The 72089-nt window shown below is 40.6% G+C and overlaps 1 non-coding gene across 1 annotated transcript; it reads left to right on the forward strand.

Moving 5' to 3' along the window:
* The first annotated feature begins 22297 nt into the window (after window positions 1–22297).
* On the forward strand, window positions 22298–22371 carry TRNAT-AGU (transfer RNA threonine (anticodon AGU)). Its single transcript has one exon. It is a non-coding gene; the product is annotated as a tRNA-Thr (tRNA).
* The last annotated feature ends 49718 nt before the right edge of the window (window positions 22372–72089 follow it).

Here is a 72089-nt window from a genome sequence, read left to right on the forward strand (position 1 = left end):
ATTGAAATGCACCTCCTCAAGAGTAAACCCTCTCCTGTAATAAAACAGTTATTTGCAGTTATGGATAATCACTTTAATCTGGAAAAGATGATGAGCAAATGCACTATATGCAAAAAATTAAATTGGTATCATTCGACGACATGGATGCACCAGTAATGGGAAAGGTAAATGAGAGGAAAATATGGTAAACAGAGGAGAGGGGGAGAGCTAATGGAAAAGGAAAGCAATTGGCTTTCAGTAGGCATAAATGGACTCATAATCTGGCTTATGTGATCAAATATGTATGTCCTTCTAACAAGATTTGAGCTAAAACTTGAAACTGAGGAATGAGGATATTACTGCCCTTAAAAATAAGAGGGGACTAAGTGTTAAATTAATCTTATGTTGCCCTTAATCTTATTGAAGAGCATTTGTTGCCCTCTAGTGTTTCGCTATGCACGTCTGCTGCAACTTGAGCGCAGTAGGAGAGTGCCTAGTTGGAGACACGGGAAGGGACATGCCTGGCCACAGCTGTTGTTTTGGTGGGAACATTCAGTGGCATCAGGTGTACAAGGAACTGAGAAAATAACTTACGTGCATTAGTCGTCTTCATTGTGGATGCAGTTGTGTAAACAGAAAATGGGAATAAAGACATATAAATGGTGTGCCATGTTGGCTATAAGAAATTGCCCAAGCAGTGTAATTGACTTGTAAGTTTGTAGTCCATGCCTGCAGTTTAATACAGGTGAGTGAAAGCTCATTAGTATAATCCTTCTAACAGCAACCGCTGAGTGTGCTGCAATCCATAGCAAAGCTATGTGGGAAAGTTTTCTAAATATATGCCTGATTTAATTTGGCTTCTAACTAACATCAGAACAGTTGTTTTAATTTCAAATTTAACTGAAACTTTTACAGTGAAAGTGGAGGTGTCACCAATTCTGTCATTCTGCAGAACGGGTTCAGTTCAAAACAAGTAAACTAACATCTTTCAGTACGCTCTGCAGCAATTTCATCTGTGTTTTGCATCTTTCATGTTTTGCATTCAAGGGGAGGACATAGTATGAAAACTTACGTGTAAACATTCTTGTATAGTAAAAATACTGACATGTAATCTTTGAAGTGTTTCCTACACGCAGAAGTCGGAGAGAATCTGAGGAAGTCTTTGGTGGAAGAGCAGTCTGGGCCCTAGTCATAGCTAAGAATTGAGAATCCTTGCTTTTTTTTTTTTTTTTTTTTTTTTTTCCTGGGGGGGTATTAGTAGGAATCCTAACATAGTGTGTATCATGTATATTTTTCACTTTCGTAATCAAGAATTCCACACTAGTCTGTGTTTATAATAGATGTTTCTGTTTTGTGAACTGCCACTTAAGATGCTCTATTGTACTCACTAAGTGTCTCATTCGGGCAAAAAGGTTCTGCCCATTTCTCCTGCACCCAATTTATGCAATAGTAGCCAGGATGATGACAAGGGTACCCATGTTGTGTATCAGTCACCAAGCTGTATCTATTTGCTGATAACCTATTTCAATTCTAAACATTTGGTTACCTGAATGCAAATCAAATTGTGTATGTTATTTAATCAGAAGAATATATATTTTTTTGACTTGTAATTGAGGGCAGTTGTCAGGGAACATTAAGATATGTCCAGAGTAACAGCTTAATATAAACTGGAGCTTTAGAAGCTGGCAAGTGCATCAAATTCAGATACTGGGCTCTACTGATTAAAATTCACCTAGAAAATAAAAACCAAAATTAGTCACTTCCATGTCACTACTTTCACCTGCTTTTAAATTATTATATATATTGCCATACTGAAAATATTTCTATCAAAGATTTGGGGTGATAAGGGGGAAGTGATTCTGTATTAAATTGCAGTGCTGATCCCTATCTGTACGCATAGTGTTCAAGACGAGTCTTTTGATTTCTCTAAGTGAATATCAAACTTGTTCTGAAGACTTTAAGATGACAAAGATTCTTGTGCCTTAGAGAAAATATGCTGTCAAAGTGATGTGATGGGAGTCTGTGACAGTCAGTCTAGACAGTCTCTGAGCTGTTGCTTTTTCAATGACTGCTGATGAGGAAGCAGCAGTGCTCTTAACAGTAGTATTGTATTAATGACCTTGAGTACATTTAGCAGTAGATCCTGGGGGTTGGGGTTAGGTCTCAGCATAGTAGATTCTTTCCTAATATGCAGTGCCTTTTTGAAATAGTGGAGAGAATGGTAAGCATGAGGATGGGCTGACTTTTCTGACCTTTAAGGTTAGTTTATGTCTGAGACTGTTCAGTGGAGCTCCACCTGTGCTGCCATACTTTAAGTTTTGTTTTGTTTTGTTTTGTTTTGTTTGTTTGTTTTTTTTTCAACCTATAACAGATCCAAAATGGTCATGCAGGGGTCTTATTTGATATCAAGTCTAGAGTTCAGGGTGCAAGATCAGTTTATAGTTCTGGGGCCACATGTGCATAACCCTCTTGGTGGATGGGAAGCTAGAGGGGATATACTCACAAATCCCAATGTAAACAGAGCTTCAAAGTCAGAAGCTTGAACTGGCTTTTTATCAACAGTAATGCCCGTTCTCTTCTGAATACTGCAAGCTGTGTTGGAAGATCTTTAATTTTTTGCTCTTTGAATAATTCATATTCATGAATCAGATGAGTAATTGAACCTGGAGTGAGCCTAAAGATCTGTACTGGCTAGAACCACCAGATCAATTTGCTTCTGTTGGGATATTGAGCTGCTAATTTAGAAAGGTTTGGATAGAAGCTGGGGAAGATATTAGTGGCAGAAACATGGAATTATGCTTTAATTAGGGTGTATTTTTGTGAGAAAACCACTAAAAGAGGTGAATTTGTATCCTAGAGGCACTCTTGAAAGATGTGTAGACACTCCATCCTTAATTGTAACAGTAAAACATTCCTGAGTTACTGCAGTTATTCACTGACTACAGGATATTGGAGTTCAAAGTAAGCACAAAATACTCATCTTATATAAATGTGAAGAACTAAATCCTCTAATTCTGATGATTTAGGTTTTTTGTTGTTCGTTGTTTGTTTTAAATGAGTACAAGGAGACTAATACTGTACTTGTAGATCAAGGGAAAACTGTCTTACATGTCTGTGTGTAATTTCAATTTAAGGCCCTGGAGAACGAACCCCAGAACTGAGGTCCATAAAGAACTGGGAGATACCTACTTTCACCGCAGAATATACTGTATAGCTGCTGCCATAGCGGAGTCTATCGGAATGCCGATACAAATCATTATGGTTTAGTTGGTGTTACTTGCTTATGAGCAATTGTACCTATGAGAAGAAGACTACAAAGTGTTTGGTTTCATGAAGGACTTTTAAAAGATACTGGATTTTATTTCCTCTATGTTAATGCATTTGTACTACTTTAATGCTTGAGAGCCTATGGGATTTTTTTCTAAGACGAGCAGAGCTTGACAGGAATGAACGCTGGCTTTTGTAGCTTGCTAATACAGGCAGCAATGGCACTAACACTAACTTTGTTACAGGAAACGGAAGCTTGAGGGTGCAGATGGGTTCCTAACTTCGTGCTGTATGACTGTGGCAATTATTCGACTATACTGACTAAAACCTGAATACCTGTTATGATCATATATTGGTTTCATGTTAGAGAAAAAACCTTGGCGCCATTTGTCAATGTGAGGGCTTGTCTCTGGCATGACAGCCTGATATAGTATCTCAAACTATCCTGTGATTTTTCTAGCGTTAACAAGGAACTTGTACATCTTGTACGCTCCAGTAAGTGATCATAGGAAGCACTTAGTTGAAAAATGAGGCCTACAGCAATAACATGAATTATCTGCACAGTTAGTTATAGCTGTAGCTATAAAGTTTTCTAAGTTTCAAAAAACCGTTTTCTTATGACTACTTCATTATTCACGTGAAGTAGTGCTGTAAATCTCATCGAACAAAATTTTGTTTCAAAGCTGTCTTTTTTAGCTTAGTTGCATAAAAGGTGAAGGAAACTATTTTTCTGCTTCACGGTAAGGTTTACAATGTTCACAGTGCTTATATGTCATTTTATAGTAATTTATGAACTTGATTCACCAAGTTACTGACTTTAACAGAATCATGAGTAAACTATTTGCTTTCTTTGGTACCTGAATGTGTCTTATGACTCAAAGCATAGAAATAACAGAAAAAACAGAGGCTGTCATGGATTTGTTGTCTCTTGGGATGGCAAAACCGAATGATCCTCCTCCCTTAAGGGAAGACTCAGAGTTAGAGCAACCAGATATCCCACAGAGTAGTGGATGGGGAGCAATAATGTTTGCTCTTTCCATCGTAATGTTTAGGGAAATTCAGTAAAGAGTTCTGGTGCTGTTGACTTAAAAGTTCACAAGAGTAGTCAAATCAAACTTCTAATGGAAATAACTTTGATAGCAGTTTGATTTGAAAACTACATTTTTAGTATCTGGCAGGAATATGCCTTTACTTTGACCAAGCACCTACGTAGTATTTTGGTGCAAATAATTCAGAGGCAAAAAGGAAACTCAAAGAGTAGAAGTAAAAGAATTAAAATGGCAAAGGAGTATTTACACATTGCAGCATTGCCAAAATACTCATTTCAGATGATAACTGCTATAGCTGTCTGCCTATCTGGTCACCGGTAAAACTCACAACCAGTCCTTACGATAATGAAAGAGACAGGATATGCATATAATAAACAAGTAGGGAATGGAGGCAACAGTGGATGATGCCTTCACTTGTTCCTTCACTGCCAGTAGTGGTGAAAAATATCTCTAAATGTTAGATTCATAATCTTAAAATCATTTGCTGTTATAGCTAGGACTTTAAGTTGAGCCTGCAGGCTTCTGGTTTCCAGTCACTACTGCCATAATGGACTTCATACTAGTGGAACAAGCTGGAAAAAGTTGGCAACAGTCCTTTGCTTGGGCTACTTTTGTGAGATCATGTATTACAAACCCATACAATAAAATGGCAGATTTATTCCCTCAGCAGAGTAAATCACCAGCCATTTTGTTTCTTGTTATCTTTGCTAAGAGTCGAACTTAGGCTAAGTAGACGTTCCTGTAGCTTTGAAAGACTACTCCACCTTCAGCTGCATGTATTAAAGAGGGAAAGTGATATGTCATAACTGAACTGTAAAGATGATGGCTAGTGGCTTGTCCCTTTCAAAATGTCATCATATCCTAGTGTGGTTACAGGCCTGAAGAATGTAACTGTGCATGATCTTTACCCTCACAAAATATATATTTTGCAGATGAATCTATAAGAAGAGAATATCTTCAATCTGGGAGATTCTGTCACATTGATCTTAATGGTCTTTTTAACTGCAAGTTATTCTTAAGGCTTTTGTGCTGAGAATTTAGCTCATCTTAGAAAATCTGGCAGTTCTGGGGTCGTAGGTTTTTTTTTTTTTTTTTTTTTGCCACTGATGTTTGCTTGTTCTGCATAAACAATGGATAAATGCTTTCGTACATGATTCCTTAGATATCTGTTCGTGCCTAATTCTGTATTGTTACAGCCGTCATGCAGTTAAGTTACATGAACGGTTAGATGCAACTTGCAGCTCAAGTTTCAAGGCAGACCACCTTTTCTCTGTCTTAATATGATAGTATTTTTTGACAGATGTTTTATGTGTTATCCTGAGACAGATTAGGACATCATCTAATACACTAAAAGAAAAAAAATAAAAGGTATAAATTGAACTTAGACCTTTCAGGGACTGAATTTTGATCTAAGTGAAGAAACACTGGAAGTAAAAGCCAATCCAGGCTTTTTCCGAGACCTGAACTTCTTGAGCTTTTGGTCTTGCCCTGCTGCCGGTAGATCTGATGAGTCAACCAGCATCAGGACTGTTTCAAATGCAACAAAAAACTGACCAAGAAAATCTAAGCAGATTCTTGATTAACACATAGCAATACTGAATAAAATAGCTGTTTATACACTATATAAACTTGCGCTAACTAGTTCACTATAGTTCAGAAGGACAGCTTTCATTGATAAGGATTATTCATGAGCAAGCATTAAAAGACTATTTAAGTTTTAGCCTGTCTGAGTAAATGTAAAGTTCAGTTCTAAACTCAATGTTTCTGCTTAAAGACAGGCAAGGATACCAAAATTACTTTGACTTAGTGTCAAGGTAAAAGGTAGCTCTTCTATTGCAAGAGCAAGCAATGTAAACTTTACATGTATGGACACAGGCATATGGAAGGCATGTTAATGAAAAATATCTGACATTCAGCTGTTAGAACAAGATGTATTTTGGGGGGAGGAAGAGGTATTTTCAAAACTGTCAATCTTTGCAGGAGGAACATTATGAGACAAGGGATTGTTAACTGCATGCCACCATTCCTATTTTAGGTGACATTGAATTCTTGGCTAGAAACATTAACTCAGCAAAATGTTGTATAGAGGGGAAATAGGTGCTTTTTTTGTAAGCACTGTCATTCTCCCTTGCATCCTGGGGTGTGGTTTTGGCAGTGTTGAGGTTTGTATAGCTATGGCATCTTGTGTGGACTATATTTGAATTATTTTTCCACACGTCTGTAAAGTTATTTTAGATTTTTACAACCAGCCTGGCTTTTTGCCAGTTTGTTGAGGAGCTATAGCTGTCCATACAATCAGTTTATTTTCCATAAGTTTGTACAGAAAAAGCTTTGCTTGGCTGAGAAGATAATGTTTATAAACAGTAACAGTTTATATTCAGGCATTCATATGTTAAAATCCAAGAGTTACTTTCAGACTATTTTAATAGACCAAGAGTGTCTATATAAAAAGTATAAAAGCTAAGATTTTTATTATATTGGCAATTTACTGTTGGAGTTTTGGGTTTTGTTTTTTTTTTGTTTTTGTTTTTTTTTCCCAGAAATGGTTTGTCTTGCAGGGTCCTGGGAGAACAATGTGAGTAGCTATGTAGAATTTTAAAAAGTAAGTCATAGTTGATGCCAAATAAATACAACTGAAGTAAATCATTTATTCTGATCTCATGGTTTCAGTTTTTGCTTTGAAATACAGGGGAGGAAAAAATGCACTTCAGTAGGTTAGTGCAGTACTGTTGAACGATCACAAGTGTTAGCAATGTTTATAGAAATGTGTGTGTTTTCTCAATAAACTGCGCAAATAGCTATGTGAAAGTACTTGAGAGGGAGTGGGAACAAAAGACAGGACAGGAGTCCTAGGTAAGAGATAAATATAGTATTTGTATGCAAGTGGGGCAGAATGCCTGGCTCTTGTCAAGATTTTTCTTGCGATTCACACAAATAAGAGCTGTCACAAAGCAGATAAACTAAAATGTCCTATTTCTTTTCCAGTCTTTTCACAATAGCTTGAGGCATGGTTGCAATGGAGTAATTTTACAGTTTCTCTGGAACACATTATAGTCTGGATATAAATTCAGTGCTGCTTGAGCACATTCCCTTATAGGGAAAATGCTGTGTAGTAGGACAGGTCTTGAACTGGTGAATGGCGTCACTCTGAGCAACTAGCCTAGCTACACAACTGTAGTGAGGTCAGGCAGCTGACTGCTTCTAAGTTTACGGTCATGCTAGTAAAGATAATATAATAACAATAGAAACCAGAGGAGGTCGCTACAACTTTGTCAGATAAAATTATGAGAAAAGACATTAATACATAGGTGTTTATTATAGGATTAACATCTTGTACTTTCTAAGAAACATAGCATGTGTTTCCCTCCCTTCTATCTGATGTCTCTGGTGAGATGTTAAGTAGCTAAAGTGACTTGTGGCTATTTTGATAGTAAGAATTATGAACATATGCCCTATCTGATCTTCTTAAAAGAACTGAAGTACGTAAGGTCTAGTTCCTGGGAAATGACTGAGTAGCTGACACAGGACAAGTAGTATAATGAAAGGGTTATCTGCAGTGTTCATTATATTGCCTGATTTAAGAGATTGGGCATCTAATGCTAGGGAGAATGAGAGAAAAAGGCTGGACTGTTTCGCAGCCAGAGTAGTTGTTGAACTGAGGCAGAAGTGGCATGAATGAGACCCACATGGGCTATGGTTTGGGTGAGCACATACTTCCCCAGAGCAAGTCCTCTTTTCAACAGTTTATGAATTCAGGAAAGGCCATGCTGTAGGCTATTACTTGGATTGTAATTTTTTTCATGTACTAGATGTCACCTAAATGTTAATAAAACTGCTTCCCTGCTTTCCTCCTACTTGATGTTTCCTGCAGCAGTGTAGCCTAGGGGGCTGAGTGCTGCCTCTTGGCTTTTCCGTGAACATATTGATGCAGGAATCTTGTGAGAGCAAGGGAGAATGTATTTGTTCAGCTTTTATGGGAGAAGGATGTATCCAGTGGGTTGTTCTGCAGCTGGTCTTCTGAATGTATAGATTTCTTTTTGTTTTTTAAGGGCTAATTAATCTAATTTTAGACTGGTGCTTTTGTACAGTGCTCCAGCTGTTCTGGAGACAGATTTAGAGTAATGACTGAATGAAGAACTAACAATGCTATTGGTAATTTTTTTCCCCCAAACTAGGTTGTCTTGATGTGCTAAATAAACTCTTCACCTTGCCTTTCCTCTCCAAAAGGAATAAACAAACCCTCGATAACCTCAACCATGTCTGAAACATGTTTTGTGAGGGCAGAGAAAACTCACAGTAGAGAAAAACACCCTCTCTTTGCTACATGACAAGAGAAGAGAACATGACTTGTGCTTAGCGCTGAGTGGGACTGTCCTATGTGTATTGTGCATGTTACATGAATAATGATCACACATTGTCTCAAGTACAAGAACTGCAGGAAGAGCTCTTGGGAAGCAGCTTACCTATAGCCCAGCTTTACAGGGGAAATTCTGACAATTTTGGCAGTAGAGAGGATGTAACTGTCTTATAAGGAAAAACCTAAGGAAATAAAATGAGTTGTGATCTTTTTTTGCCCATATATCTTATCAGCCAGAATATAATGCAGGTTTCCTTATGATTTAATTTCAGCTTTAATTTATTAAATCCAATGATATTATGGTACTGTATTCCACATCTTGATCTACCTTGCAATCGTTTGAAGAGTTTCAGGAGCATTCTTTGGTGATCACATTGGTTGGTAGAACTTCCTGACCTGACATTATGTTTGCTCCTACTTTTTGTAGGCTCCTGAATGCTAGAAATCCAGAGCCTGATTATTTGCCCCAGGAGGTGCTGATTCTTTTGGATCCCATAGGAGAGGCACAAAGTCTTTAAGATAATTCTATTAATGTCCCCCCAAAAGGTGATAGCAAACTATAAAATCTTACATCCTTTATGATGCTGGGAACCTCGACTTGATACAGTGTTGGACAGACCTGTAGTCAGGTCACAGCACACTGTATGGATCCTGTCTATGGTGAGGTTCATGACTATTGTGGTCTTTACTTACAAGAAAATCCTAGAGAAACTCTAATGTGTCATAGAAGGAAAATGTGTTGCTTCACTTCAAGATAAAGAAAAAAATGGTGGCATCATTAGTCATTGCTGATGCCAAATGGGTGCCTCCTACAGGTTCTTCTGTTACACTTAGCAGGCTAAGTTCATCCTGTGTCAGGAGATGCATGTAACACAGCATACTGCAGTACTACACATATCAGTTGGCCTTCAAGACACTACAGCACATATCTGCACCTACTCAGGTCAGCTGTTACATAGATCACTAATTCCTCAATGTACAACAGTCTTCTGGTTAGGACCACTTCATCTAGGTGGTGGGGTCAAATGGGTAGAGCAGCCCCAGAGAATTCCTACTAAGCAGAGCTGTCACCATTCAGAGGAGGAAGCCCTTCCTCAGCATCTGGAAGAAGGAGCTGAATTTTAGGGCTATTTTGTTTGGTTTGCTTGAGAACCCATGCTGTGCTAATAACAGTCGTACTGGGAATGGGAGATTCTGAAGATTTGGCATCCATGGTGACATCTTCTGATCGTGACTAATATAGGGTAAAACTGTAGCTGGTGGTGATGGGGAAGAAATACAGAATGGAAATGACTGACCAGCCAGACTCTTCCCTGTGATAGTGGGCTATTTAGCATCTCATGTGCCACTAACCCTATTTCTAAGGGCTGAGGCCCTGCTAGATGTTGTGTAAAGAGGTATTCCAGAAAGGGAGCAGTTGGCTGGCTGGCTGGCTGGCTGGCTGACAGTACACCCATCTTGGCTAGTGGAAGCTTTTACAAAAGTTTAAAAAAAGATCAACCAAAATAGAAACACTAGAAATGTGAATTTGGGAATGTGTGGCAGTGCTACTGGGAAACCTGACTGATTTGAGGAAGCAGCTTACTACTGATTTGGACTCCTGCACATATTTCATAATTGGGCTTCATTATGTGAGGCTTCAGTACACAGTTAAGATACAGAGCTAGGCTGAAGAGAGGCTGAAGTTAACTTTAAGAGTGATTGCATTGGCAGGGTTTAATGTGCTTGCAGTAGTAGTAGTCATTGCGGAGAGAGATGCTGTGACCAGATTATTCTGCAACAGAGAAGTAATTTGCTATGATACTGGGCAATGCTCAACTTGTCCCTTGTCATTCTAGAACTGGAGTGAAACTACTATTTTTTTTTGTAATGAACATGACAATAGATGGCTAAGCAAAAAACTAAAACAAATTAAATTTACTGTTATTGGGTACAGAAGTATTGCTGGAAGAACACTGCTAACTGGTAGATCACAAACTCTTCTGGCCTGGAGAAACTCTATGAATTAGAACACTCTACGAGCAACCTTTGTGGTTCCAGACTGGGGCAGGAAGAGGGCAATTGCTTATAAGGAATTGTAGGTTATCTTTCGTTTATATGTATAAGCTTTTACCAGATGATGGAGCACTTCTGTGCCTTGCAGTGCATTGTTGTTGGTTGGCTGTCATTTCAGAAGGTATTTTTGCTGAATTTTTCAGTACACTTAAATAATATTTTTATTGTCTCAAATTCAACTCAGGGTTAGAAATTAGTGCCTATCGGTGTATTCAGCACAACTATGTAATGGTACTTCTGACCTTGGAAAGAAGATATCTTAACCTTTGGTAGCTAGTAAGATCTAGCTCCAGTTGTGTGGTGTGTCGGAGTTAAAAACTCTTTCCATTCTGTTGTGCATTTGATATTCATTTATTTATTTATTTGTTAATCTGAGAAATTGATAAGTTTGGTAATAATTTTAGTGAGTCACTTAGATAACAGTTCTTGCTCTCTAGTTACAGTTTGGCTTAAGTAGATTCCCCCTGCCACACACACACCTGTGAGTGGATGAAGGATTTGACTTTGTTGTGCAGCCAAGAGAAGACTGATTGCACATTTTTGCATCTGAATGCATAGTTGAGAGGAAGGGGGCCTTAATACTGTATTGACATTGTGATACCAATTGCAGAAAAACCTAGACAGTGTATTATACTAAAAGGAATTGTATATATTCACTTACCAGAGATGACTAGGACTGATCTTGTTGCCTGAACTCTATATGATTTCCAGGAATTTATTTTCTGTTGGAGCCTTCTACTGCTTCTACCACTTGACTAGCATATCAAGTATTTCTATCCCCTTGGCTATTCACTGTGGTTGCATGTGGTGAGAAATATGGCTGTGAATTCTTGCAATTCTATGTTCTAGAAAATAATCCAGAATAAAAAAAAGATACGGTATGCTTTCACATGCAGCCATCATCAGTTTTTTGTGCTTGGAATACTTCCCGCTGATGTCTGCTCTTTTGGCTTTGCTGTTCAAAGTCACCTCGGTAGCACTCTGCCCATGGCTTTATCCATACAAGAGAAAATATTTGAAGCAAAATCTAATACATTTTAATGATTTATCACACGGCCCTGACAGAGGCTCATTAATCAGTTTTCATTTTTTTTCTTTAAATTACCAAAAGGTAATGCATGCTTAATATTGTTCTCTGGATCATTTTTGTGGCCTTGGTTTACTTACTGTATTTTTTAACATGGGAAGGAAAAAGAGGAATGCAGTGGCAGGTATATAAGCATGTCTACTGAAGCAGTACAAAAGTCATCTTGTTCTGCTCCAGTTTATGACCCACAAGAGTTTAATGAATAGAATTCTAAACCTTCCTCCTGTCCTATTATTGCTTTACAACTTCTTACTCATCATTTGACTTTTCTTCCTCAATTTCCCTTTAATATGTTTATCAGAATTCTTCTCTCCTTTTCCAAAGTGACTTTCAGTAGTATGGAAAGGAGTTGACTAGTTGGAAGTTGACTTTCACAGATTCTGGGTTCCTAAACAAGCAAGACAGCTTGCTTTTTCATTTTCTGATTATAAATTCTTTATCCCTCTAGAGGAATAGGGATATAAGATATAACTGGGTTAAGTATTTTAAGAAACAGAATGAATTTGCAATGCATAAAATGCAAACAAAAATTAAGGTTTGGAATTTTGATTGCAGGAATGGGTGTTTTGAATTCAAGGTTGGACTAAGTGATCTCCAGAGGTCCCTTTTAACCTAAACCATTATGTGTAAAATTCCTTATTATGTATGTTTCCTGTAATGAAAGGGATTTGTGCCTGAAAACTTTTGTGCATGAGGAAGACAAAACTACCTTCAGAGGATATTGGAATAAGCATAGGCTCTAGTGTTTAGACATGTGTGGATATGAAGCTTTTCTGAGAAAGAATGCTTATTCTAGAGGGAGCATTGTGATAAAGAGGAGATACAAGCTTGAATCTCAGTTTTAGTTGTCAGTTCTTCAGTGAAAAGAACTGTTCCTGGAGGAGTCTTGTACATATTACTCGCATCCTGATTATATTTAGCCTTGATTTGTCTGCCTAGACTGTATGAAAATATTTTAAAAACAAATCTACTATAAATTATTTTCTTAGACATTAATGTCCTCCATAACTTCATAGAGTAACAGGAAGCTGAGGTTACCTGTTTGATTGCTTGTGCCCTACTGTGTTGTCCCTCCAGCAGATATTGGGATGACTAAAGTCCCCCCATGAGGAGCAGGACCTGCAAACATGAAGCTCCTTCCAGTTGTCTGAAGACTTTCTTTACTACTTCTTGATCAGATGGTCTGTAGCAGATGCCCGCCACAATGTCACCCGTATTGGTCTTCCCTCTAATCCTAACACACACAATCTCAAATGGTTCACTGATCATCTCAAGGCAGAACTCCATGCATTCCTGACACTCTGTTGCATAAATGGCAGCTGCTGTTTCCTGGCCTGCTCTTCCTGATGATTCGGTATCCGTTCATTGTAGCACTCCAGCTATGGGAGCTATTCCACCCCATCTCTGTGATTCCAGTGAGATCCTAACTTCTCAGCTGAAAGACCTCTAATTCCTCTTGTCTGTTTTCCGTGCCACATGCATTAGTCCACAAGTATTCCAGAGAGGTGCCCAGCTGTGCTGATTTCCCAGACAGGGTATGAGAGCTTTCCCCATAATTCTGTCTGGTAGGCTTTTTCTTGTTTATGTGGATGTACTTCAGTTGGACCTTCTTCAGCCTTGTTTTGTTGATTATAAGAAGTTTACATCTCCCCAATTGCTTTGCTTGCCAAGTTGGTCCACTGCTTCCTCACCTGTTGGTCGTCCTCTCCCTCTCCTCTCATTCCTAGGTTAAGTGTACCTCACCAGGTTGTTCACCTATTGGATAAGATGCTTTTGCCCACTTGTGTGGATCCCATCTATTTCAAGCAAGCCTCGATCTTCAAAAAGTGTCCTATTGTCATAAAAAAAACAAAACCAGGTTGCACAACCAATTGTTGAACTGCAGGATCTATCCACTCTTCCTTGGGCACTTCCCCTTCACTGGCAAGATCAAGGAGAACACCACCCAGGCCTCCATGCCCTTAACCGTTGCCCCCAGAGCTACTTAGTAATGCCTGAAACTTTCCAGGTCACCTTGGCAGTGTCCTTGGTGCCCATGTGGAAAAGCAGCAGGAGGTAATAGTCTGAGGGCCAGACAAACATTGGTAGTCTGTCTGCAACCTGAGCACCCCCACTCATCAAATCTCCTAGACAACAGGTCAGGTCATCAATATATGCCTCCATGCCCTGCATCAGAGAGTTTCCCATTCTCTGCTTCTACTGCTTCTTCCTGATGCTGCTGCGCAGCTTGGGTTTAGCTGGCTTGGGTGCTTTTTTGAACAGAGCTTCCAGCCCTCTGTGAGCTATGAGGGCACTCTAATTGCAGATCTTGAGGGGGAGCAGGACCTTCCCTTCTGGTGTCAGAAGTTACAAGCTGCCAGCCTTTGCCATCCTGGGAATCTCCACTTTCCACTCTGACAGACAGAGACTCCTTCAGAAGTCCCCTCCTTCAGAACAGTTGGGAGTTTGGGCTCTTAAAGCTGCAGGGTCTCAGAAAAGATCCTCTTTTTATTGTCCTTTCTCACGCTGCACACTCTGCTGATCATCTCCAACAGCTGATTAACTTGGCAAAACAGCTTTTCAACAATCATGTATCTCATACAGGCTAGAAAACTGTCTTCTGCTGCCCTAGCCTCAACAAGAGACCCCGTGCACCTCCTGCAGCCCCAGAACCACAGGGCTGCATCCTTCCTCAGGAGCTTATTCTGGGTCAAGACTTCTGATGTTCCAAGGTCAGTACCTCCCATGGCAGCTGGAGACTGTGCCCTGTGGTGCGTCACCACTGTGGTTGAGGCTGTGCATCCTGTACTGAGCAGAGCTGCTGGTCTGCTCTTGTGTGTCTTTCTACAAATAGGTAGTGGTAGCTCTCCCTGGGCATTCTTTATTAAGAAAAACAAAATTCCTTCACCGAGTCAAAATATACTGGATCATAATGAACATAATTCCATTCAAAATCTAGAAAACAGCCTTAGGCAATACAGTAAGTGTATGTTTGCTTATGTTAATGGGTAGTCAGAGAACTAAGGTTATTCAGCAGAAACCTACTTTTCAGGTACATACTAGTACTCTATGCTTGGACACAGCCTGCTGCAAAAAAATATCAGCGGCAGAATCTGTCGATGCATCCATCAGGCAATGAATTAAAGAAGAAATTCCAAGAGGAGACTGGCAATATTTGTGGGCTTGACTTCAGTGAACCTAAAAAAAACCCAATGGGGAGCAATTAACAGACAAACTGCCAGCTAGAGCACAGATCATCCTGGGAGTAATACAAATGCTCAGCTGGATAATGCTGCAGTGGGTCAGCTAACAAGCCCTTGAGTTTGGCTACTTCAGTGTGGATTTCGAAACATTTGTAAAAATCAAATACAAAATGCACACATTTATCAGGTTAGAAGTTTGCATATAATAGGAATAACTCTAGAGATGGCAGCCATTTACATGCCAAATGCTTAAGGAAAAATCTATTCAGTGTTTTAGTATACTCTGTGCCAAGTTAACAATTGCACTACATACTGCTTGTGTTTTAATGCACTGTTTGAAACCAGGGACTTCTTTTTATATATAAATATATGTATATATAAATGTATGTATGTATATTAAGGGCAATTGTTTGCTTGTTGGCTGACAATATATCAGTGTTGTACAGTTTTGCTGCTTGCTGAGCTCCCTGTAGAAAGGAAGGTAAATGACAGCCAATGTTTGCAGTTTGTCTGACAGTTCAAAGTTGTAAGTCCTTGCTGAGGGAGAAGGTAAATCTAAGCAGAAAAATTTGGGATTTTAGTATATTTCATAATGAGCCTTCTTATTTTTAGATCTATCTCACAAGTCCGTGGCTTGTAATGCAGTAAGGAACTCCATGGATCTGTTGTGATTTTCTGATTTCATAGAATATGTTTTGAGTGTTTGTGCAGAGTACACAGACTAAAAGCTATTTCTATCTGTAGACTAGGAAACTACTTCTCTTCATCAGTATTGGGTTTGAAGGAGTGTGTAATGATTATTGTGAAATTAGAAGACCTGTTGGATCTTCAATAGGAATACAAGCATAATGTCCTAGACCTGAGAGGTAGTTAGGAAAATAGGATAATTCTGGATGAAAGGGACCTCAGAAGCTCATCTAGTCCAACCTCTTACTCAGTGGAAAATGAAACAGGAAATCAAAGTCACAAACAGAGTGATGGAAGAGTTTAAAAACAGTTACAAGAAATTTGAGCCTTGCAGTAAATACAGATGAATTATGAACTGTACATTTGCTTTATTTATGAAAGCAAATATTAAACATCTTATATCCAACACAGCTTGATTACAAAGGAGACTATCATAATGGAGATAGAAAAAGACTTTTCCAACTACACAGAAACTTCCATCAAAGGTTAACCCGTAGGTTGCTTACTCTTGTTTTTGACAACTGAAGTGTATGTGTATGTGTGTGTGCGAGAGCTTTTACTGGAAAACGCTCTGGATTTTAGTTGCTGAAAATAATTTCTTCTACTCTTTGCACAAAAATCTTTTAAATGTGGAATTAAGGAAGGACCGAGAAACATTTTTAAATCAAACTTTGCTGAAAAAAACAGGCAAGAAATGAGGAAAACCTTATTTCCTGACCCACCTTAAGCTGCAAGTCTCTGTAAAACTGTACGTGTTAAGAGAAGGAAAAAGGGAACTCCGATAAAGTTACATTCTCGTTAATAAGTGCTGCTGTGTCTGACGCTTGAAACTTCTTCTGGAATTACTTTCCTGTGAATCACAGCTTTTTTATTTTCCTTAAATTTTGTGATCTTTTTGAAGCTACAGTGTCTTATAAGTACACATTCCAGACAAAATTCTGTACTTGGAATGCAGTTCGTTTGGGGAGCTGTGCATTTTGTTGTGGTACTTGTGGCAAAATGACAGAATATGTAACTTGACTAGTAGGTGAAACTAACTATGCCAAATCTTTATTTTAGGAAAGTTTATTTTTAAGCTCTTTTAACACGTAATTAAGCCATCTCAGCAAACCATGCACTTTCCTAGTGCAGTTATGAGAAAGCTCTTTAGTTAAATTGCTAGCAGTTGTCTAGACATCCTAGTGGAATCTCCTGAGCTGGAATTTAATTATGTGGGGAGAATTTCTATGGTTCGAGACAAAAGTATTTAGCTCTGGTGCCTTGTTGTTAAAGGTGTGATTTGGAGAAGAACTTGTGGTTCCTAGAGACAGGAAAAGATACGGGGTTTTGAAATTAGATGCTGAATAAAGGAGAGAAATTGGAGTTATAAAGAGTACAACTATTGTGTTACCACTTCCAGGGATAATCATAGTCCTGAAAGGAAACTAGGTATGACTTGGCAATAAATGAGAACTTTAAAGAAATATTTATGATTTCCTGTTGCTGTCTGTAATTTCCGTGCTTATTTCTCCTCAGCAGCACACATGTTTGTTTAAATGTTAACCATTTAATATTTTTAGGGCAACTTTTACCATAATGTTTGATAGAAACCACCTTTTTAAATCTTATGCTGTGGTCCAAAATGAATTATCCCCTGTGAGCTGTTATTCTCCATCTGCTTGTGTCTGTGGGACTCCTTTGCAATTAAGTTACTGTTCACTTTATTTGTTCCATTTATTTCTCCACTATTGACATGGCATGCAGATTTAAAAGTTAAGTCCCTGGAAACAGCAGTGTTACAGGTATACTTGCTCTTCTAGTACAGTATCAAGCACAAAGGATGCTGATGCCTTTCGAATGCTCAAAATTCTACATATAAAATGAATTAGAATCATAGAATGGTAAAGTTGGAAGGGACCTCTGGAGATCATGTAGTCCAACCCTCAGCATAGCCCATACAGTGATTGAACCCGCAACCTTGGCATTAGCAGCACCACACTCCAACCAACTGAGCTAAACCTGCCCCCTATTACTGTTTTTCTTTTCTTTCCTTTTTTTTTTTTTTTTTGGGGGGGGGGGGGGGGAATTTCCCTTGACTAAGTAGGAACTTAACTGTGTTGAATGTTTTCTTGAGTCATATCTTAAATATAGAAATATTGGCTGCTGCTGTTTTGAGACCAGCAGTGAAATTAAATGCAATGTTAAGTATTAGCAGATGTTACAGAGGTGAACAGAATAGGTAAGGAATCTCTTATGTGAACAAATGGTATGATTTAAAATTCTAAATAAAGCTTTGTATGCAGGTCATCATCTTGGCAAAATGGCAGGTTTTGCTGATGAAGTTCGTTCTTTCTGAAACAACATAAAGCAGAAGTAGAGTAGTGCATGGGCGGGGGGGGGGAATCCTGATACATATTATTCCTTTCAAAAAGGATGAAAACAACCTTGGATATATGACTTTTTTAAAACAAAACAAAAAAACCCTGCATATCTGTGTACATATCTATGTTATCTAAGTATGCAACTAGTTCCTCTCATGTCAGTGGGGTTTCTTATGTTAGTGTGATGCTGAGTCAAGGTCTACTGCTTTGTTTATTGATAAATCAGTTCAATGGCTGAAGTCAGATTAATCATAATCCAATAGTTCTCTTGCAAAACTGTCTTAATTGTTGTGAGAATTACATCTCTTAAGTCAGTGACCCATCTTTCAGAGGAACAGATATATCCAGTTACCAGAATCGACTAAATCACAAAGCGACCTCACTTGCAAAATATTAATGTTTTTGTTAATAACCTTTACACTGCTGCTGACACAGGTTGCATATTCTAACATAAAATGGGATCAGAACTAGATGTGCAGTCAGGATACAGAATTGGAAGATTCAGTTTTGGCATTTAGTACAGCATGGATGAGGTCTTAAATCTAACTTTTATTGCTGTGCAAGTTCCAAGTTTTCTGTATTATTATTCTTTTTTCTTGTGGAGAAAACAAATTCCTCCTGTGCATCAGAAGCAAAATAGTGCCTTGTAATGCTAAGAAAAGTCATGAGTTAGACACTGTGTACTTATAAAGATGTGTTTATCTTGGTAGTTGTGGAGTAGGATTTATTGATGCAGGTATGTGGGCACCTGTATTATGGTAACTCTAGAGGGTATAAATTCACTTCCTTGGCCACTCCAAGATTGCCAGCCAAATAGTGGTATCTTTCTGGTGAATGTATCAGGAAGAAAGAAGTATCTGTATCCTCCTGTTGGCCAGTGCGTTTGAGGAAACCATGGAAGATTTAGTGACTCAAACAGAAAAGTTAATCAAGCAGTTAATCCACAGTATTGAACATATCAGTAGTACCAGGGTGATAACTTACCACAGTACTCTATGGTATTCAAATGCTAGCCCATCCACACCCGTAAGTACTGCAATGGGCAGCAGCTTGATTTTTGTAAACAAAGTTTCTGTCAATACTCTTATATCAAAATTCGCATGTTCTTTTGACATCTCTTCTCAGCTTTTATTACATCTGCCCTGCTGTCACATCTGAACTACTTTAAGTCTCTGTAGGTACACATGGGCTGGAGATGATCTCAAACTCAGCCCAGGGCTGCTGTTTATAAAAGCTCAAAACCTCTAAAATCTCTCCTTTCAAGAGGAATAGACCTATGCCGGCTCATCACCAACCTTCCGTGCCACTAGAGAAGGTATTGCAGTTTTATGAGATTTTGTTTAGGCAATTTCTTTCCCTCCTGAGCGCTTTATTGATTCAAGTAATCACCTCTAGGGATTCTTTCCCCTCAGCAGTTGTTTGTGTTTGTTGTTTAATTTATTTGGTCTGGGTTCTGTTTTGGATGAATCCAGGCTGCTGCTTGGTAGGTTCAAGTTTAAAAACTACAGACAGATCAGTCTTTAACTGCCAGCAGCTGGAGGGCAGTGGGGCTCCTGGTAAGGCTGTGGTAAAAGTGCAGTTAGGGCAGGCTGTGGCAGGGCTGATGAGGCGGCCCAGAAGCTCTTCCCCAAGCACCTTGAGGCTGTGTGACAGCAGCAGTGATGCACCAGAAGGCTGGACCTCCGGCAGCAGCAGAAGCCTTGATCCAGATAGAGCTCAAGAGGGAGGATGCCAGTCTCTGGGTCTGGGGCTGCAGGGAGTTCCTGAGACCTCTCCCTGGGGCTGGGGCTGCAGGTGACAGTGGCCTCCCTTGTGGGAGAGTGCACTATGTTTGAGGCACTAGGCTACCAGCTGAGGGAACTGCGGGAGGAAGTGAGCAGACTGCCTGCCATCAGGGAGGACAAACAGGGTCTTCATAAGAACTTTGCAGAAATGCAAGTTTAGGCCACACAATACAAGGAAGGAGGGACAGGTAGAGATTACACTTGAATGGGGGAGTGGGGGTGGTGACTCCCAGCATCGGGGATGTTGTAAGCTTCTGATGTCTGGCAACAGGAGAAAGGTTTCTTCTTCTTGATGTGAATTTACAAAATTGGTACTGTGCCCTAGTAACTAACACAGGAGAACAACCTCCTTAAGGGAGGTGTCAGAGGCAGCCGACCTGAACATTAGTACCAAAAAGAAGAGATAGGCACTAGACACTAGAGATTGACAGACGAATGTTTCTATTTCCTGCTAAAAATCAATCAGACATATTGTAGGACATCTCTTGCTTGCTGGCAGGGTGTTTTGGAGAGACTGCTGAGGCTACTCTGGCCTTTGAATTGTTACTGCTCATTGACCACCCCTAGGGCACTAATGACACTACCATGAAATCTGGAACAAGTCAAGAGGGACTGGAAAGCTCGGGAGGCAAATGTGAAAGTACCTGAGAGCCCAGGTGGTGTTCCTTTTAGTCCCGCTGATGAAATGGAAAGATTTGAGTAGAAATGGATGCATTCTATGAGTTAACAACTGGCTGTGTGGCTAGTGTTGCAAAAAATATTTTAGCTTCTGTAACTGTAGGTCCTTTTTGGAGGAATGAGGGATGGGATCCATTGACAAAGTGGGATAAGTGTCCTCTAGATACAGGCTTACCAGCCCAGTGAAGAGGGCTTTTAACTAGGCATGTTAGGGAACAGAGATAATAGCTTGCAATTAAGAGAGGGAACAGAGGTTAGGGGTGGTAAGCATTTGGAGCATGATGGGATAAAGTCCTTGGAAAGGATAAGGCAGGTCAAAAGAGACGCTCCCCAACTGCATGCACAAATGCAGGCAGACTAGGAAACAAAGAGGAGGGGCAAGAGCTCTGTGTATGGATGCAGGACTGTGCCATCACTGAATAACTCGCTTATGGTGAAACGCATTGCTGCAGCGGATAGATAGGGGCTGTTTAGGAAGGATGGCCAAGAGGGAGAGAAATGGCAGTGCGCTCCATGTGAAAGAGTGGCTCAGATGTATGGAAGAAGCTGGCTGAGGGCTTGTGGCTCAGGATCACATGAAAAACCACTAAAAGGAGACATTGTAGTGGGAGTTTGTTACACACTACCTGATCAGGGTGAGGAAGTAGATGAAATTGTCTTTAAGTAACGTAAGAAGGTCTACAGATCACATGCCCTCCTTCCTGTGAGAGACTTTAAGCTCTCTGAAGGCTACTGTAAGGGCAACACAATAGGATGCAAACAATCTAGGAGGTTTCTGAAGAATGCCAAGGATGACAGCTTGACATAGATGCTAGAATTGCTGTTTGTCAGTGAGGAATAACTGGTCAGGACTATGAAAATCATAGAAGCCTTGGCTGTATTAACCATGAAATACTGGAGTTGAAGATCCTGAGGGAATGAGGAAATAAAGTGTCAGAATACATACAGATCTTGGACTTCAAGAGAGCAGACTTTGGCTTGTTCACAGAACTGGTGGGTAGATTCCCATAGGAGGCACCCTGAAGAGCAGAGATACCCAAGAAAGCTGCCAGGCCTTTCTTTAAACAGGGAACAGTCCATTACAGCACTCAGGAAAATTCATTAGACATCAGAAGATCAGCTTAGCTAAACAGGGAAGTCAATGACACTTAACAGATGATAGGTGTAACTGGAGTTCCTCAGGGGTCTGTCCTGAGGCCTACACTGTTGAATATATCTGTCAAAGATTTGGAGGTGAAGACAGAATGCACCCTCATCAACTTTGTGGATGATACCAAATTACAAAGTGTGGTTGGTATATTAGAAAGCAGAGCCACCATTCAGGGGGACCTTGGCAGGCTGGAAGAACTGGCTGAAAGGAACCTCATAAAATTCAGCATGGACAAACAAAAAGTTAGGCACCTGGAATAGATGACCCCATGCATCAAATACAAGGTGGAGAATGAGTGTTTGATAGTAGCTCTCCAGAAAAGGACCTGGAGGTCCTGGCTGATGATAGGTTAAATGTGAAGTAATTCTTTTGGCAAGAAAGAAGACTTACTGTATCCTGGGCTGTACTAATAGGAGTGTAGCCAGTAGATTGAAGGAAGTGATTTTCACCCTCTACTCAGCACTTTTTAGGCCAAGTCTAGGCTACTATAGCTAATATGGACCCACTCATATAGGAAAGACACTACAGCAAGTTGAGCAGAAGGCTCTCAAGATAGTCTGGGCTGCAGCACTTGCCCTTTGAGGAGAACTTGAGGGGAAAAGGGCTTGTTCAGCCTGGAGAAGAGAGAGCTTCAAGAGGACACAGCAGCTGCCCTCTAGCAGGGCACCATGGCTTAGCTGGTTAAAGCACCTGTCTAGTAAACAGGAGATCCTGGGTTCGACTCCCAGTGGTGCCTGGGCTGGGGACTGTTTTGACAGAGCACTGGAACAGGTTGCCCGGAGAGGTTGTGGAGTCTCCTTCTCTGGAGATATTCAAAACCTGCCTGGACGTGATCCTGTCTAATGTGCTCTAGGGGACCCTGCTTGAGCAGGGAGGTTGGACTAGATGATCTCCAGAGGTCCCTTCCAACCTCAACCATTTTGTGATTCTGTGATTATCTACAAGGAGGTTATAGGGAAGATAGAGACAGGCTCTCTTCACTGAGGTTGTGGTAAGAGAATGAGACAATGGTCATCAACTGAAACAGGAGAAGCTCCAACTGAATATATATAATCTTAGGGGGAAAAAAATCACCCTAAGGAGGTTGTAGAATCACACTCTTGGCGCTCCCAAGAGCCAACTGGATAAAACCCTGAGCAACCTGGTCTGAGCTCAGTTTGATCCTATTTGCAATGGGAAGTTGGACTAGAGACCTCTCAATGTCTTTTCCAAACTGAATGGTTTTATAATTTTATGGTACAAGGTCAGGATGATAAGTTTGCCATAATTTTGACTGGACTGACAAGTGAATAAGGAATTACTCCTCCCTTCTCCTCTTCTCCTTCCCTCCAACAAAAAAGAGCACCTCTCCTTTTATACATAATTAACAGATTCTGATATGAAAGGAGATGTGGCAGTTTGGACAGAGTTAAAATTAGTATTATTATCCTGGATCATCTGTGAAACTGTCCTGTGAAATGCAGGACTTAATCCAACCCATGGTGGGGTACCAGCCTTTTAGAATGAAAACCAGGTAAGTTGTTCATTGCTAATAACTGGATGCTTTAACTGCCAAATGCTGTAATGGCAGTAAGGAATAAATTCTTAGACCACAGCAATAATTTAGTCCCTTATGAAAACAGTCTCTGATGTGCCTCAGGTGCCACATTCACATTCTAAATCCTGTTGTGCTTTCCATCTGCATCTTGCTCATGTTCTTCAGAGGTGGCTTTCTGGAATTCTGTGGGGAGAATCCAACCCTGGAATTGGAAATGAAGTGCCACTGAGAGCAACACCTTTATGGGTTATCTAAAATAAAAGCAAACTGATTTTACTTTTTTTTTTTTTTTAGTTACCTCTTTTTTGTGAAGCAGAAAGGCATTAGCCCAGCAGAGTCCTCTTGTCAAGGAAATGTAGGAGTTGAAATGGGTTCAGAAGTCTCTCAATTGTTTCCTCTCTTTTTTTTCTCACAGAATTAGTTTAGGTGAATCTGCTTAGTGAGTTGGTGCTGATAAAGTACAGCTGGCTCTTAATGAATAGAGGTCAGACTGCCAAGCAGCCATCCTGCTTCACATTAGGGGATTATTTTCCCCCTCCCTTTCTGGAAAACGGGAAATTTCCAAGCAAAGAGGATATTTACAGTATGTTTGGTAGTTTATGCTTTATCTTCCTTTCTGGAATATTTTAACAAATGTCTAGCAGGTGCAGACATTAAATCAAAAGGTAAAAACATAAAGAAAAGATCTAGTAACTAGTAAATAACACATTTTGGTTTATTTAACACTTGCTCAAATCTCTGACCGCTGGAACGTGAATGCCTTGTTAGGGCAAGTTGTAATTTTCATGTCTGTCTCAGAACTGAGGTTGGTTGCATAAAATGGACCTACTATTTAGTCTTTCTTCAATCTCACTTGCTTTAAAAGGACCTCAGCTTACTACTATAGGTAGGAAAACTAAGTGCTTGAATGCCTTCTTCTGTGGAAAAACCTAGTAATAGGATTACGATACAGGATGCTGAAGGTTTATTCAGGGAATTAAAAAGAATGTTTCTGTGCTGTGACAAAGGGTTAAGGAGAAAGAGCTCTTGGAATAATTTAATTAATTTACAGCCAGACTGGAAAATTAGTAAATTTAATGTGGAGTAAGTACAGGAGAAAAACATCAACTTTTACTGTGCTATTTAATTGCACACTCTTATGCTTTTACAGATGGCTTTGTATGCTGTTTTTTCTTTTTGCAGCATTTAGTGTTCAAAGAATATGAATTTTCAATAAGAAAGGTATAGTATTGCTTGAACTTAAATTGGGTTCTAAAACTAGAGGTATGAGTTTTGAAGATCCATCGGTTTCCTTACCTGCTGTTGTATGCTTCCAACCTGTTTATGTCTATTTAACTTCAGAATTGCATGGAAACTTTATGTCTTACTATCAAAATATGTTGTTAAAAAAAGATATTCTGAATCATTTTTTAAATGAAATGAATTAACCTGAATTTTTATTAGTGAATGAGGACTTGGAAATCTAGTTTATCAGTGGGAACTTAGTTATTTTTCATGTCTCTCTCTAGTTTCACTTCTTAAAGAGAAAGAACTGCAGTTTGTTTCTGACTGCAGACTGTTTCTGATCCCCTCACCTGGGAGGTGAAAAACTACTTTTCTTTGCAACTTTGAACTAGACTCAAACTGTTTTCTGAGTACTTGCCCCACTATGTTGAAAAGGCTATCAGCTGAGTGACTTTTTTTATTCCATGATGCCAATGTTCAGGGATATTTAGGCAATTCTTGCAGCTGATTTTTTTAAAAAATCTTTTTTTAATTCAAGGGTTTCATAGAAATGACCTTTAACAGTAGCTTTATTTCCTGAAACACTGTTTTTAAAAAAATAACAAAAACATCAAGTTTCTCTGCAAGTCTGAATTCACTAGAGCACCAATCTGAGCACTGTCTGGGGCTTGTTATTATCCTACCTGTTTTCTTCTAAATCAGAACAAACAAGGCTTCTCAGAGCTCTTGAGACTACTTCTTTAAATGCACAAATGTGATTCCAAGTGTGTGTGTCTGTGTGCGTGCATGTGTCTCTCTCTCTATATATATATTTGTGTGTGTATGTGTGATATATATTTATATATATATATATATATATATAAATATCCCACAAAAGAAGTGGGAAAAGACTGTTGAAAGACAATGCTGAAGTTTTAATGTTCTACAACGAAGAGGTAAAAGCATTATAAAAGTGAAGATTGTTTCTTTACTACAATGATAAAATGATTATAAAAATGGAAGACCACAATTGTTACCATATAACTGCTATCCATAATTTGTTTTAAACAGAACTAAAGTTCTGTTAGTATAGTAAGCTATAAACAAGCCTTCACCATTGATTGTACCCATACTTGACAACTCAATAATTTATATTTTACTTATTTAATTTGCATGTATCAACTGAGGTTTACCTTTTATTTTAGAGAACCTATATAATGGTAGTGAGTGTGCATAGCTGATTTTACATGTATGATTGTAATTGTAAACATAGATATCATGACATCTATGACTATAGCTGATAATTCAGACCACTCAGTAGTGTGATTATTTTTCTTATCTTCCAAACTATTTGTTTTCATGGACTCTTTTTTGGAGACAAACTTGTAAGAAACCTATTTACTCGGGTGCTGAGGGACTTAGGAATTCAAATGACTACAGTTTAATTTTATCTCTTTATAACTATGATAATTTTCTGGTAAGACCAGCAGATTCTTCCTGAAGAGTGGGGCTGAGGTGAGTGAAGAATTAAGGCAGGGAAGCTGATTTATTTTTGTCCTAAGAAATGTGAAATGACATCTATCAAAACTTTCCCTCTGAGAAGGGTGACCAGAATGTGGTGTTATTCTTCCAGGAAAGAACACACAGCAGAAGTACCAGGTACTGCTTTTCAGGACACAGACTTCACTAATATTCAGATAACAGTAACAATTAAGGTAGAGTCAGGTTTAATGGACATCCAGCTCTTCTGTCTGAAGTAACTACAGAGAGAGAAACCTCGTGAAAATAGAATTAAGATGGTGATCATCTGCAATGTTCAGTGACTTCTGGCATCCAGCTATATCTACTTAACTCTTCTTCTTTCTTTTCTTTTCTTTTCTCTCTTTTTATTTATTTATTTATTTGGTCATCCCTAAACTGCTAAATGTGAAATGCAAGTGGTGGAAAACTGATCAGATTTGTATTGGCTGTGGACTACCACAAGATGGCAATGTTTAAGAATATTATCTCTATGCTTAATGAGGCAGGAGCTGACTGTTAATGAACTGTTAGGACTGTATTAAAGAGAAAGACTAATAGAGATAACTTCCTTTTTGGCAAAGGCTGGGGCATGTTAAGCCTACGTTGCTTATTAGATTGATTAAATATTTAATAACTCAGAAATTATGTTGTAAGTGCTTTTGATATTACAGTCAAATATGTGGTGTTAGCTGCTCTCATGCTAAGTTTGGGTTCCTTGGTGTCCTTTCTGTAGAATTAGCATTGTTCCTTATAATAGCATAATATGAAGCACATGCCCAGTAAATTAAAAAAATAAACCACTCTGCCTCATTTAGTACGTATTCCACAAATGTCATTAGACTTTGGTTTGGCATTAAATAATTCCTCTCTTCTGTGCTCAGCCTAAGCTTGTATGCTTATCTGTGATGACACTCAATGCTAAGCATTATTTCTGTGAACTTTGCATGGCAGGATAGTCACAACCTGTGAACTCTTTATAATATATATTTTTAATAGTGCCATTCTTGATTGTATGTTGCAAAATTAACTGTGCAGAAATCTAATGTGGAAGTTCCAAGAGCAAATAAAGGAAATAAAATATTACTGGCCATGCAGTTATCTTTGGACCATCTCCAGTCTGAAGATATTTTTTCACTGTAAACTACTTGAGGTCTCAGTGTGAGACCATTTCTTTGGGCCCACCACAGGGACACAGTGAGTGCCAAACCCAGAGGAGAGGGAATTATTGTCAAGTACTCAAAAAAAAAAAAAAGAAAAAAAAAGAAAAAAAACCACAGCAAACGTGGTCTCATCACCACATAAATCCCCACTTAGGTCAGTTTTGTTGCATGGTTTCTGTGTCAGGGCCTCTCTTTAAAGCTCCAGTATCAAAAAAATTAAAGTCAGAACAAAAAAAGTGTGAAAGATTGCTCAGGGCAAGTGGATTTTCAACTCTTGGTATAAGTGCAGTTTATTCTTGCTTGAATGGATGAACGCTTGGTAATTAATGTAATTTTCTCTCTTAACCCAGGATAAACCAGCTATTTGTTATGCTAAGCATCAGGTATTAGCATGTATGTTGTCCATCATTAGCTACTGGTATCAGGAGACCTCACATGAAGGATGTCAGTGTTGCATACCAGACTAGAGTTAGGACCAAATTACTAAAGAATCATGTGGTTTCATATGTGTTGCAAGGGTAGAGAGAACCCCAGAATCTCTGCCTGCCTCTGCAGCATAAATACATTTTTCCTCCCTACAAACTCAATATTTGGGAAGAGGACTGGATGTCTTGCAGTGACCAGTGGGTGCTGGCCCTATGACCATTAAGTACTGATTTCAGCCATCTGGTTGGAGGAGAAGGTATAAGCTTAAACAGAGGCCAAGCATATTTCTACCCTTGCTTCTTTTCAGAGCTTCCCTTCGATTCTCTCTCTAGAAGACATGGGCAGAGTTTGCATATGTGTTTGCATACATTCTTTTAAATAGGTGTTTTGTTTTATATTGAGTGTAGAACTAAATATGGCAATCTTTTAGTTAATGAAAGTATTACTATTGAATTTTGAGATAAAAGTACAGTATCGAGGAAATGTATGGTGTGCCTGGTTTGCAGAACTTAAACTAGTACAATTCTTTCTTTCTCTTGCTCTCTTTCTTTAAAACTTTCCAGTTTCTCCTTGGAAATCAGAAGAGAAAAGCTCTTATGGCAGTAGCGGATAGTTCAAAAATTGTGTTTGCAATCAGGTTTGAGTATGCATTTGTAGATACTGCTGTTCTGTTGTTTTTCAGCTAGACTTTCTCAGATGCAGTGGTTTAGATGAAGCAAGAGAAAGATAATGAGTACTGTACTGAGATTTTTACTTACTGTGTGATGGCTTCTTAACCAGAAAAATTTTTGCTTGTCTAGACTTACTTAGGAAGAAAGTTAAGGTTGCTAAGGTGTAGCAAAGGCAATCTGGTATCTCCCATGATAAGTGTTAGGATTTATAGAAAAGTTGAGGAAAAAGTATACAGAGAGAAATTTACGGTTATTGGTTATGTACAGAAATGATATTCTAATTGATTTAGCTAGAAGTAAAGAAACCACCAGTGGTAAAAATGGTGGGACTGTGAATAGTAGAAGCATTCAATAGCTTTTTTCTGGGGGTGGGGGAATAGAGGGGAGTTCTGTAGTTGAGAAAGGGGAGAACAGAGTAATAGTCTATGATAACTGGCAACCTCTTAATTTCCATTCTTGAAATGGAAAAAGTGAGACCCTTCTTAGTAGTTTGGTGTGAACTGGAAATGAAGTATTTCCCCTTTTAAATTATTTTTTATTTTTATTAAGAAGGCTTCTTGGAATATGGAATACAAGACTTGTCAGTAACAGAACTGGGAATTGTTTGGGTCAGGACTGTAGAAGTAAAACTGTATTTGCAGAACAGGTCTTGTGTCTGTTATGCCCTTGAGACCTACTTGCTTAGGTGCAGGATAGTAGCACTGTGGCCTTCTGGGCTGTAGCAAACTTTAAATAATCCTGTCCAGGTCCATGGAAGTCTCTTTCCAGCCTTTGGACATGGCTTGTCTGTTCCTTGCTCTTTAGCTGTGCTGCAGACTCCTCCTTTCCTGAATTCTCACCTTCTGCTTCCCTTCTCCCTGTTACCCCATTCTCTGGCAGTCCAGAAACTTCTGTTGTGCAAGCATGCTCAGTCACACCATAGAAGTTCTCATATAAAACTCTTATAACTATAATTAGTAGACTTAGCCTTTGGCTGCCTGAATCTTCCCAAGTAGAGCACTCTAGCAACCCATAACTAGTTCTGTACAAAACAGCAAAGTGGAAGATACTGGTTGAATTATAGTTCACTGTAGCAGAAGTATCTAATGCTGATCAAAAGGAGTCAGTAAAAAAGGAGACTGACAGAAGAAGATGATAAACTCTTGATAAGTTCATAAAAGGTACTCATTTTTGTAACTATTGAATTTCTGAAAATCATATATTTAATATGATGCAACATTTCCTTTTTTCTGAAGAAATTTAAATTATATAAAATAAGCTACATTTAGATCCACTTAGAAATTCTGTTCTCATCTGTCTCGGTGTAAGTGCAACTTATGGTTGGTTCTTTGTCCTGTGATAGCACTGAGGTTTTGCAATTTTTTTCTTTCTGCTAAAGCTCTTGATCATCATTGGTGCAGAATGTGAACATTGTAGCAACTGGAATCACTGCATAAATTGAAGAGCAAATAATCTCCACTATTGCCAAGTGTGGCATCATGCATGTAGGAGCAAAACACTGGAGCCCTTCATAAAAGGAGAGGGAACCATCAGTTTCCATGTTTAGAAAGTAGGGCTCTAAAATAAGAAAATAAAAAGAATGGAGGGGTATGAGTTAGATCCTGATAATCATCATCTGGTAAATGCAGAAGATCTGATAAAAGTCCATGAACATGCCCGAAGAAGAACTGAGAGCAGGAGGCTGCATAACCTTCTGGTTGGCTCTTGTACAAGGCCTGGTGAGATGCGATGTCCCACTGTGCTGCAGAGTCCTTCTAAGACTCTGCCATGAAGTGGAAGTCCTGCGAAGCTTTGGTTTCATTTAGGCTCTCAAAAGGAGTTTAAAGATGACTTGCAAAATAAGAGGTGAATACATTAAGAATATATTTTAGAATACGGCTTTTCATAGTATTAAAAAAATGTAAGATACAACAAGTAGAAACTGAAGCCATACTATTACAGACTGAAAAAATCTTTGATAGTGAAGAAATTAACATTTGAAAGAAGTTATGAAATGGTTGTGGTGATTTCTGTACTGAACTGTCCATTCAAGGCAGGAAGCCTGTCTGAAAGACATGATTTTTCTAGTTTTGTAGAATAGGTTTCATGTCCTGTGCTTTAACAGTTTATTGGACTAGCATTTTCTGGCCTTCATGCATGACCACTAATGTCTCAAGAAAAGTATCTGTTCAGTACATCAGCCTCAGAGAGGAGTGTTTGGCTTTTCATTCTGTTAATATTGCTCAAAACCCCTCAGCTCAGGGTGATGGAGAAAATTGGCCTACTGTTTTCTAAAATTTACGGGTTGAATTTTGAACTGACAGTTGACATTCCAAAAATAAAGTTTGGAAAGGTGTACTTCTTTCTATAACACAGATTCTATATTTTTGGCTTCAAAAATAAGTGGAGGCAAATAACAGAAGCCAATGCTTCCTTGTCATATTTTTGATGAGGAAAAAGATGACAGTATTAGGGGCTGGGGTGTGGAAATTATGTTTTTGGTGTTCTTCAATGAGAACTATGGTAAAAAATGGTCTAAAAAGATATACTTAGATGATGAAAGTAGTATTCTACGGATGCCACTGATTAAAGCAAACTATTTCTGGAAAAAAAAATCTATGAGTAGTTAGCAGTGGGTTCTCACAGCTGACAGGATGGTTTCTTTGCCTTCCTCTGAGAGCTCACCATCTTTTCAATTTCCCTCTCACTCTTCCAACTTACGCACACCTTTTTGTAGCTTTACTGGCATTTATCCACTGGTTAATTTGTGTAATAGCGCACAAATCACTTCTTGCAGAAGGTAGCTCAGGGAACTAGTACTGTCATATGAGTAATGCAAGTTTGTGTTTGCAACCTTACTCTAGTCTAACAGACTTAGCACAGACATCTGTGTTGTGCTAATGATGGGTGGGAAGGGTTGAGATGTATAAAAAAGTATTTATTAAGTACAAGTGACAGTAATTGTGTTCTCCAGTCTCCAGTACTTCTCAAAAAGTATACAATGGTAAAGTAAGAACAGTCATCTTGAAACCACTGGGTTTTGATGCTTTTGGCTGAAAATCTAGAAGTGGTTTAACTTTGAAACAAAATAGAACTTGAAAGGAGAACTGATGGAAACCAGTATTAACCTTCCAGCTTGGACTGCCTAAATTTGTAATACTGGTGAATTTTTCAGTGATCAGTCTTAAACTAAATGCAGTCCCTGCATTATCTGCGGGTAATTTCTTTTCTTCTGAAATGTAATTTTAGTCTGGACTGAGTTGAAGTTGGCATCATTCCTTGTGCTCTCTATGATATCAAAGTACACCATATATTTTAACTTTTTAGTAGCTTCCGCCAATAAAAACAAAAGCTATAATTAATAGTCTCAGCAGTTTTGCTGCCAAGGGTTCCTGGCTGCAATTCCTAGTTTGTTTTATGCTGCAGATGCATACCTCTGAATCTTGTTAACAGTTTTTTTTTCAAGCCAATGATTAAAGACTACTACTGTCCAAAGAATTATCCCAATAAAAAAAGAAAGAAAGATTGGATATTAAGGCATTAATTTGCTCCTGAGAAAATAATTTTGAGACAGACTCTCTTTAGAAGATCTCAGATTCTAGTTAAGGGTAAAGCACAGCCTCTTGTGTCAGTCAATTAATTGTTCTAAAATGACTTTGACTGTGGGGTTATATGGAAGAAAGGATGGGTTAGGGTGCTGAAAAAAATGACTCTACATAGTAAACCTCTAGGTTAGCAACTTGAGGTCTTACCCTTTGCCCTCAAGGAGCACAATGTAATTAACTGCCCTCATAACCTCAGCACGTTAAGTCTGATAAAATCTATTGCGTGCTGTTACAGTGCTTTTTAATTATTCAAGTGTATATGTAGTTCCTAAGTATATGATCTTAATTATGGATGTAGAGAGAGCTTGGGAAGCCCAGCCCTAGCACAAGACCTTGAGGAAGAAGGAAGAGTTTTTCTTCCTTTCAATCAAATGTGTACGGAGTCCTGTAGAGGTATATTCATTCTCTATCTGTGGAATTAGACCACACTGTATGATAGATTTTTGACAATTATCCTATCTCTCTGAAATTTAGCTTTGTCTTCTTTTTAAGTACAATCTTTCTCCTGTGTTCCCTTGCTCATTTGGTAATATTCTGCTTTTAAAGTACCTTCTTAATGTTCCTCATAAGCCTTTTGTGCTCATTTTACTCCTCTATAATATATCAGAATTTCTGATTCTCCTGTTGGAAAAACTGGTATGATTCAGGACTCTCACTTTGTTTTGGTCCTTTAATAAAAAATTTACTGTATTTTCAGCTTTTACAAGGGTAACATCTCCCATTTCTGGAAACTGTGCTATACTTAATGAGTCTTAGAGCTGTTAGTCATTTTAGCTATTTCCATGAGCCTTGTATTTAGAGAGGAAAAATCTTCACAGAATTTAACTTTCCAAATTAGAATTTGTTGGATTTTCTAAACTGAACTGCTGCTGTCAGGACAAACATGTGCTTCTTATGAATTTCTGAAGTAACTTTTAATGCATCAAGAGTGTTGTTCTGAGTGCTTGGCAGGACAGTCTAAGGGCCAATGACTTACTCTCGTTACTGCCATAAAGCTGATTTGGAAGAATAGGGGAAAAGTTGTCTGTTGTTTAGCAACCAAATATGGTGTTGTATTAATTAAAAAAAAAAAATACCAATGTGTTGATTTGCAATATCAAGCAGTTCAGCCAGCCTGCTGAAATGATTCCAGCAGCAAGCAATTCCACCTGTTTCAAGAGAGTAAAAAGTGAGTTATGGAACAGATGGCCAGCTGCAGGACTGTAATATGGAAAGGATTCCTGATCTTAACCTACTATGATTTGTAAAGCATGCTGATACTGGTTGCTTGTAACTTTAGTCATGTTTTCTACGTACTTCCTCATTCCCATCCCTCTTTCATCAATTGTGATTCTAGATCTAATGAGATAGAGAAGACCAAGGCTCTGTCTGTGCTACAGGTAACATATTCCACAGCAGTTGTATAACTCAGGTGACAACAGCAGTAAAACCACCAGTATAAGATAACGTGAGTAGCCTGTGTTGAAACCCAAGTTTTGGTGCCTTAAGTATTGGCATCTGTGCTTTCTAGGTGGAAAGCAAATCTGTGTAGGTTGCAGTATGTTCCCAAATATATTGGGAACTGGAGCAGTGAATAGAGCTTTGTGCAGATCTACTTTTTATTACTATCTTTAAAAATATTGCTCTAAAATAGAAATTAAAGTTGACTACTGCAAATGGAGTTGTCTTAGTGCTGCAAGCATCAGTGGTGAGAGGCTAGGAGGAGGTTGTTTACTGACTAAGGTTAAATTTGGCTTTAAAAGACAACTAAGAAGAAATCTAGATTGAATTCTAGAAAGATTATTGCTTTTAATTACCCTCTAATGGGACCTACTTCTGTATGTCTTGAATTGCCTCCTGGAGAGCCTCTGCTGATAGGATGCCTAGCAAGACAGACTCTTTCAACAAAGATTTTCTGAAGCATTTCACAGCTTCTGAGGTGGATATGAAAGATGCTTCAGGACTGCTGAATGGCAGAACAGAACTACCTGTAGTCTGTATCTAGAACCAATAATAGGAAACTGCATATTTCCATATCATTTTTTTGTTTAATAAAAAGCAGGCCTTTGACCTCGTAGTAGCTGTTTGTTACCATAGCATTATATTGATCAAATAATCACTAGAAATCTTAAACTACTTTGGCCTTCCCTTTCTTGAAGAAGAAAGAGGCGGGGGGGAGGGGAGCTTGTCAGAGAAAGTAAGTATATTAGCTTGCATCATAAAACACTGAAAAAGAGTGGTCTTGGAATTATAAGCTTTGTGTGTTCCCACCACTCACTACAATTTTTTTCCAGTTCAGTGGTTTATCTGCAAATCTGCATGTAGCAGGCTGTACTTTTAAAGCCAATTGTAGTATTTTGTAGGCAGAGTAGGTGGCATCCAAAATATTCTATGTAGAGAAACCAGTCTGTGTGGGACAGCTGATGGGCCATGCTATGCTGTGCGAAGTAAAACTGGAAAATGGAAAACTCACTAGCTTTAAAAGATTAAAAACTACTAGCTCTCTCCAAAGCTCACTGGATTTCCTAAGCAAACAGTGGGATCTCTTTGCTGCTGTTCATTGCTGCAGTCTGTCATCCAACGTGCGCTGATCCAGTGCCTGCTGAACTCAGTACTCCTTCTAACTAGTGGAAATAACCAGGTTAAAAATACCTGCAGCAAGTGCATCTGGTGAGATAGATTTTAATGTGAAAAACACCTAAGCTGGTTTCCTTGAAGTTCTAGTCTGCACCAGATATTCTGGCAGCTAAGTTTAGTCAGTTAAGTAATCATGTTCTCACTTACAAGGTAGCATCCATGTGGCAAGTGGATTTTGCTACAAAGTGTGTTACTAAAATTACAAATTTAGCTCTTATCTCACAAAGAGCACACAGAATCAGAGAATTATTTACCTTGAAAAGGGGCCTCTGAAGGTCATCTGGTCCAACTTCCTGCTCCAACATAGCGCAGGGGCGCAAGTAGCACTGTGTAAGCAGGCCTGTAGGGTAGCACCTAACTGGCAGATCTTGTAATGAAACTTTGTTGCCACCACTGAGCCTGAACTATTTGCAAATTCTTTTCTGAAATTAGCATGTGGAAAAAAAATGGCAAGTATTATGTTGGAAAGCATTTTTTCCCTTCTTGGGTATGAGATCTTCTTGTGAGTTGCAAAAGGAATGTGTCTGCAGTCTGTTCTGCGCCTGTGAAAGAGGGCAGTCCCTGCCAGTCTGCCTAACTCAGGTTTTTACAACAGCTAAGTAGTTGGCAGGGTGTGGTAAATACTAATTAAAAAAAAAAAAAAAAAAAAAAAAGTCTTAAATTACAATTCTATCAATTCTGTTTTGAGAATGCCTTCCAAGGGCCAACTGCAATGCCTCCAGCTGCAGGGCAGCCCCATGGCCTTCCTTCTCATACACAAATATCTGTTCCCAGCTGCAATCTCAGTGACCTCTGGCCTGTTGTTAAAGCTTCCAGTCAGCTTACTTCTGCCCTGTTCTTGCTGTGTTTCCCATGGACTTTCCAAGGAGTCCCTCCTATTCTGTGGCTGTGGCAGTTAAGATCACAATAATAAATGAGGCATTTGCCATGCACTGTCACTCATTCATCAAGATTTTCCTCTTTTTTTTCTGTTAAAAAAAAAACGCTCTATTTTATTACACAGTATACTTAGTCATCCAGATACATTTGTATGCATACCACTAACTTTTGTTCAGCTAACTTTTGTTCAGGAAGTCTTAGTCTATTTGTTAGATTAAGCTAGTTCTGCCAGAACAGATCATGTTGTTCTACACAGCTGCCCTGATATCAAAAAGAGCTAGATAAAAAAGAATTCTGTGATTCTGTGACTGTAGGACACAGGCACCTTGACTGCTGTCCCAGGCTCTGGGCCACGAGGCTCCAGCAGGTACCAAATGCTTTACCTGTTACAATCCTGGGTCTACTATATTGGTTTCTTAATCCTTGCTCAGTTATCCTCATTTGCAGTGCCAGTCTGAAAGTTCATAGTTCTTAAATATGTGTAGGTCTTCATAAACCACTAGCATACATTTCTGATATAAATATTATCCCCCTGCTTGAAGGAACTGCTTCAGAGCACAGGAACATTTGATCTTTCAAAAACTGATAATACTAGACTTACATGGGCTAAAAAAGCATGGGAGAACAGCCATTCCCTAGCATCCTCTTCAGGAAAAGGTGTGCAAACCTTTCCACTACTTTTAACAAGACAAATATTTGAACTCATTTTCAAACAGGTAGAGTTATGAAAACTCAGTAAGGGTCTTAGAAAAGATATGTGGCATCCAATCTGTTCTGTAATCAGGACTATGCATAAAAGCATCCTTCCCCATATCATGAAATTCAACTTTTTACTTAGAATGTTTTGCAGGCTACTCAGTCCTAAATAGCAACATATCTCTTCTATCAAATTAAAGGAGAATTAGTAAAATAGGATCCTTCTTAATATATTGTCTATATCTTGTTCAAAATGAACATTCCTTGTGAAGCAGATACTCCCAGGTGAATTCTTGCCATAACTAAATTTCAAAACTTAAGTTGCTGTTGTCCACTTTATTCTAGAAATAGCCAATTAATGAATAAACACATGGGATTTTTACGGGTCTGTTCAAGAGTAAAGACAGTTCTGGCATTTAAAGTATCAGACATATAACTGCCACATTTAAGTTACTGCAACTGAGGCAGAGGATCAGCCTTGCATGGATCTTTACTGTGGAACAGTAGGGCTGACACTTGCAAATCTTCCTGTAACATTTAAAGATGTCAAGGTCTGGGAGTAAGTAATGGTGGAAATGCTTTATGAGGCACTTCATTTTTAATCCTCTTTTTACATTTATATGGATTTTTATATCTCATCAAAATGAAGCATTTGTAATAACAGCTTTGGATCAATGTTACAGATCTACAGCATGGTCTCAAGTACATACAACCTCTGACAAATATTGTAAAGTTTTCTCCTTGGAGCTTGGGAAGCAATTGGGAAGTATGCCTTCTAAGGGCCAACTGCAATGCCTCCAGCTGCAGGGCAGCCCCATGGCCTTCCTTCTCATACACAACTCACAAAAGAAGTTAGGAGTCAAAAGAGCTTGTCTCCTGCTCCAGATAAAGCAGTTCCAAATCAGCACAAGCAATTTTCAGGGCTTTTCAAAAATCACCAGCATTACAACTGTCTGAGTACATGAAACTGAATTACAGTATGTCAGAGAACAGCATTTACTCCACAGCAAGCATTTACAGAAGAGTTCTTGCAAACCTGCTGATCTCCTCTGCTATGCAGAGGGAGTCCAGCACTGGATATTTATTCCAACTACTAGAAGAGAAAAAATTAATTACAGTCCCAGTCGCAAGTTGAGGTCAGTTATTTAAAGCAAAACATTTAGTGCTGTGGTGCTTCATAATTTATATAAGTTGATATACCTTACCTAGCAGGACTTGTGATACTTTTATGCATAACATTATTATGTACTTAAAAGGAAACTGTACTCTGAAGAGGTAAAGTTAACTTTAACTTTAACTGCCACAGCCACAGAATAGGAGGGACTCCTTGGAAAGTCCATGGGAAACACAGCAAGAACAGGGCAGAAGTAAGCTGGCCTGTTGTTAAAGCTTCCAGTCAGAGGTCACTGAGATTGCAGCTGGGAACAGTTATTTGGGTTGTGGCTTTGTATAGGGCTAGCATATATGGCTATCGTAAAATATTTATAGAAAATGGGAAAGGACCGAAAGATCTTACAAAGTTACATATCACATAAATGATAGTCCTTAAACAAACATATAGGGATGGAATTTGGAATTGCTGTGTATTTCAGGCATGTTTTTAGGTTTCTTATCTCTAATTCTGCAAGGTGGATTTTGAAATGAGGAAGTTGCGCACAGTAATAAAATTCAACTGCATCTTTTGATGTGTCATTTTGGAAGATATATTAAGAGGAAGAACAGTGTAACTTGCTGTTCTGACTTCTCAGCAGCTCAGAGGTATATTTGTTTTGGGATCGGTTTGCTCACAGAGGATTTCATGGTGGTACAAATGAGAGAAATCGGGCTATCAGAGCAAGGCTTACAGAAATGAGATTACTTTGTATCAATTGACTTCTATTAAATTCAAACACTTAATTGACATTTTTGGGTGAAAAACTCGAGAAATTGGAAAGTAAACCAGCTCCTTACAAAATCTAGAGAGTATGCTTACAGTACTCAGCTACGTCCATTCATCTGTTGGGATAGAGCTCATGAGGAGAAAGAGGAGGAGATGAAGACCAGCACAGGAATGTGTGTTTTTTGTGTTGTTGTTGTTGTTGATTGTTTGTTTTTCTTCTTCTCTGAATTTCCTCCCTCTTCTGTCCTTTAAAGAAGTTTGACATTTCAGGGTAGAACTGATTAAATTATTCCCAAAGATTTAAACACTTGTATCTCTGAACTATCTTGTGATTGGAGCTAGGAGACTGAACAAAGAAATGACCTACTGCAATTCTGCATTCACAGTTTCACACTTTCACCTGCTGTTGAAAGGTAGGGGGAAAGTGATAGAAGGCTTTATATTATTCATTGTGCATCTTCACTGTGAATATTGGACACTGTGCATAGAGCAATAGTCAGCAATACAAGAAACTAAAGGAAAAGCTGCTTGCTGTTTGTTCTTTTGTGCACGTCCTTTCAGATTATTGTATGGAATGGAAATTTTGTTGTTGTTGTTAGAGAAAGTTCCTTCTGCAAAATAAAAGTATGAGATATGCTGTTAATAATTGTTTGAAAAATATACTTTAGTGAGCAGAAAAGATTTAGTAATTAAAAACATCGACTTGAAGAAACAAATCTTAAAGATTCAACTTTTGTTACAAGGGTTTGTATCTGTCTTACTTCAGTGTTGCTATATGAGAAGTTTCCCCCTTCTCCTCCCCTCCCCTCCCCTCCCATAGTAAAATGCAATTGTAGAAGCATAGCTGAAAAGCAGGGATAATGTATGTGGAACATTATTCAGGTGGATTGGAAAGTTTTATTTTTCACTTCATTTTTCACTTTAAATTTTCAGATCATCTTTATATATGTATTTTATGCCATCTACTAAACTTATGACAAATCTAATGCTGATATATCAGGGGAATGGAAGCTCCTAATTTGTAATGGCTGCTTGAGAAAACCTCAACTATTAAAATGGGTATGAGATACTAGGAGAATAAGGATTTTTTTCTCATTTTTCATGTACTCTAGGGAGTACAAACTATTTCTGAAGCCCTTTGACAATCCCATTAAGTATGACAAAATATGAAAATGAGGCCTGACATGGAAAAATGAGCAGAGTATCAGTATTAGTTCTTCATAACTGGATGCACCAGTTCTGTATTGGACTGTTCTTCCCCACACCCCATATTCCTAGCTTGTTAAATGACTTACAGAAATAGCCAGTTGACTATATATCGGTGTAATCTTGTTAGTGTCAAACACACATAGAAATCCACAATGGAGGGAAATAACATGATCATAGAGAAATCCAAACTATGTTTTTCTTCTGCTTGGATTGTTTCTAAATTAGTTCTCACAGGATACTATAAGATTTTGAATTATATTCCTGCTGTTGTAAAAAGAAGTTTACAACCGGGAAAGGGTAGTTAATTTGATTGTGGGTTTTTTGTTGTTGTTGTCTCTTTCCCTCAATCCTCTTGGTAATTTGGCTTCTCATACATCCTAGTTGTCTGTCTGATCAAATTAGACAGCACTTTTGTGGAGCTACTTGAAGCTAATGTCATTTTTAGCTAACATCATTAAGTTCTTCTGATAACGACAAAAATAGATCACAAAGTAGACCTATCTTACAGACCTGTCTTACCAATATTTATATAGAATCATAGAATCATATAGGTGGAAAGGGATCTCTGGAGGTCATCTAGTCCAATTTTATCCTCAAAGCAAGTCCAATTAGAGCAGGTTGCTCAGGACTGTGTCTAGTCGAGTTTTGAGTATCGGCAAGGGAGGAGATTCCGCAACCTCTTTGGGTATCTATTTTATTATTTGACCACTGTCATGGTAAAACTGTCTTGTTCCTTTTTATCTAATTGGAATTTCCCATGTTACAACTTGTCTGTCATCTCTCTTCTTGTCCTCGTGTACCTCTGAGTCTGACTCTTATCTTTATGTCCTCCAGTTGGATATTTCAACACAGCAGGAAGATTTTCCCTTAGCGTTTTCTAGGCCAAACAAATCCAATTCTTTCAGGTTCTCCTTTTGTGCTGCTCCTGACCATCTTGATGGATTTGCTCTAGTAGATCAATCTTTTTTTTTTTCTTCTTTTAAATCTCTTTTAAATCTTTTTTTTTTCCTACTAGAGAGCCCAAAAATGGGCACTGTACCCTAGATGTGATCTAGCAGTGCCAGATAGAGGGGAATGACCATTTCCCTCAACCTGCTGGTTATTCTCTTACTGAAACATCATGATATGTAGTTGACTCATATCGTGATGGCACACTGTTGAGCACATTGATCATTTTCAATTTGCTGTCCACTGGTATACTCAGTCTTTTTCTGCAGAGGTGCTTTCTAGCCTTTCAACTCATGGCCTGCACTGTTGCATGGGGTTATTCTATCTCATACGCAAGGCTTGACATTTGCATTCATTAAACTTCCTGAGCTTCCTTGCCAGTCCATTTCTTGAGATTGTCTGGATTCCTTTGATTAGCAGCTCTCCAGTGTATTGATTGCTCCACCGAGTTTGGTATCCTCCACTTACTTGCTTAGAGTGCGCTCTGTCCCATCCTCCTGATCATTAATAAAAACATGGAACACTACTAGCTTGTCAGTGATTGAGGTCACTTTACTGTCCACTGAACTAGTTCATAACTGCCCAATTTGGCTCCAAGGTTACTATGGGAGACCATGTCAAAAGCCTTATGGAAGTCAAGGTATACAATACTTACTGCTGCTCTCTTTCATCAGAGCCAGTGAAGTTGGTCAGGAGTGATTTGCCATTGTTAAATGCATGTTGGCTTTTCCCTGTAAACTTCCTTATCCTTCATGTTTTTGAAAATGGCTTTCAGGAGAAGTTCCTCAATAACTTTCTCAGGGACTGAAGATAAACTGACTGCCCTATAGTTCCCAAGATTCTTTTCATACCCTTTTTAAAGATGGCTGGAAAAAGTTAAATGTCATAACCATCAGGAGCCTCTTCAAATTACCACAACTTTTCATGATAGAAAGGGGTCTTGCAATAACATTAGCCTGCTCCCTTAGCACCCTTGATTGCATTCTGTCTGGTCGCATTGACTTGTATATGGCCAATAGTTTTAAGTGTTCCCTATTTGTGTCCTCTCAACTGTTGGCAATGATTCACTTCAGCAAACTCTGTTAGTAGGGTTTGGAACCAGGGAGGCTTGCAGGGTAATCTTACTAGTGAAAACAGACCCCCCCAAAAAAAGGTGACTATGCTTATTTAATTTCTATTGTAACTGATAAAATATGTGCTATTTTCCTTTCTTCCACTGAAACGTGAAAACTTTAAACCTGAAAGGATATTACTGTTAGTTTCCTAATAAGTTTCTGGCAATCTTACAGACAAAAAGAATGGAAAGGTTTTTTGGGGGCAATGAAAAACAACTTCCTTTAAACAATAAAAAGAAGAGAATTGCAAAAGCAGGAAAGGGAACAAAAATATTAAAACATTACAACAGTGTCATTTAATATATAGTGTCAGAGTAATTTTTCTTCCTCTGATCCAGTCTCTAATTGTTTGTATTTATGTAATGTCAGAGGAAAGGTATTCTATTTAGAATTCTTACTTTGAAAATGTCAGAGGAAGTTTGAAGTGGCAAAAAAGTAGTTTTGAGGAAAAGCTGCTAAATTTACTGGAAGACTGTTACTGCTTTTACCTACACAGAGGCACCTAAAAACCTAGGTGAATTAAAATGAACCGTAATATTTTAAACCAAAGCAAAACAAACCCACCCTCCCCCAAACTTTCAGTTGAGGATTGGGATTCAGCTGTGGCTGTGCAGGAATAGGGAATGAGAGAAGGCTATGTCACATCAGAAGAACTCTGATTTTGATGACTAGAGCCCAAACAAAACCTATCTCCTTGGTTATTTCTCTCCATTTATGGTTTGATACTACAGTGTTGCACAGCTTAAGATGTATTTGTTTGTCGTTTTGCCATCTTTGTAAACTACAAGTCTTGATTTCATTCAGTGCCTAGAAAAATTTTGTATATATTCCAAATTATTTTACTTGTTAGAATGCTACAATCTGAAATGGTTCTTTTAATTTCCAAAACTCTTCAATATTCCTGTTAAGTCTGAATCTCTGTAGCTTTATGGCTGCCTAAAATAACACAGGTTGTTTAAACTTTAATAATGAACCATGCATCGTTTCTTTTGCGTTAGAGTTCTAATGGATGTTTCTTCACATATCTGAGACCTTGTCTCTTTTTGGAAATGCTGTTACCCTACAGTTAATGTGTAAGCTACTCTTACTTTGCTTACAGTCCATACACTGTAGTTTTTGCTTTAGTGACTTGATGTGTTCTATTTCTGTACTAATGAATTCTGCTCTGGAGAATAAGAATCTTAGTTATCTTAGTCAACTTCTAATGAAATGACCTGGGACAAGAAAGGCCAGTGTTTGGTTATGATTCCTTCATGTTCCTTTTTCCTTCTTTTTTTCAATGAATGACTATAAGGTGTAATAGAAGCAGTTTGAAAGCTTTAGGATTTTCCCTGTCAGCATAAATTTATATCAATTTAAGTCAGAGTTATACTACCAAAGGAAAGTAACAAACAAGAAAAGCTATTACTGGGTTGCCAGTTTTATAAGAAAGAGATGTCTGGTGGAAACAGAAACCTAGAACTGTGAAGAACTGTGGGTGAAATTATTACGGTGGAAAGTGGAGCTCTAGTGCCATGAGCAGTTGCAAACACCTTGTTCTTATGTAGACCTGTAACCAGATACAAGAAAAATGTTGCATCTGGTGGGTTTTTTGTTCGTTTTTATCAACAGTTCAGTAGCTGCACAAAATGTTTAGATAACTGATCAAGTACTTAAGCTCTTTCAGTCCAATACACACTGCTCAGCCACTGTATGTCAAAGGACATTGGTGCCAAATGTGAAGCATGCAATCAAAGTATAGACACTTTTCTGTGTTGCTGTCTATGGCTGGCATCCTGTTAGCAAAATGTAAAACTAGGAGCAACAGTTACCTGTCTGTTTCTTCTGGAAGGCCATCATAATGTGTATGATGGAATAAGATGTGTATATTTTCCTACTCTGCTAAAATGACCATGGCAAAATTAAGGATTTGTTATTACACATTATCTATGTTTAAGTATTCATCATAATTAGCATAAGATAGATACACATCAGTGTTTTGGCTATAATATCGTAACTTGAGTATTTTCTGTTGCTATCCTCTTGAGTGTTTCGGGAACCTAGAGGCTAAGTATTTGAACTTAAACTATTGTATGTCTACATCAGAAAAAAATCATTGGACTGCCTAGTAGAGGAAGCCTGCAATTTCTTTTCTGCAATGCCCATAGCACATTTATGCAATAATTAGTAGTGATTGAACTAGGCTGTAAACACTTTCCACCTGTGAATAAGCAGCAAGCTGGATATAAATGCTCAATTTATGACAAAGTTACCTCTGGGCAAATTAGCTGAAGCTGTATTAAATGAGGATTAAGCTGTAGTTACTAGTGCAAGTCTTTATTTGGAGCAATGGGAAAAGTGGGAAAAATACATAGTTAGGCTTTTACTTAATGTAAAGAAAGGCCCTGTGCCAGCAGTTGTGATGAAGGGCAGAAGAAAGCACTGTCCCTTAGTGCTGAAGCACTTGTGGTAGATGATCAAAAATGATCAAAACCTCAATTTTTGAAAAGAATAGGTTATTTTTTCTGTCTGTATGAAGCTTGGGAGAGTATCTCCCATATTCAGGTATGAAGTGCTTCATTTTTTTTTATTTGTTTTATTCTGACAAGCTTTTATTGGGTTTACCAAATAGTCCTAGCTTTACCTTACTATGTCGTGGCTGCCTGGATAGGAATGTGGTTTTGCTTTTCAATCTCCAGTCAGTCTGGTTAAATCTATTCTCTGGCTATGTTAGATGTGTTGGTCAATCAGACAGACAAGGTGAAGGCCACATGGCCTTTGTGTCAAGGGTTATGCCGAGGACCTTAATGCTTAAAGGGAAATGGTAATACATTTTTCAATAGCAATAGGAGTTATCCTTGCCTCTGAATGAGGGTTACTGTTCTTTTACATTAGTTGCTTTCTTTGAGGATGAACCTGTGTTTTAAAGTAGTTCTTTCTTGATAAACCTTACAGTATAAGAAAACAAAGAGTTGAAAAAGCACTACTGAAAGTGATATTCTTTTGAAAATGTATTTTGATAATCAGCTTAATTTCCTTTTGTTTAGTGGTCCACCAATTACACAAAAAAAGTCCCTACTGGCTCCCCTCTTGTTGGTTAGGATGCTATTGTGCCACTTAGAAGCAAATCATGAGTCCCTGTTGCAGTGTGTTTTGTGATAACCCATCTGGATCTTTCAGAACTGAAAATAGTACCTACATACCTTGATCAGATCATTCGACCTAATGTGCCTCCAGTCATAGAATCATAGAATCAGTAAGGTTGGAAGGGACCTCTGGAGATCATCTAGTCCAACCTCCCTGCTCAGCAGAGTCACCTACAGCATGTTAGACAGGGTTGTGTCCAGGTGGACCTTGAAGATCTCCAGGGAAGGAGACTGCACAACCTCTCTGGGCAATCTGGTCCAATGCTCTGTCACTCTCACAGGGAAGAAGTTCCCCCTCACATGCAGGCGGAACTTCCTGTGGTTCAATTTGTGCCTGTTGCCTCCTGTCCTGTCACATGGGACAACTGAAAAGAGTTTGTCCTCGTCCCTGAAGGGAGGATGTAAAGGATACTTGTACACATTGATAAGATCCCCCCTAAGTCTTCTCTTCCCCAGGCTGAACAGGCCCAGCTCTTGCAGCTGTTCCTCGTAGGGCAGGTGCTCCAGCCCTCGGATCATCTTCGTAGCCCTATGCTGGAATCTCTGCGGTAGCTCCACATCTCTCTTGTACTGGGGAGCCCAGAACTGGACGCAGTACTCGAGATGAGGCCTCCCCAGGGCTGAGTAGAGGGGCAGGATCACCTCCCTCCACCTGCTGGCAACACTCTTCCTAATGCACCCCACGATACCACTGGCCTTCCTGGCCACAAGGGCACGTAGCTAGCTCATGGTCAACTTGTCATCCACCAGCACTCCCAGGTCCTTCTCTGCAGAGCTGCTCTCCAGAAGGTCAGCCCCCAGCTCATACTGGTGCCTGGGGTTATTTTTCCCTAGGTGCAGGACCCTGCACTTGCCCTTGTTGAACCTCAGGAAGTTCCTCTCCGCCCAACTCTCCAGCCTGTCCAGGTCTCTCTGAATGGCAGCACAGCCCTCCGGCGTGTCAGCCACTCCTCCCAGGTTTGGATCATCAGCAAACTTGCTGAGGAGGCACTCTGTTCCTTCATCCAGGTCATTGATGAAAAAGCTGAACAGGATGGGACCCAGTACTGAGCCCTGGGGGATGCCACTAGCCACAGGCCTCCAACTAGACTCCGCACCACTGATGACAACCCTCTGAGCTCTGCCTTTCCGCCAGTTCTCAATCCACCTCACTGTCCACTCATCTAACCCACACTTCCTGAACTTATCTAAGAGGATGTTATGGGAGACAATGTCAAAAGCCTTGCTGAAGTCAAGGTACACAACGTCCACTGCTCTCCCCTCATCTACCCAGCCAGTCATTCCATCACAGAAGGGTATCAGATTGGTTAAGCAGGATTTCCGCTTGGTGAACCCACGCTGACTTCGCCTGATCACCTTCTTCTCCTCCATATGTCTGGAGATGACATCCAGAATGAGCTGTTCCATCACCTTTCCAGGGATGGAGGTGAGGCTGACTGGCCTGTAGTTGCCTGGGTCCTCCTCCTCGCCTTTTTGAAGACTAGAGTGACACTGGCTTTCTTCCAGTCCTCAGGCACCTCTCCAGTTCTCCACGACTTTTCAAAGATGATGGAGAGCAGCCTGGCAACAACATCCGCCAGCTCCATCAGCACTCATGAGTGCATCCCGTCAGGGGCCATGCATTTGTGGATGTCAGGCTTGCCTAGAAGATCTCTAATCCTGTCCTTCTCGACTAAGGGAAAGTCTTCATTTCTCCAGACTTTTTCTCTTGTCTCCAGGCTCCGGGATTCGGGAGGGCTGCCCTTAGCAGTGAAGACTGAAGCAAAGTAGGCGTTCAGTAACTCTGCCTTCTCTGTAGCCTCCATCACCAGGGCCCGTACCCCATTCAGTAGTGGGCCCGCATTTTCCCTAGTCCTCCTCTTCCTGCTGATGTGTTTGAAGAAGCCCTTCCTCTTGTCCATAACATCCCTTGCCAGATTTAATTCCAGCTGGGCCTTAGCCTATCCCTGCATACTCTGGCATTATTCTTATATTCCTCCCAAGTAGCCTGTCCCCTCTTCCACATTCTGTGTACTTTCTTCCTCTGTCTGAATTTGGCCAGGAGCTCCTTGCTTATCCATGCAGTTCTCCTGCCCCCTTTGCTGGGCTTCTTACTCATAGGGATGCACCGCTCTTGAGCTTGCAGGAAGTGATGCTTGAACACTAGCCAGCTCTCCTGCCCCCCCCCCTTCCTTCTAGGGCCTTAACCCGTGGGATTCTTCCAATTAGGTCTCTGAGGAGGCCAAAGTCCGCTCTCCTGAAGTCCAGAGTTGCAATCCTACTGGTTGCCTTACTTCTTTCCTGCAGGATCCTGAACTCCAGCATCTCATGGTCACCCCAGCCAAGGCTGCCCCCAATCTTCACATCTCTAACCAGTCCCTCTCTGTTGGTAAGGACAAGGTCCAGCAGACACCCTTCCTCATAGGCTCCTCCACCATTTGTGACAAGAAGTTATCACCAGTGCATTGCAGGAGCCTCCTGAAGTGTCTGTGTCTAGCTGTGTAGTCCTTCCAGCAGATGTCAGGGTGGTTGAAGTCCCCCATGAGAATCAGGGCCTGTGATCGTGAGGCTACCTCCAGCTGCCTATAGAAGGCCTCATCAACTTTCTCTTCCTGGTCAGGTGGCCTGTAGCAGACACACACAACAGTGTCCCCCATGCTAGCCTGCCCTTTGATCTTTACCCATAAGCTCTCAACTGCCTCCTCCTCCTCCTCCACCACCACCTTTAGGCAGAGCTTGGTGCATTTCAGTTGCTCTCTCACATAAAGAACAACTCCACCACCTCGCCTCCCTGGCCTGTCTTTCCTAAAAAGCACATAACCATCCATGACAGCATTCCAGTCATGTGAGCTGTCCCACCATGTCTCTATAATTGCAGTGAGATCATGGCCCTGTGATCGCAAACAGATCTCCAGCTCCTCCTCTTTGTTCCCTGCGCTGCCTGCATTGGTGTACAGGCATTTTAAAGAGGTAGTCATTGCCTGCACATTTCCCAGGAAGAGTGTACAGGGGTTGCCCATAGCCATGTCCCAAATGCATATCCCCAGCTGCATGCATCTGTTGGAGGCCCCCCAACCCAACTTGTGTTTTGTTGTCTACCCTGTCTGTATGACACCCCCCACACCTAGTTTAAGTGTGCAGTAAGGCTTGAAAACTGGAAAGGCTTCCAGACCAATCTGATCTGAGAGATACCAGAAAAATGTATGGGATCCCACACTTCAAGATAAAACACATGCAACTTGTTATTGCAGGCTATGTCACTGCAACAAATCTCCGCTCAGAAAGGAAATTGCTGAACTACCACTAGTTGATCATTATGCTAGCATTTCTCAGGCTCATGACCATATCAAGAAGATGCACTGATTTAGAAGAAATGGCAAGTTTTCTAGGCAGTCTGAACTGGCTATACTGATCAGCTTAAAAGGCTTTTTTTTTTCCCTCGTAATATTCCTCACGCCTGCCAGTACCTCCTGACCTCTCCTACCACCCTCCCCATCTCTGCCAAGCATCCAGGTTTTGAATGTATTAATGTAAGGAATGATTCTACCCAGGGCCAAATGATCCAGTCCATCTCCTCAATTTCTAGTTTTCATGAGCAAAGATAAATTAAAGGTGGGTCATGAAGCAGATTGAATGAACATATCATGACTTTTAATGAGCTGAAAATGTAAGGCTAATTTGCTTGTGAATTCAGAGTAGCAGGAACCATGCATGGTGCATTGACAAAGAATAAGATATTTCAGCAAAGGTATACATCTGATCGCAGCACAGGATGTAGGGGTTCTGCACCAAAGGAATTCACAGGGAAGTAAAGCTGAGTAGACAAAGTAGTTACCAAAGTATATGCTGGAAAGGTTTCTGCAAGCATTAAGTATATAACTCTGTGCTTATACTGTCTTCAACAGTAGGGCAAAAAAACGGATAATGTACTTGTCTTGAATGCAGCCACCTGGCTGCATGTTTGCAGTGCGGTCTAGCATGGTACTTCTCACTGCCATGAGAAAAATTCTCTGTGCCCGTGCCTCTGCTCCTCTTTAATGTGGCTAACAAGAATACATAAAACCATCTACTTGTGTGTGTTGTTATTTTGATATGTTTTTTCTTTGGCTTTATTAACAGTAGACGTTGTAGGTCAGGCATTCAATAGAAATAACAAGTAATAAGAGATAAATTAAATAGTCAAGACAGAGGAGCAGGCAGAAGCCGTTCATATAACCAATATGCATAGTATAGGTTTCTAATGTTTTTGTTCACATTCCTAGAAACATACTACTACCATGAGTACAACTTACATTTAAGGTATTTAATCTTGATTTTAAATAGCTCAAGAGCTGCTTCAGATGTTGTGCTGTCCTGCTCTTGCTACATAAATGTTCTGTGATCTTTGAGAATCCACCAAGCCTTATTGGCTGGGCACCCAGACTCGTGTTTGAGAAAGCATGACTTCAGTTGTCAGTACTGTTGACTTGCAGTGGTAACATCAAATAAGGCAGACCTGAGGGAGATTCTGAAAACAAGACATGTGATTCAATGGGAGAGACTCAATACTCAGTTCACCAACAATACCTAGTTTTTCTGTCACAAGTGTTTTTGTGCTTCCATCTTACATAGAGGTATATATAAATCTGATTTCTAGGTCAGAAAAGTGGATAATTCCTTAACTGTAATGTGCTGTAGATAGCAACTAGAGGTGAGAAAATTTGCAACCTTCTTTTAACAGATTTTTCGTTAATATATTTTGAATTAGTCATGGGTGTTTTTCTCTAAATTCAGGAGGGAAGGGGGGAGGGAGGAAGAGATGAAGCTGAAGTACTATATGTATTAAAGTATTATATAGCTGAAGTACTATATATGTTTGTTCAGCTATTGCAAGCTCTTCTTGCAAAAGCTGCAGTATTTTCTTCTAAAGGGTTCAGGATGGGAGCTACCAAGGATGGCTCTTTCTGTAGTGGAAATGCATTTTGCCACCCTCATGTTCTATAGGAATTCTAGTAATCTTTGTTAAAATCTAGGATTTTCTACATTTACTGGGCATGCTGCAGCCCAGAGTCCGGCAGGCGGTTTAATCAGTGTTTGACTCTGATACAGCCCCATCACTATTGGCTTGCCTGTGTTGTCTTAATTTGGCACTGTTTTCATATACCTTATGATCAAGTTTTTTTATTATTGTAAATGACTCTTCCTTGATTACATGGTCCTGAAATATCCTGCAGTAACAGAAAACCCAAGTAACACAGGCATTGCGGTGCCCAATACAAAAGTGGCCCTGTGGCAGGGAGCCAACAGGCTGAGCTACACCCATTCCGAATTTGGCAGAAGCAGCTGGATGCATCTGTTTCTCAGTGCTGGGGATTTGGGGTTGTCTGTCAAATGCTTGAGCTCTGAATGCAATGTGAGCTGGTGTGAGTATCAGTACTGAAATGCACTCAATTTGATGAGTGCTACTGGAGCACTGGAGTGGGATAAAGTCACTTGCCTGGTTTTGCAGCAGCAAAGCTGGGATCATCAGCTTAGCTAAAGCCCTGTGGGTGTTTGTTGTTGTTGTTGTTTATTTTTTAAACTCTGCTTAGGTCATCTTTACATTGCACTCCTCCATGCTTCCAGTGCTGAAGGGAGGTCAAAGCTGTCGTCCTAGAAAGCCACCTCAGGTACCAAAATCAACCGTAATGTTTCAGCTACTGAAATTAGTTATGAGTTGGCCTTTAGAGGTGGGGAGGAGCTCACATATGGTGCTGTAACTGAGCCGTTGAGCCTGCAGGGACTCAGTGCAGTTTTGCTTAGTGCCGGCTTCATGCCACAGCTTCATGCCACAGTTCAATTGAAGTGGCAGCTTACAGAAGGAAGAGTTGACAGGACATGTCTGACCACTTAATTTTTCTGTTTCCATGGTGTTCTATCTGGAAATAGATGATGCTTGGCTAAATGTATTTTCTAATTGTTTTGAGTACTTAAATCATGCAACTAGAACATTCTGTTGCACCTTTTTAGGTGTCATGATTGCTAACTAAAATCAAGGTGATGTAAGTGCCACTTATCAAAATGCTTTTTTGATATATTTGATTATATTCCACTTGGAAGAAAAACACAGCATTGAATGTGTAATACTAATCATTGTAATGGTGGAAAGCATTAGTGTCACATGGGGTGATAAAGGTGAAGGAATAAAAACAACAAGAAGAAAGCCCCAAAGCGCAAACCAGCTCCTCTGATGTTTAAAATACTGGAAATGGTTTCTCTTGTGAACGTGTAACATACCCAGAATGTATGGGTCAATGTAATGATTTTCTTAAAACTTGTTGGTAACAAATTTGATGATCAAATAATGGAGCCAGTAGATAGTTATGAGAAATGGAATGGTTCTACTGTATTTGGTTTGAGATTGTAGGTAGCTTTCCATATCATACATAAAAACGAACTACCTTTGCAGAATACAGCCACCAAGGATTTATGTAACTGGCCACTGGATGCCAGTATTGCTCTGCGGAAACTGGCAGAGGGAAGCCGATTTTTATGACTGATATTGCAATGGCAGCTCCAAGATAAGAATCATTTTATCACTTGTTTCTGTACCAGGACAAAGGGCAGGGAAAGTACTAGATGAAATATAGACTTCATATTTCTTTTTTGTAATCAAGCACAGAAGGGCTGTTGATTTGTATTTGACACACACAAACATACATTAGATTTCAGTGTCATCTATAGCAGCACACTTTGTAATGAAAAGAGCATCTTCTTTGTGGCTGGCCTTTTTCAAACTCTCTTTAATCTTTTCTGCTGTTTCTTTGCTACCTTGGAATAGCTTGCAGAAGGAAATGGTTTTTTGCTAACTTAAAACTGAAAATCCCAGCACTGACTGAATGAATCTGTGACATCTGTGGCAATTTTAGAAATCCTGAACAAGTGGGCAGAATTCTAGAAATTATAGGGCTTCTGAATTTGAGAAGAATGGCTTCTGTCCTTACGTCTCCCTTACGGGAGTTCATACGTGAAGTGGGGAGATGAGATTATTCACTCTCCTAACAGTTTGAGGTATTTCTCAAGGAGATGCTTTTAATTTTCTGATGGCCATCAGTTTCTGAAATGAAGGTTTGCACCACTTTTTAAGAGCTGCCTTGTGCTAGTGAAGGCTCAGAAATGATAAAGTTACCAATTTGGTCACTATTCCTACAAAGATTAGTGAGTGGAATTCTTAAAGGAGCAAACAACTCTACCTCATTCTCTACATTCATTCAACAAACCTAACTGCCACACTGAAACACTTGAGAGGGAAAGTATCCCTTCTTTGTTCCATGTCAACCAACATACCATTTCTTGGCATGTAGAAATATAAACAGTATGAAATAGGTATGAAATATCATTCATTTCCAGAGAGGCAACCTCTGGGCAAGTAATCAGTAGATGAAATGGAACTGATGGTGACTTAATTCTTCAGTCTTAGCGTTACTGTGCTTTTACTTTGATCCTGGAAAAGGTGACAGCTTATCCCTTTCTGTATGCTGTAGAAATAAAGTTGGAAGTAGCTGTTTCAATGCTTTGAGGGAGGCAAGTCACTTCTTAAAAGCTTTATTAGCCACTTTGGAGAAATGAGTAAAAAGTTTCTTTAAGATCCTTCCAACATAGTGGAATTGAATGGTTGTTTAACAGCAGGGACTATTTGTTGTATTGGAGAGGAAGGGTGTAAGAAGAAGTTTGTTAGGCACTAGAATAACTTGAATGAAATTTCCTATTTTTTAGCTGCCTTTCTTGGACACAGTGGTGGGTGAATCCCGGAATACCAGCAGGGATCCTGAGACTGAACTAACAGTGTGGCTTCTACTCAGTGACCAAAACATTGCCCTGTTCATCAGCCAGATGCTCTGAATCCTGATTCTGATCATCTCAATGCCCTGGACGTGTTAGTTCTACTTAGCATACGGATCCGTAAGGGCCCTGAAACCAACCCCACTCAGGGAGGTTTGCCTGACTGGGTTAAGGGTGAGCTTCCAGATAGTGCAGCTGAGGGCAGACCCTTTCTTCCTGAAGGTCTTGGAAATTATTGCCTGATGGCAAAACTTTTCCAAGACAATAGTTCATGTAACTTGCCAATGCTGTTGTAGCTCCTCGCTCCATCTGCTCTTGCTGTGCTCACAGCTGCTTGCCCTTCTATCCAGGCTGCGCTGGTTTCCCTGCTGCCTGGGCCTCAACTTTCCTCATGCTGTCTTTGCGAGCCCAGGAAACATTGCTGTCGTCATCCTAGGGAGTCCAAGCCCATCTCCACCCCCACAGGTCTCATGTAGCGCTGGAGCTCAGTGAGCAGTTTTCAGCTGAGGAGGAAGGCTTTTCCCACTCCTGTTGGCCACGCTAGGCGTGGGAATGGAATGTTACTGCTTTTGGAACAGGTTATTTGTGCAGAGGAAGCTGCTGCGCCGGACCCCTTAACGCTTGGGGATGGCTTCCCATGGGATCTTGACCACCAGAGTGTGGAGCAAGTACACACCATCTCTCTCCATCAATGGAGGTCCCTGGGGCTCTGCAGACACTCCTGCTCCTCCCTTTTCCTCTGGCTGTGGTGGTTTAAGGGCCACTTCCTGGCTGCTTTGTGCCAATGTTCCATTGTTCCCTTTGCTGCTACTCCTTGGTGTAGAGACTGGGGGCAGAGCTCACCCCTGCAGACCAAGCGCAGGAAGGCAGTGTCTTCCACGGACCATTCTCTGTCATTTGTCACTAACTTGCTAGCAACACTGGACGGTACAGCTCCCTCTTCCTTGTTCTTCCATGTCCCACTAGCATCCCTGTGGAAGCCTCTCCAGGGCTTCGTGGCCTCTTTTGCTGCTCTCAGCTCCAGCAGAGCTTCTGTCTTCCAAAACACACCTCTGTACACTCATGTCTTTCACTTTGTGATGCTCTCGCCTATCTCTTCTCCCACATGCTTTGCTTCTGCACTGCAAACCTTCAGGTCTCGCAGTGCACGGTCCAGGCAGGAGCACCAGGACCTTCCTGCAGCCCCACACGTCAACAACCACAGGCCCTCTCAGGAGCTCCGTCAGGCTCGATGCATCTGACAGGAAAGGAATAGTCTCATATTCTGTACAAGGACACTACATGCTGTGTAGTGTCCCTGCCCTATGACCACCAGCCTTTATAAATTATTGGTTAATTCCTCCTTTTCACTGACCTGTCAAACATAAAATACTTAGAATCAGACAGAATCACAGAATTGGTAAGGTTGGAAGGGACCTCTGGAGATCATCTAGTCCAACCTCCCTGCTCAAGCAGGGTCACCTGCAGCATGTTAGACAGGATTGCATCCAGGCGGGTTTTGAGTAATTCCAGAGAAGGAGACTCCACAACCTCTCTGGGCAACCTGGTCCAGTGCTCTGTCACTCTCACAGTGAAGAAATTCCCCCTCACATGCAGGCGGAACTTCCTGTGGTTCAGTTTGTGCCTGTTGCCTCCTGTCCTGTTGCTTGGCACCACTGAAAAGAGTCCAACACCATTCCACTGACACTCCCCCCCCCCCCCAGGTATTTGCAGACATTGATAAGATCCCCCCTAAGTCTTCTCTTCCCCAGGCTGAACAGGCCCAGCTCTTGCAGCTGTTCCTCGTAGGGCAGGTGCTCCAGCCCTCGGATCATCTTCGTAGCCCTATGCTGGAATCTCTGCGGTAGCTCCACATCTCTCTTGTACTGGGGAGCCCAGAACTGGACGCAGTACTCGAGATGAGGCCTCCCCAGGGCTGAGTAGAGGGGCAGGATCACCTCCCTCCACCTGCTGGCAACACTCTTCCTAATGCACCCCACGATACCACTGGCCTTCCTGGCCACAAGGGCACGTAGCTAGCTCATGGTCAACTTGTCATCCACCAGCACTCCCAGGTCCTTCTCTGCAGAGCTGCTCTCCAGAAGGTCAGCCCCCAGCTCATACTGGTGCCTGGGGTTATTTTTCCCTAGGTGCAGGACCCTGCACTTGCCCTTGTTGAACCTCAGGAAGTTCCTCTCCGCCCAACTCTCCAGCCTGTCCAGGTCTCTCTGAATGGCAGCACAGCCCTCCGGCGTGTCAGCCACTCCTCCCAGGTTTGGATCATCAGCAAACTTGCTGAGGAGGCACTCTGTTCCTTCATCCAGGTCATTGATGAAAAAGCTGAACAGGATGGGACCCAGTACTGAGCCCTGGGGGATGCCACTAGCCACAGGCCTCCAACTAGACTCCACACCACTGATGACAACCCTCTGAGCTCTGCCTTTCCGCCAGTTCTCAATCCACCTCACTGTCCACTCATCTAACCCACACTTCCTGAACTTATCTAAGAGGATGTTATGGGAGACAATGTCAAAAGCCTTGCTGAAGTCAAGGTACACAACGTCCACTGCTCTCCCCTCATCTACCCAGCCAGTCATTCCATCACAGAAGGGTATCAGATTGGTTAAGCAGGATTTCCGCTTGGTGAACCCACGCTGACTTCGCCTGATCACCTTCTTCTCCTCCATATGTCTGGAGATGACATCCAGAATGAGCTGTTCCATCACCTTTCCAGGGATGGAGGTGAGGCTGACTGGCCTGTAGTTGCCTGGGTCCTCCTCCTCGCCTTTTTGAAGACTAGAGTGACACTGGCTTTCTTCCAGTCCTCAGGCACCTCTCCAGTTCTCCACGACTTTTCAAAGATGATGGAGAGCAGCCTGGCAACAACATCCGCCAGCTCCATCAGCACTCATGAGTGCATCCCGTCAGGGGCCATGCATTTGTGGATGTCAGGCTTGCCTAGAAGATCTCTAATCCTGTCCTTCTCGACTAAGGGAAAGTCTTCATTTCTCCAGACTTTTTCTCTTGTCTCCAGGCTCCGGGATTCGGGAGGGCTGCCCTTAGCAGTGAAGACTGAAGCAAAGTAGGCGTTCAGTAACTCTGCCTTCTCTGTAGCCTCCATCACCAGGGCCCGTACCCCATTCAGTAGTGGGCCCGCATTTTCCCTAGTCCTCCTCTTCCTGCTGATGTGTTTGAAGAAGCCCTTCCTCTTGTCCATAACATCCCTTGCCAGATTTAATTCCAGCTGGGCCTTAGCCTTCCTCGTCACATCCCTGCATACTCTGGCATTATTCTTATATTCCTCCCAAGTAGCCTGTCCCCTCTTCCACATTCTGTGTACTTTCTTCCTCTGTCTGAATTTGGCCAGGAGCTCCTTGCTTATCCATGCAGTTCTCCTGCCCCCTTTGCTGGGCTTCTTACTCATAGGGATGCACCGCTCTTGAGCTTGCAGGAAGTGATGCTTGAACACTAGCCAGCTCTCCTGCCCCCCCCCCTCCTTCTAGGGCTTTAACCCGTGGGATTCCTCCCTGTAGTTCCCTGAAGAGGCCAAAGACCCCTCTTAAGTCCAGGGTTGTGATTCTGCTTACTGCCCTGCTTCCTCCACGCCGGATCCTGAACTCCAGCATCTCATGGTCACTGCAGCCAAGGTCACCCCCAACCTTCTCATCTCTAACCAGTTGTTCTTTGTTGGTTAGCCTTCCTATCACAACACAAGCACCAACAGCTAGCAGGGGCACAAGGGCACTACGGGGCCCTCTACACATGCCCTGCCACAGGAACTGCAAGACTCAGTTATGTCCCTGTTGTAGTCCCTGTTTGCTGCCTTCAGCTGCCTGCCTTCCCTCGGCACCTGCTCCCTTGAAGCTGCCAGCTCAGCTGTCCCCTCCAGGCAAAGAGAGATCACCTCCAAAACATCTTCTGAATGCTGTTCGTATCGCTTATCAGGGCTGTTGTGGCTCCTCGCTCCATCCGCCCTTGCCACCCTCACAGCTGTTTGCCCTTCTTTCCTAGGCCGTGCTGGTTTCCCCACTGCCTGGGCTTTGCCTTTCCTCATGCCTTGCCTGGGAGCCCAGCAAACATTGCTGTTGCCATCACAGGCAGTCCAGGCCCATCTCCACCTCCACAGGGCTCCTGCTGGAGCTCAGTGAAGAGTCTGCTGCTGAGGCAGGGGGCCTTATCCTGCCCCCGCTGGCCACGCCACCCATGCCAATGGCCTGTGCCTGCTCTCCGAGAAGCTTGTCTGCGCGGAGGAGGCCGCTGCGCTGGGCCCCGCTGCCCCTGGGGACCGTTGCCCGCGGGACACCGACCACCAGAGCCTGCAGCAAGCCAAAACCTGCTCTCCCCGTCGCTGGCCGCCCCTGGGGCTCTGCGGCCGCTGCTGCTCCTCTGCTGCCTGCCGCCTCTGAGCCCCGCCCGGCCCCCAGCCCGGCCTCGCCAAGGGCTGTGCCTGGTGACACGCTCCAGGACCTCAAAAGGAAGGCCAAAGCCACCACTGCTGGCCAATCAGCTTCCTGGGCGAGCTGTGACATCACAGTTAGGCACCCCTGATGGGTCACCTCTACCCCGACCACAAGCTCCCTCTCTCCCGGGCTCCTCCTGCCTCTCCCCTTGGCTCGGGCAAGTTCAGGGGCCAAAGTGCCCAGGGGGGTTCTGTCTCCACCTGGCTGCTCCTGCCGGTCACCCATTCTCTGGGCAGATCCCTGAACTCCTGCGTTGTGCTCCTGGTTTTTGCCCTGCTCCCTCCTCGCAGGAGCCCCAACTCCACCAGCTCAGAGGCCAGGCAGCCACTCTGGATACGAGCAGGATCTGTCGCAGCACCAACCCTCTGGCACTCTCTCCACCATGTCCTCAGTCTGAGCCCTTGCAAAGCAGCAAGCCCCCCTCAACAGCAAGTCCATTCCAAGCACAGGGGGCTTCCTTGGATGCTGCTGCCTGGCTGAGGTGTGACCAGCTTGGATGCTTCCAACCTGTACCACTGCTGCTGAGTCTATTGCTGCCCAACTGTTCCTGGCTGTTGCCCTTTTTCTATTTGGGAGGCCTGTTGCTTCCTTTCCTCAGGTCAGCAGCCCAAGTTTGTTAAGGTCCTGTGGAGGCAGAAAGCTTCTCTTTGTGGAGGTTTGTGGAGATAGCCCTTTCCGCATTGCTCACCTGCTGCCTTCTCTGCATACTCTTTGAACATCCTCCTCTCTCTCCTGTGCTGCACCCCACAGGATGCCACAGCCAAGGTGTCCTCTGCCCTCTTGGTCTCAGGCTAGTGTACCTCTTTGCCCCTGGATTCAAAAAGCAAACAATTCTTTTGGCCTGCCTTCCTGCCCTGCTCTTCCTTAGCTGGTAGGCAGCAATGCTTCCTCTCTGCCTTCTCAGCTGGCAAGGACTGCATGTCCTCAACATGGCTATGCTGGGCTCAGACTCAGATGATTTCTTCCAGAAGGCAGGTTTCCCAGCTTTCAGACATGGTCCTGCTATCTTGGAGGGGGTGTGTGTGTTCATGAAGCCATGCCATTTTCTTGCTGTTCCTCAATGCCTTGATAACCCAAATCACAGATCATGAGTTTGGCCTGTATGTGTCTGGGAGGAACCATTTCTTGTGCTGACTGGCAAGGAAGTGGGAAGGAAACAGGTGGTGTGTGTTGTACTTGTGGCCAGAGTAGACCGTGCAGGCAGAGGTGATGCAGAACACTGTATTCCCTGGATGCTGCCCAGTTTGGAGTCTGAAGCTGAGGAGAGGAGCTGGGCCATGGTGGATGTGGAAGCAGCTGTGGTTAAGAGAGATCGTGCAGCAGCTGGCGGGATGGTGGGGATCTTGGCGCAGCAGAAGGGAGGTCTCCTCATGGCCTCTTGCAGAAGTGGTTTCCTGGAAGGTGGAAAAAGCTCAGAAATGGGTTGGGGCTGCTGGCTGCTAGAGTATCTTCTTTGCTGAAGGCTGTCTGCATATATTGTGTTTGTGGTGAAACTGCAGTATTGCAGAGTTGAAGGTCTTCAGCCTCATCCCATTTCATTGCCTTGGGAAGCTGAGCAGCAAGTACGTTGGCTCTAGCTACCGCTGCTTAGCAGAGACCACCATGGTGGGAAGAGGAGGGGAAAGGATGATGATGAGGTGATGGCAATCCCACAAAAGATGAGGAAGGCTTTGCCTGTTCTGACTTGAAGATGTGCCTTTCTTGTAGTCAAAATACTGTTTTGTACATCTCCTGGTGCTGACTTACAGTTTGGAGTTTAAAGCCTGACTTCCTGCAGCCAGGAGTTTACTGCTGTTAGCATTCCTGTAGAGGAGATGCTGCACTCTCACTTGCCCCCTCCATCCCCAGAGGCTGAAATGTGCCTGGTTGACAACTTCCTAATGGCTGTTTTAGTTGATTGGAAAATGAAAGACTGTTAGTGATGGCAAGTGAGAGCTACATCATGTTTACAAATGGCTGTAGTTGTAGGGGAACATCTTCAAAGTAGAATTGGATTTGCTGGGGAACACCCTGTCTGTTGCTCCCTACCCCTTCCCTGCCCTTCACCTCCCTTCAGTAGTTTTACTGAGAGTGCAGTGTTTGTTTATTTGTTGCTCTCCCTTTGTATACCTTTGCACTGCATTTTAGGGGATCTTCAATCTTTTTTGAGAACAAGGAGGTTAAGGTCTGTAGCACCTAATGTATTCTGAAATATTTTATTGCAACCTCTAAATCTGCTTAAGAGTGAGTTTGGAGGGACCTCAGTCTACATGTTTCCACTGCATGACAAACTGGCCTTACAGAGTGGCCCTGAATGTCATGATGCTGTATGTAGTCCATTTAACTTTGCAGTTCAGTTAATGCTGTTTTTTTTCTCACTTTTAGTAGCAGGTTATAATCTTATATTCTTTTGAATTTTAGGTAAATATGAGTTTACGAGTTTGCATCCTGTACTCAGGAAAGGTCACAAAGACTATTGCTAGTGGCAGCCAACTTTGGCTAATCGTTCAGTCTTTTGGCCAGCAGCCTAAAATAAGAAGTAAATTGAAAAAGCATATCCTGATGGAGTCAGGTTTTCTCATGTTCTAACTGCCACCACCCTTTCTCCCTTTTCTGTGCTCTTCAGATGCTGCTCTGTAAAGACATGAGAGAAATTTGTATCATCTGGAAGCTAAAGAGTAAGGATAGCTTTTAGTTCTGGTTAGAAAACTGAATACTCTTTCCCCCAAAAGCCTGCATCAGCATAATCTTGGATTTTCACACAACTTTTTTTTTTCCTGGAAATGAAGAATAAACATCAAACAGATTGACTAGAAAGATGCTCTCCTCTGAAATGTAGAAAGGTTGGGGGATTTTTGTAATGTCCCTTATGTTCAGAAGCATGAGTTGTTTTGTAAAAGCAGTATAATACTTTTCTGTAACCACCTAGAAATGAGACCAGTAGCTAAACTGTATGAGTTTGGGGCAGAGAGAATCTTTAGTCAGTGCTTATATAAATGTCCAGGAAAATCTGTGGCATTTTTACTAATTTGCTTTCAAAATGACTTTTTAAAAGTTTTCCTTGCTATGTGTGAATTTTTTCAGACTGCTTTAGGAAACAGTAGCTAAGCCTATGAAGTGCACAGAATACACTGGGGAATACAAGTATTCTTGTTTAATTTTTTCGCACTCTCACTTTTAGTGTACACAAAACAAACCAACAGAAAAAGAAGTGCGAATTTGAAAAAGAAGTCTCTCTCTTAGTTCCTGATGTATTTTTTCTCAAATATTTTCTGTTCAAATAATACAGTTATTCTTGTCAGGCAATAAAAAAAAAACTTAGTTGAAGGAGCAGTCAAGAGCTACTCTAGGCATCTGTTAAAACTCTCAAAAAGCAGGAACACTATAAATATGCCCCAGGTCCCAGTTGTTGCTTCACAGGAACTAAAGGATTCCCTAAGCTCAGCTAGACCCTATACCTGACTTTTTTTTTTTTTTTCTTTGAAAGAATTTCCACAGAATCTTGAGGCTCTGTGTATAATCTTCCTGTTCAGCATCAGGGGTCTTTGACAGCGGTGAGCCACACATTAGCTAAACACTATTTTGTCATCAGTCAAAGCCCAAATGAAAATTTTGTTTGGATAATGCTACAGTAGCAGATAAAGGAACAGATTTATTCTGTTGAAACTCAAGATGCAAAGATTTCCATATACAGCCCTCCGAACATCAGATAGATCAAGAGGTTCTGTCACAGTTTAAAACAGATGAAAACATTTTGGCCTCCGCCTCCATAGACTGGTATCAATCCCCTCTCACTTACATTTTACAAGGTACCAAAAGCCTCTCCTTGGTGTCTTCCTTTCGGAATTTGTGTATGATGAACAGTCACAGTGGTCTGATACCTTTTTCATTAAGAATGGTAAACATGAAGATGAAAAGCTCTGTGTGGGATCAGTTCTTCTCAAGGTTAGGAGAGCTTATGCAGGAAGACCTTAAATTAGGTACAGATGCAAAATTTAAAAATGTGGTCTTCCATGGTAGCTTTCAAGCCACATAATGTTAAAGCTGTTGGCTAGTGGCAGATATCTCTTGAAGTGACATGTTGCGTTGGGGCTTTGAATTATATCTGGCTTTTGGGACAGAGAGCAAGGCTGCGTATTGCTGGCAAGATGGTTCAGCCATTATCGATAATTAAGGAGATAGATGGCAAGCCCTTAGGATCTAGTTTGAGTTGCGGTCAAGCAGAAACTGCCATCAGAGGAATAGGTTCAAATGCTGTTTATTTCAGTGGATTTTTTCCCCAGGGTATACATGACAGCTGAAGCTGCTTTTGTCTCTTATTGTATTATATTGACAGGCCAGTTAAACCTAACTCTTGACCTTTTGGTGAGGAGAACTTAAGAGATCATCAGAGGGGAACTAGAGGTAATACTAGTTCTGGAAGTGATTTCTTCAGCCTGGTGTTATTGGACTTTCAGTCTGGCAGACTAATATAACTCTGTGTAAACAAATACAGGACCAAGGGTGAGAGCCTCAGCCAAAAGTAACTCCTAAGCTAAGGAGGCAGGAATCCCTGCTGAGACTTCCTATCAGAGTTGCTTGGGAGAGCCATGGCTGAGGTGTCCTCCTCCTCTTTCTTCATAGCAGTCATTATCAGCAAGCTGCCTTGAGTGCAGGGACATGAACCACAGCATACCCTGGTTACTGAAACTGCTGAGAAATGTGTTTGCAGTACTAACATGGTGGCAGAGTTGCAGCTGTTGCCCTGAGCTAAGTGGTGAGAAGGACTCTGCCAGGCCAGGTAAAAGGGAAGGATAAGGAACTCCCTGGGGTGGGAGGTTCACTACTGAGAGCTAAAGAAGAAAATTTGAATCTCTCTGCAGAGGAGTGGGAGGACCACATTGAGAATGAGCTTATCTCCTTGCAGAAATGTATGCTTTTTCTCTTGACTCCTCTGATCTTTTGGATGGAAGGAAGAAGTTACTTTCTTCAAACAAAATGATTTTTTTCACAGACATCTTGCAGAATGAGAGGAAAAGGAGGTGTTTTTTCCTGCAGGAGGATAGGTCACAGTAAGAGAGACCATTGTAAAGTCAACTGATTGCTCTGGTAAATGGTAAAAAGGTGAGGATGAGAGGATTACCACTGGGCACTGCAGTGTTCCTTCTAAAGGACAGGGAAATTGTTTAATGAGAGCTGTTTCCTGTCTTAAGGAGGCTGTGATATACTGACAATTGGGAAAGAATCTTGCAGTATATGCTTGAGTATAGCCACTGTTGCTCAAAACATGGGTATTTGTTGCTTGTACTGCTCAAACAAGTGTGAAAAAGTACAGTCCAGCTTTTCTTTAAAAATTTCCTTAAATTAAAATGCAAGACATATAGTTACAAGTGTTCAAAGCAGAGACTGAAATACAGTACCAGTTTCATTAAATGATGCTTGAGATATAAATGCAATCCCAATGTATCACAATAACATCTTTAAGTTTCATTTGAAATTGTTGGGATTTTTTTTTTCTTCCTTGCTTTCTTTCTTGTCATAGGTAGCTATTATATCTACAGGCAAAATTGTTGCCTCTTGGAGAATAGGGCCATTCCAGGATCTCATTTTATCTTCTCAGCAAATGAGGAAGAATGTGGGAAGTTCTCATAGCACCTCTCCTGGTTCTTCTTGGGACTGGTGTCCCAGCAATAGACCAACAGCCAGCAAGGCTGGTACAAGTGGTGCACAACTGTCATCTCCAGTGTTTCACCGTCAGGAAAAGTTTCAGCAATGACCAGCAATAGGAAATAGGAAGAAAAAATGGTGGAGCACAAGCACCTAGCAATTTCCTGATCATGGACTGGGATTCTAAGAAGGGAGGAGACGTGGAAATGCTGCAGTGAGTGGAGTGGAAGAGCTATGGTGCCGTAAATAGGGGAGCAAAATCTCTGCATGGCAAACAGCCCAATAACTTGGATGCTGGCTGGCGGCACATAAAAATGACAGCAATTATGGCTTAAAGATTGCTAGAAACACACATCCTGTAATGCTCAGAGCAGGCCATTCATTGGTCTCCTGTGGAGCAAAGAATATCTTGCAAAGAAAGGAAACTTTTTTGTTAAATTTCCTTTTTCCTTATTTCTTTAGAACTATTGTATATAACTGTATTGTTTTATTAACCATCGATAGTGCTTAAAATCAAATGTGTGTTGGTACACTGTTTTGTGGTCAATTCCCAGTTAATATATTCAAGATATGTTCTAGAGCACTTGATTGTTTTTACAGAATGAATTGGGCTCCTCTTTTTGTCCTCAGAAATTCTCTGTCAGTCCCTGATCCTTTGGCAATTCTGCAAGAAGCTACGCAAGAAGCACAAACTTTGTGTGGGGGCTGATGTGCTTTGAAGATAGACTTGTCATGCTGAGAGATAAAGGAGTGGCTTGTTTTCTCTCCTTTGAATACACATTCACTGTCCTTTAAACATCATTTTTCTAATACGTAGACCTTTGTTGGCAAACAGTCTAAGTTTCAGCTCTCGCATTAGTCTTCCAAAATGTGTCAGTCATGACAGAGATGCCTGTGTTCAGTTCTTGAAACTACTAGATAATTTTATCATCAAAACATGTCATGAAAAGGCAATTACTGAACCTTGACACTGTACAGAATGCCATCTTCCCAAGAGGCAGTAGTGGAAAACAGCTGTTCCATTTTAGGTCTTTACTTTCTCACTGTAAACCCTACAGATCAGAGAGTTGGTTTGTGTGTGAAGTTTGAGGGGAAGGCTATTCTTTTTTCTTAAGCATCCTATTGCTTTAATTTTTTAAATCTAAGAAAATTACTGCTTATCTGTTCATTGTACTTAGTTAAACTTTCTGCATCTATTCAGATACAATGCCCATTCTAACATTATACATCTTAACTTTGCTGGAAAAACTGATTGTAAAATGCCAGTAAATGTGCATATTTCTTTTGTTTGATTGGTCCTTGCAAGGAAGATGTTTTCTACAAGCTTCTGTTCTGTTTTCTTTGACTTTCTATTTTGGTAAAGATGCGATAAGCAAGTAATTGTGTGCAATAAATGTGCACAATTATTCAGCTGATAAATTATATTTTATCCTGTTAAGGTATTGTTCAGTGGTGTACATTGGCTGAGGTCTGACTTCAGTGGAGAGATTGATGTTTATGTTACATGAAGCTCTCATGTCGAAGTCCTTGCACCATTGATTACAAAGGGAGCTGGGAGACAAACCTGTTGACCCCCTTGGCTATTTCACATGATTGATTGAACAGTTGTTTTGATTTTGTCTCACCAATTTTTGTTATTCTTAGTGTTTAAAACCACTCTTAAAAGTTAAATAAAGTAACCTGATGCATTTCCCCATAGCCTGGAAGTGATAGTTAACCTTAAAACAAGAGTTGTTATGTGTTCCAAATCTTTATAACCCCCCCCCCCCCAAAAAATTTTTTTTTTCCTTGGAATGCAGAAAATTTGGTGCAAAGCTAAGTTCTTGTTTCTTTTTCTCTCTTCTGTGCAACAAGAGCTACATCCATTGGCTCCTATTCCTCAAATACATGAGTTGTTTTTTTTAGGAACAATAGACAATGGGCTGTCTTTCTTCTTTCCTTGCCTCAATTTAATTACATAAATTTTCCAGACAGTACCACAGCTAATTCAGCAAGGCACATGTGCATGTAGCAAAAGCTCTTGTAAAAGAAGAATGATTGAGATTTCACATTTCTGCAGAAGACAAACACAATAAAATTCATGCAGTTGGCTCATGTTTGCTCTGCTGTTCTAAAACTATAAATGTTTTATGGAAACATTGTGATTTGTATGTGCATCCATCCTTTAAGGAGAAGAATAAGTCCTAATCCGCTGGAGACTTTGCTTACCAGAGATGTGAACCCTCTGGCCTTTCTGCTCCTGCTGCATATAGCTTTCTGGAACATGGGACAACTTTCACATCTGATCTCTATGAGCCCTGAGGCAGATGGGCAACTGAAGGATGATTGCCTTGTCATTAGGGAGACTGCTTAAAAAAAAACAAAAAATAATGCAGTTACTGCAGTATGTTTTTGATTAGAAAAATATCTATTTTGCATTCCTCAACTGAAAAGCACATTTAGTAATGCCAAGAGAAGCAATGAAGTGATCTTTCTTACATAGCAAAAACACAAGAAAACCTACTGATGTTGAGAGGGTGATGTCCAAACTCTGATACACAAATGCTATTACTAATCATTTCATTACTGAAAGATGGACCTAGCTTTATATGTCAAAGGAACCACTTGTAAGAGTGGAATCCTTGCCACCATTTAAGTGGTGCCTTCTAGCTTGGAAATATCCCAGTGGTTTGGTTCCAGGAAAGTTGTTTTTGTCTTTCTCTCTCTCTCTCTTTTTTTTTTTTTTTTTTATCCCTCAGAAAAGATCTCAAGGCAACTATTAAATTAAAAGCTAACAGCTGACAGTTCTTTTCTTCCATCAAAGCTCAGAAAAATGTAGCCATCTCCCTTTTCTATGAATTGTAAGGGGAAGGGAAGGATAGCTATGCTAAATATCTGAGGAATGATGAAGTAAGGCAAGCTGTGCACTCTGATTTTCTGTTATCAACAGCATAACTCATCCATCACTATTACAGTGTGCAGCTGGGAATATTGCAGAGTTCTAACATGAACCATAGAGGGAGATGGAAACACGCTGGTGAGTTGTCTGGCTAGTGTGGTTATGAGGCCTCTGCTATTACTACATGTTGTAAATGCATCTCTATTACTGTAAGAAAAATGGTAGTCTTAAACAAAAAGATTGAGTGATTTCTGACTCTTGGAAATGTCTAGACTGATGACTTGCCATTCCAATTTTGGTTAGATCTGTTTTCTAAAAGTTATCAGGAGTGGCATGTATACCTCCTTTGCATCTTCCTAACCATGTTCTTCAGCCCATCCACAAAGGAGAACCCGTAGGCAACATCTGAATTTGAAAACAAAGGGATGATGCCTTGCTGCCCTCTCACCAGAATGGGTTCCAGTAGTTCATATATTCAGTATTTTTATTTCTTATTTGCTCTTCTATTCACTTTTGCCTGTACCCTGATTCGATTGTTTTTATTCCTGCCTCCTTTTTTTCCTCCTAAACACTTCTTTGCTTCCCTACCCTGTTTGTGTTTCATCTGCTCTTAGTTTTAACTGTCCTTATGTACTAGCAGTTCTCCCTAATGTAAACTTTCTGGATCCAGTCCAGGTGGTGTTAGCTCTGTGCCCAGATTTAGGAAGTGATATGACCACAGTAAATGTAAATGAGCCACCTTTCTCATGGGAAAAGTAGAATAACTGAAATGGGGCTACCTTCTTCCAAGCCACTAGTGCGCAGCAGCTTCATTGCCATGCAACAGCAATGTTTAAAATATATGATGTATGATTTTAGTAGAGAGAGATAGCCTAAGTGGAAATAGAGTTCTTGGAAACCTTTCAAACTAAGTTTTGAATTTCAGGGGTTTAGAAAAGTTCATCTCTTCTCTAAAAGTTCAGTTCTTCTCTAAAATTCAGAGTTTTAACATTTAGTTACAGTTTTTATTATATGTTAGGGATTTTGTTAGCTGTGCTTTACTGGTAAGTTTGTTGTGCTGCTTTTTCAGGCAGCTTTTCTATTGCTAAGCTATTGCAAATAATTGTTGTTTCCACTAGATTTCTCTGATGGGTTTTCTTATGACTTTCAAAGGAATTCCTTTTGGGCTTTAGTGCAGTAACTTTATGATCTATGGGAGAAGCCATTAATGCTGCTTCCAGCATAACAGGATCCCATGATAGGAAACTTTAATTGTAGAACTGGCATACCTCTAATACTCATTTTTTCCTTAAACTTATGAATGCTAGGAAAGATAGTCAATGTAAATACAGAAGATGCTTATTGAGATGGTCTCGTATTACTAACTAGAGGAAAGGGAAGAGAATTTTCTTTTTGTCTTGAAACAGTATAAGGTATGTGCTGCATTAAAAAAACTTATGCAGGTATTGAGTGGTTTGTTACCTTACAACAAAGCTGCTGTTCAGTCTAGCATTTGCATTACCAAGAGTATCCACTTTCCCTTTTCCCAAGCCTTACAGCTAACCACAGAACAGACTATTTTCCAAGGGTGTGAGTTCTTGAATTCATCATAGCTACTGGTGATAAATTATCTTTCCCATAAAGACATGTATGGAAGGAGGTCAGGATAATTACTTGTGTACCACAGTTGGTATCCTTACAACAGGCTAAGCTGAAGGCAGAATCTGAGGACTTTTAAGCCTAACAGAAAGTCAGGTGGCAAACTTGACAATGAATTCCATTTTGTTTTTGCATGACATTACTTTTCCTGGTTCAAGGAAGTCCATTTCATTTTAGACACTCTATTTTTCTATCTATTCTGTTGGTGTAATAACAATGTTCCTCTTTTAGAACCACTTTAGTTTTATTTTTCTTGGCTTTGATTTGGTGTTAGGTTTGCAAAAACAATAAGCTGCTCAGTTTTATGATGGATATCAATATAGAATTGACTATTCATAAATCTTAATAAAGCTGTAAAATACAACCTGATTGTTAAATAAAGAATAGAAGGGATTTTTTAAATTTAGGCATATGGTCTTTGTTTTATGTTTGTTTGTATCTCCTGCCAGATAGAAGGCTCAGCTGAGCTATTGTAAATGATTTCAGCTCAGCAATTTTACCCTCCACCTTAGGTACCTTGAGTGTGACACACTGCAAAAAAATACCTACTTGGCAGGTATTGGGGAACAGTATGCTAGGGAGAAAGGCCCAGTTAAATACCTACATCGTGATGCAGCCACAGTACGTGAGGTTAGAGAGCTCCGCACTGCTCTATGATGAAACTTGACTGTGCAGCTAGGAATGTATGTGTGGTATCGGGTGTTGCTAGCAAGGGTTGAGGAATAAGGCTCTTTGCTCCCCCTATCGCCTCATTTAATCTGTCACAAGAGCTCTATTGTGCAGAGACCCCAGGTTGCCAATGTTGATCTGTCTTCACCTTCTCCTTACCTTCAACCATGCAGTAAACTCTCTTTTCAGTGTCTTCAATGTGGGTTTCATACTTGCTTCGTTGTATTTGGAAATAGCTCACCTGTTTCCCTGAACTATTTAATTCTCTACTCCTGCACCCCTGCCCATCTTCTCCAAGTCCCACTGTGCGTTTTTCAGGGTCACATTGGTTGTCTAGAAACCCTGGTCCCAGTCTTCAGTCATTGAACTCTTGTCAAGAAGGTGATGTATCAGGGTCAGTAGCTTCTTTGATTTCACTTCTTCCATATTAATTCTTCTCTGGAGCTCCCTCTTTAGCTACTTTGAACACTTCTATAAACAAACCAAACTAATCCAATCCAAAATTGAACTGACTGAAATTTGATCACCTTGTAGAATCAGTGACCTGCCCTTCTGCAAAAAGGGTCTGTACCTCCATTTTGAACTTGATGCTGTATTTTTGTGGTCCTTGTTCAAACCTCTTGTCCATCTCCAAAATTCAAGCTATGCATAATGATGCTGTTCTATCCAGTTCAGCTCTGAATACCTGACATTTTTGAGCTCACTTTTAAGGTTTTGAACATCAAGTTTGGTACTGGCCACAGATCTATATGCCCTTTCCAATGTACTGCAACCTCACAAAGCAGGCTCTTTTCTTTCAGGCTTGCTTTTTGACTGGCAACTTTTCAGTGACTTTGTGACTCGTAGGAGACACTGCAGTCACCTCTGCTGAATCCTAGAAAATGATTCCCAAGGACCAGCTACGTGCTCTTTCTTTGAGCTCCTCAATGATCATGCTAGATAGGTCATTTACTATTTCTGCTTCCCCAGATGCTCTGAGGGAAGATACTAGCAACTAGTCAATGAGGCCAACAATTGGTCTTCCTCTCTGCTGCCCAATTACTCCATTTTAAAAGAAACTTAATTACATTACATTATCTTAATTTACATTAATGGCAAATAAATGTACTTGAGAAGTTAGTCCATCACAAATGTCCATAGACTTTGATTTTAATTCTTTGAACCTGCGTTTTTATGGCAGTTACTTTCTGAGAAGGCAGATGTAAAGGCAAGCTGTTCATATTTATATTTAAAACAGATCGATGGATTTTCTGCTATCTCTTGTGCCTGCATTTGTCTGCCTGATGTATGTTTTGTAGGCAAGAAATCTTTATTTTCTCAAGTCTACTTTATTTTCGTCAAGATTTCAAAGATGCTGTTGTTAATAGCAGGCCTTGCATCCCAGTTAATTTTTTCCTTAGATAATAGTAAGAGCTATATAAAGATTCTGGAAATTTAAGCTATGGGTAGTGGAGTCCGAAAGAAGGATTTCACACTTCTCCCAAGGGCCTGAGGCATGTTTTCTTTTGCCTTCTTCTACAACGAGAACACTGTTTCTCCAGGAAAATTGTGATGTAACGGACAGTGGTTCTACAATATAATTTTGTCGTGTGGCGCCTCATGTGCAATGAGTTGTCAGATACTTTACTTTTTAAATGCAAAATCTAATACATTGTAATGTTTTTTAATGAAGTTAAAATGTATCATATTATGGAGATTACTGGCATGTCTAGACTGGAAGTTGCAAGTTACTTTTAATCTTTATAAAGCTCCATTTCACTGCTTTGTGGTCCTGCCCTGGAATACTAGTGTGGTTTTAAAAATAGCCTAACCTTGCTTGGTGAACTGTACCCTGAGTGTGTCAGTAGCTGCATAAAATGACTTTTCAGCCATTTCTTGGCAGACAGACGGTGTGGTGTTCCCAGCTTACCATAGAAAGATGTAGGCAGCAAAAATATAATCTAAGAGCAGTGACAGCTTTTCTCTCAACCTTAAAAAAAAAAGTCCCAAAAGAGGATAGAGTTTGGACAAGGTGAGAACTCTACTGGGTAAGTGAAAGGCAGTGCAGCTATTTACATCTAAACCAAGGGCAGAGTGCTTGCAGGTGGAGTACACCAGGCACTGGAGTTTGCTCAGGGCAGCTTCTATGTTTACAGCAGGTTCTTAGCTTCAGGCATAGTATCAAGAGGATGTCTGTGGCTTGGTGGTTTGAGCCTTCCTTCTGGAAACAAGGGTGTTGATTCTCCTCATTTTGAGGGAACTCAGCTCAAGTTTTCCACTTCCTTGTGGATGTCCTATGCCCTAGGTTGTTTTCCTAAGAGGTTGCCCTTTTGGGGCAACCATGCCCCCATCGAAGGGAAGGACGGGAATTAACCTGTTGCTGCAGAGTCTCTGCACAGAAGGGGATTTGGATGTATGAACTTTAGACATATTTGAGCACATGACTTGAGATTTTGAATGTAAAGCAGCCAATTAAAGATGCTGGGAGCGGATTAGGCATTCCCCAGTCCTCCCTTGCCCTGTGCTGTTTGCTGTGAATTTCTTTCCAAAGTGTGTGAGGCATGACTGTTTTTCTGCTCAAGGATTCAGTTGCTTCAAAGGCATGGTGATACACAGTATAGCTATACTGAGTCTCAGTTGTTCTACCATTCTCTATTTTATATCTTAAAACTAATAACACTGGCTAACTTTTAAAATGTATACCTATCCTCATGCCCAGTAAATATGTTTTTCCGTAGCATGGAAATATTTATTATTCTCCTAGGAGATATTCTGTGTCACATGTCTGTAATCATCATGTCAATTAGACTAAAGCAGAGCTCACTCAGCTGGACCCTTACTAAACTTGGGCAGTTTCTTTCTGCATGAAAAGCACCTGCTATTTTACGTACAGCTCATAAAAAATAGTCTTAGCAACCACTGATTTACTATTGTCACAAAACATTTAAACTTGCTCCATTTCATATAGATTGTACAGCAGTACCAGCCCTTTAATGCAGGTTAATCCCACAGTAATTATACATTGTCTCTAGGTTTTTAAACCATTTCTTGTGAAGTTTCCTGCTTTGTCTCCTGCTCTACATGCCCACCCACACATTCATGTATTCCTCTGGAGTGGCTGAGCTGCAGGATTTGGGCTAATGTCTCTTTTGTTTTATGCACACACCCAGAGCAATGATTATGTCGGTGAAGAAATGTTTAACAGCTAAAATAGTGGTTAAAATTATGGAACTTTCTATTTCATTTGACTGTTTCATCCCCTTCTGCATGGCAAAGTTTTCAGACTCTTATAAAAGAGGGTAAATTTAGAGATTAAAGTTACTGCATAGTTTATAACAGAAATACTGTCATATGGTAACAAGTAAAGATGCCACAAATTTGTCGTGATTTAAAGAGGGTAGTGGTGTTGGTGGCAAATGTCCTCACCTGAAGTCAGCAAGAATCCCCAACCCATCCCCAGAACTGGATCTTATTAGCACTGCTGAAACAATTTGGCAGGAAGCTCCTGCTTTCAGGTCACTTCCCAGTTTTCTGAACAGCTGCGTACCCTCTTCATCCAAACCTATGAAAAAGACCTATAATTGGTTGGCAAACCTGTTAAATTATTTGCATGTATTATTTGGAGTATTTGAAAGCTAATATTCTGGATGCTTTAGTCTAGGTGATATCATAATCCATGATGTCCAGTGTTTCCCACTGCAAAACTGTTGCTCTTAGTTTTCTACAATTTTTTTGTTAAGCTTTAGTAGTTTGAATTGAAATTTTCCATTTTGGATATCTAACACAGACTGATGTGAGCGGAGGGAGGGGAGGTGAAGAAAGAGGCTAAAACTCCTTTGATAAAGACTAAACGATGTCAGAGAACAAAGGGAACAATATATTTTCTTTTTAAAAAATTCTAGCAGCCTTAGGCTTTGACTTAATGTTTAACAGGAGGTGGAAATTTGTGTTAAGTGTCTGTACTTTGCTGCTCATCTAAGAAGGTTAAATAATCCAAACTTGGTCAAACTGTAAATGCTTTAAGATAAGATCAAAATTGTGATTGAATCAAGAGCAGAGCCTTGTAAAAGTTAACTGGGTGACATTTTATTTGCTCACAATATAGTTCACTTGATTTTGAATTACTACATTGTATGAAATACAGTGAGAACTTGAGCACTTATGGTTAATTGAGACTTATTATGTTAATATAATTGTGCCTTGTTTGCCATCTGGAAAGTTCGAATAGGTCCACATCAGAGGATGAATACAAATTAATTTTTGTGAACCACTCACATGTTCTAGCAATGATATTGTAGAAATGTAATATGTCCTTTATTAGACAAAAAATTTCTTTCTGTGTAGTAAATACTGTGCAGGGCAATGTATTGAACAGCAAAAAGGCAAAATATTGAGTAACTGTTCATGCAAAGGTCATCTGTGACTAATCTGGTGTCTTGTGGAAAAATCTGTACTATATAGATATGTAGGCAAATCCAGGAAAAAAAAATGAAGATCAGTTTTTCAACCATACTGTTGAACCCTGAAGAAGGTTTTTTGCATACGTGTATACACAGGTACATTGCGGCAATGTGAGCATATATTGTATCACTGAAAATGCCCACATTAAAACAATTCCCACTAGAAAGGAGAATTTAAAAAATCTAAACAATATTAATGCTGTATGAATTTGCCTCTGAAATTACGCACCGTGTTACACTCGGAACAAAAATCGATCTTTTCTTACAGAAATGAAGAAATGAATAAATTTATAACTGCTGCTAGGGTCTACATTTTAATCAATTGCCAAATGATACTAGAGAGATGCTTCTAATAATGGCAAAGTGAATGCTGCATTAATTCTAACACCCTCAGTCAATGGGCACCGTTCAAAATATT

Source organism: Rhea pennata, chromosome 2, assembly GCF_028389875.1.
Source record: "Rhea pennata isolate bPtePen1 chromosome 2, bPtePen1.pri, whole genome shotgun sequence".
NCBI lineage: Eukaryota > Metazoa > Chordata > Aves > Rheiformes > Rheidae > Rhea > Rhea pennata.